The following is a 72,089-nucleotide window of genomic DNA, read 5'->3' as shown; positions in this document are numbered from 1 at the left end:
TACAGTTGTGTTCCTCTTGTTCTTGTCATAAAGCCTTGGCCAATATTCATTCCAACAGGATGGCTCACAAGCTCAGGACTTTGCAGATATAGGAGTTTGGGGAGGGGAGTGAGCAGGTTACCACCCAAGAGTGTGGATTAATTATTTACCAAAAAAGTACAAAGAAGTAAATGAAAGAATTATGGGGCAATCTGGAAGGACTATATAGTCAGAGGACTACAGTGATTTCTGTGCAGATTCCTTGTTTAGCTCTAACCATGTGAATTAGTTCCTGGAAAGGCCAATATGTGTGTATACCTTATTAATTGACATTTCCCTTTAATAAGAAACATAAAGGCCAGGAAAAATTGTCATTATTAGAGAGTGATAGCTTTTCTTTTGTGAAGTCTGCGTGTTTAACGAGGACAGCATCTTTCTTCCTGCAGCATTCCAGAGGTATTTAGAAACTTTATGGGGCTTGAAATGGAGCCACCTCTGGCACGACACCAGGAACACCTCTCCCCATTTGAGGACAGGATGTTCAGAATGCCAACCGAAACCACCCAGAGCACGTAATTACCAGTTGGAATTATCAATTACCAACTGGAATGGGTCCAGCCCCCAGGCTCAGCTCCTGTGACAATCATAAAAAGGCTATTTAAAGACCACACATAGTCTGACACCTTTGCTTTGGCCTCGTCACCATCTGGGACCCTGGAGTGGAGAGCATTTAAGTAGATTAAGTCTCCCTGGATGGCTCTTACTGAGCTTTGACTCATAAAGCCAAGTCAGGCCCATGAACTGCGTCTGATCCTCATGACCGCCTGGTCCGTGAAGCCGTAGTAGCTCTGAAGAGTGGAGACTCTCAAGCCTCCAACGTGATCTCTCCTATCAGCGCCAAGCTGAGGAACCTCAGTGGGGAGCAGTGAGGTGTAAAGAATTCTACTGTAAAAATACACAGAGATGAAGGGATATTGAGGAACAAATGGAGAGAGAGAGAGAGAGGAAGAGAGAGGGGGGAGAAAGAGAGAATGGCAAACAGGACAGATATGGTGCACACCTCTGTCAGTTAATATGTGTTCATGTCCTTCAGCATATAACCAGGAAAGCCTGTGAGCTGAAGGGATACACACGAGCCTATAACGTGTATGGCAATGGCAATGTATGTCTAGTTTTGCATTTGGTTTTTGGTTTGCTCTGCTAGACAGCAGTCCCGAAAAGAGCAAAATAAACATGGTTCTGTCCTCCCAAGTTGAGAGTCAAGGAATGGGCAAAAGAAGGAGCTAGCCAGGGGCACTGTGGGTAATTGAGGTGAAGAGAAGTTAGTGGCAGGTGCGTGAGGCTGTCCCGGTCCATCCGACTGTATCTGAAATTCACAGATATTGGAAAATGACATTGTCACATGCTGAGGGACAGTCTGGACACTCTTACAATTGATAAAGACATAGCCATGAATGGATTCTTCACAATGTATTGACAGTTGATAGATAGAGACCTGAGCAGGACTCCTGCAACTAAGATCTGCCACCATTGTTATTCCCCATCTCCTCTGGTTAAGTGGGCATGGGTTGTGAGAATTTTCCATGCAAAGCACAGGGAAGGGCATGCTGTGGCACATAAGGGGGTCAAGGGTCAGGAGTGTGTTTTGCCATTCTTTTCTTCCTGAAAGTCTTCCCAGTATAAGGTTTCAGCAGACAGTTACCTGTTAGGTTGATGTGGTTCACCCTCATATTGGAAAAGAAGAAAGAAGAAAGAAAAATGGCTATACATAAACCCAGGCACTACACGGAGTGATTGTACATATCGCTACCTGTACCTACAAACCTTCCCAGAAGACACCATGATTTCTAGTGAGGGTTGAGGAAGGTGAGGTTTAGCTTGGATAACCCAAATCCAGTACATTTGCTGGTGCCAACTATCTTTCTCTACACACGGAAGACCTAGCCCTTCCCACCTGGGCTCTTGCCATAATCTCTGAAGCTTGGAGCCCTCGTCCCCTGCTGCTACTCATTCAAGCCACAGAGTCAGAAAATGACATCAGAACTTGTTTCCCTAGCCCTTCCAAGAGTGGCACACGGCTAGAACCACCCTAAATGCACGACAAAGAAATTAGTTTGTTCAAATACCTAGACTCATTCTAGATGCAGGAGAAAGAATTTATTTAGTAACTATTCAGTAAATTGTGCAGTAACTACATGCAGAAGAGAGGAAGCCATTCAAAGAAATAGGAACATTCCAGAAACAGAAGAGACAGCTTGTCTCAGTAAGTAAGGTGGCCCTACAGGCATAGAGAGAAACGTGTTTGACAATGGGAAGCATTCTAGATTTAGAAGTAGGTCCAGAAGGGTCTGGATATAGAAGAAAGATATCCTTCCATTTCATGCCATAGCTATTCAGAGAGCAATTCTCCCAACAGCTTCCAACTCCTCCAGAGACTTCTAGAAGGAGGTTCCTGGAATATAGATGGATGCGAACCCACCCTTTTCAGGAAAGTCTGGGGCTCACCATGAACTTCCCATAGCAATCTCTTACCTTTGCTTGGGATCCCTCTCAATGTTCCGACCTCAGAAATACCTCCTTAAAGTTGATCTCTTTCGCCCCGTTGTTCCCTAGGCCGCTGTTACATCCTTCCCAATAATGAATACAAATAACATTTAAAGTGTCTATATATTTGTTTGTCTGTTATATCATCTGTCTCCTTTAGGGTAACAAGGGGTTGTCTTCATGTTCAGTTACTGATGTGCAGTAAGTTGTCAACAAATACTGGTGGAATCGAAGAATTATGCATAATACTAGCATTTACCACATACCTATCAGGACTTTGCATACATAACATAAGAGTTACTTATAAGCCCCCCTACATGCACACAAGTGCACGAACGTGCACACGTGCATACACACACACGCACACACCCCAGAAACATTCTTTTCTTTTTTTTTCTCTCCTCCTTTCCAACAACTTCCTGAACTTGGCACGCTCAGAATTCGCTCTCCCCATAGGCAGCATCATAAAATCTTTAGACCAGAATATCTCTGCTTGCCTGCTAAGATCATGTTACCCCGAGGCCCCACCCCACTTTCGGGAAGAGCACAATTCCCTAAAAGAATGGCAGGAAGCCCACCACTTGGGTCGGAAGCTGGGGAGAAGGAGGGAGAGGAAAAGGAAGCAGTCCAGTTCCCACACTGAAACGGCGATGCGTGAATCTCCCAGATAGCAACAACATCTGCTTGTCTAATAAAAATCACCAGAGTTTGTCACTCTCGGTCCGTGGCCCCAGCAGGAAGGGTGGATGGGAGCAGTAGGGAGAAGCACACGCTGGCAGTGAAGGAGGGAACAGGCTGCAGGGACAGGGTGGCTCTCCAAGGTAGCTGGGCCTGCCCAGACATGTAGCTTCTACGCCACATTTGGGCACGCACATGTAGCAGCCTCGATGGGATGAGATGGGAAACCTCCATGTCCCGTGGAATCAGAGAGGGTCTCCATGGTCCTGTCTTTGCAAGGTGATTGGATTGCACCTTTATGTTTCAAATGTGGATGTTGCCCCGATTTCAGTCCATGTTGAGATGAACATGTTTGCATAACCCTCCTTGGATGTCTAAAAGATTCAGAATGTCTATAGAAAGTATGGATTTATTCACACACAATGCATAGATAGCGACACATTGCCTGTTCCAATTAAGCTCCCGGGACATCCTGACAACAGCTAATGTTTTTGAAAGCTGTGCTTGATACCATGAGAAGTGACTTACAGAATAGAGTTATTAATAATTCCTGAACGACAATTTAGAGCAACCTTGAGTTACAAGTACGTGTCAAACACTTCGTGAGACAGGCTTACTTCTGAACCATTCTACAATTTTTTAATCTGAAATTCAAATTTATCTTGGCATCTTTTACTTCATCTGGCAATCCCATTTATGCAGATTAGTTTCCTGAGGTTGCTGCAACAACACTCACAGAGTGGCTGAACACAAGCACCTGGAAGGAGCTCATCTTCACAGTTTGGGAGACTGTGTGAAATTCAGCAGGATTTTACCTCTCTGGCTCTGGGCAGAAGCCTTTTTCACCTTTTGCCAGTGTGTGGCTGTTGTCGTCAACACAATTCTCCTTGTGTGACCCTGCTCCAATCTTCTAAAAGAACACTAATCTTTTCGGATGAAGGGTTCAATGCATATCAGTATGACTGCATCTTACCTAACTAAACCAGAAGCAACTTGATGTTCAAACAAAGTCACAGTCTAAGACACCATCTGGCGATTTGGATTTCAACTCGTCTTTCATGCAGTAGAATCCATCTTGGGACACGATAATTCCCCCTTTATTTCAATTGCCACTCACTGGATTTAGGCTGGTCCCGCTTCTTCTGATTCAGGTAACAGCCCATTCTCTGTACAGAGACTCAATTTTGTTCACCTGTCTATGGGTTAATCTCTAGACTCATCTTAAAAGGTGGATTTGGGGGAGGGACTGAGTCGGTGTAGATAAATCACACCGCAGTATATCTTAAAGTGGAGAGTTTGAGAAAGCGGTTCTGCCGGAGGTTGAACCTGGCCATGTTCCAGTTTGGAAAGTCCCCACGCTTTTCTACCTTATAGACCTCCTAGGAGCTAAACTGAGGAGCCTCACTTCAAAGTCACCAGTCCCGAGAAATGATAAGACTCCATAGTCACCATCTGAGGATCCAAAGCTGACCGGAAGAAAAGAGGTTGGAGAAAAGGCCCTGGCGGCTGTGCAAACCTGAGGACCTGCGTTCAGATCCCCAGCACCTACATCAAAGTTTGGTGAACAAGTTCACATATCTGTAAGTCCAGTGACGGGGCAGGTCAGAGGCACAAGGATTCCCAGGGCTCTGCTGGCCAGCTAATCTAACTGAAATAGCAAGTGTCTGGTTTAGTGAGACACCCTGTCCAGAAAAACTAAGGTGGAGAGTCTTAGAATGTCCAGCATCAACCTGTGGCCTCCACACCTGCCTGCAAGGGTGAGGACACCCGCATGCACATGTACACACACACACACACACACACACACACACACACACACACACGCATGCACGCACGCACGCGTGCTGCACACACATGTGCGCACACATACATATTCACACACATATGCATGCACACATGCATGCATGCACCAGGAGAGCCTGCTCTGGTTAAAGGCAATGACATTGTGAGTTAGTTTCAGGACTGAAGTCTTTCTTGTTGGCTTAAATCATGTGGGATTTTCTCAGTAAAGTGTCATCAAAAACTCAACTGAAAACCAGCACTGAGTCACAGTGGGAAAAAAAAAAACATTAAGTTTCTGAGTTATGGGACTGGAATCCCTAGTTTTCTTATGACTTTGAAGTTAATCCTATGATCCCTTTGAGACTCTGGACATAGATAAGATCATGCACCTCCCAATAAATGCATATGTGTGTGTGCATGTAAATGGACATATGTGTGTATACATATATGTGCTGTTTGTTTTTTTTAAAGAGAGGAAGAGAGGGGTCTCCTTACATAGCTCAGACTTGTCTTTACCCTACTATGTAGCTCACACTGTGTTCAGATTTGTGGTGATCTTCATGCCTCAGCCTCCCAAGTGTTGGGATTACAGGCCTATGGCACTGCACCCAGCCACAATTCACATTCTATTGTAGGTGTGTGTCTGGTCATTTTTAGGAGACACTTCACAGTAGCTAGCATCTTGTAGGTCCCTGATCATTGGAGGGCTCATTCATGAGATTGCTTGTATTTTGTGTTCAATAATAAAGTACACTCTTGGGCCTGGACAGATGGCTCAGTGGATAAAAGCCATTACCATTCAAGTGTGAGGATGAGATTTCAGACAACTAGGACCCACAGAAAAGTAACCAAGCAGGTGGCCATCTATAATCCCAGTGCTTGGCAGGGGACTGAGAGAATCTCTGGGGCAAACTTGCTGGCCAGACTGAAGTCAGCAAGAAACTTCCTTAATAAAAATAAAGTGCACTGTATACAGAGATATGCCTGATAACAACCACTGGCCTCTGCATGATACCACACATGTGAAAGGCATGCCCCCCCCACACACACAGAATAGAGGGGAAAAGACAAACTCAATTATTTGTCCTCCTTAACACTAACCTTTGTGTCTCACGTCAGATTCTGCATTGCTTCCTCTATATACAGGACCGATTCCTCACTGAGAAGCCAAAGCCAGAAGCAGGTGGATCAACACCACCACCTTCTGCATCTACTGCAACATTTGTGAGGGAAGTGAATCCTACATAGGTGGGGGGAGCAACGTGGGTGGCCATAGAGCAATGACTCCTCCACCATTAAGCTGGAAGCTAAGAGAGAAGAATACTCAAACCTCTTCCTCCTCCTCAAAACGGAGGAGACTGTTCAACAGCATTATACGTGATCCGCCAAGGGCTTCTAACTTAATACCCCACGTCAAGAATTTTGTTTAATGCTAGACTTGCTTTTCCCTTGGTTTGTTTATAATTGATTCCAAACTGGAGTCACATGCATGCTAATGTATTTTTCAAATACTATACTTGCATATGCAGGTGTCCACATCTATGATTGTTCGTATGCATTATATGTATATAGATGTTAAAATTTGCCCAAGGGCTCACTCAACAGGTCCTCTTGATGCAGGAGCTACTTGATTATGAAGTAGCTGTTTAATTATTATGAATGCAGATTTTTGCCCTTCAAATGAATGGGAAATTATGTCCAAGACAGCACTAAATGGCTATGATATGGCAACTAGTTATATAAGAATCATTGGGGTATGGACCTACAGAAACGCGTTTAGACTTCTCTGTTTTATGTCTTATATCTCCATGTAGACTATGTTTGTACCTGTACATGCTTGTTTATGCGTGTATACATGCATGCATGTTTGGTGCATATATGTACATGCACACCTAAATACATACATGTGAAGATCTGGGTAGTTAGCCCAATGGAGTTATTTCTGTCAGAGTTGGCCCTTTAAGATGCTGACCCTGGTACTCCCACCACTGTGACCTCACAAAGTTGCTGACCCTGCAGAACGCTGCCTGTCTCCCAGGGTTATTGTCTTTACTACACACAGTCCACGGTGCTGCAAAACACACAGTAACACTCAGCCCTGGAAACTGAAGGCATCAGTAGGACCAGAACAACTGTCTTGATGCTTTTTCTCCCTTCCCTCCCCGAGTCTCTCTCTTCTTCTCCTCCCTGTCTCTCTGTGCAAACATACATGTGTGGTTTTATATGTATGTGTGTATCTGCATATGTGGAGGCCAGAGGACAACCTCGGGTGCCATGCCTGAGGTGCCACCCATCATTTTGTTTCTTTGAGACAGGGTCTGTCTGGCCTGGAATTCACCAGGTAGAGTAATCGGTCTTTCCAGGGACCCCAAGCACCTGCCGGTCCCTGCTTTCTCTTACTGGATTACTAGTGCACATTACACCCCTGGCTTTACCTTTTTAAGAACGTGATTTCTGGGGATTGAACACACAATCTTCTGCTTGCTAGGCAATTGCTTTATCAATTGAACTATTAGCTTAACCTTTATTTCAGCCTGTTAACTTCTCTTATACCCTTATCTCTAGGGTAAGCAAAGATTCCTGATCACTCAGGAATAAGGGACTTCCCAAGACTACTAACAGCTTTCAAACCAAGATAGTGCTGGAAAAACAGTAACAAGTTAACCACTCTGTCTGTCCCCCTCCAGTGCGTTCCAGTTCCCAGTCTCAGATTTGTTCAAGTCTCTGTACACATAGAAATAAATGTGTTTATTTCTTTGAGCCAATACAGTACTCAACAAGCTGGGGTCGGTTTAACTCTTCCTGAACTGATTCTGCATTATTGTGCTTGGGCACTTGGACTAATGCCTTCCCAGAAGTTGGCATGGTTAAAATGGGAGGGGACCAACGGGGGAGGTACCTGAGGACCTGCAACAGTGACTCAGAACTGAGTGTAGGGGTTCTGTCACAACAGGCTCACATTTCCCTTGAACACCATGGTGTGTCCCACCCAGGGCTGAGTCAGGCCATCATCAATGAAGGGGCTGCAGGCTGAGGTGTTGTGCTTACCCTGGGGATTTCTAATGGGGCGGGGGGGAGGTGCACTGTGGCTAGGCTGGGGATTAGCATCTAGGAGTTCCTGGCCAGGGCCTGGAAGAAGCTGTAGCTAGACCTGATTCCTGTTGGTCATTCTATAGGGAGCCATCAGCCGAGTCAAAGAATTTGTCCCTGTGCACAGATTTTGGGGTGAACCTCCTTACATGCGTTATTTTCGGACAAGAGGCTCCAAGCAAAAATGGTATTGGGAATCATCTAGGCTTGGCTTCCTGAACCAAACAGTAAAGAAATGGTAGTGTTATGTTTTTCTTTATTATGGCCACCCACTGCACATGAAGTTTTTTTTATATATTTTTGACCAGTTGGAAAGTTCTAGAACAGTATTTTTCAACGTGTGGGTCATGATCATTTGGGGGTTGAACGACCCTCTCACAGGAGTTACCTAGGTCTATCAGAAAACACAGATATTTACATTAAAATTCATAACACATAAAACAGTTTTGAAGTAGATACATGAAAATGAAAATAATTTTATGGTTGGGGGTCATCACCGTATTAAAGGGTCACAATATTAGGAAGGTTGAGAACCACTGTTCTAGAACATGGAGAGCCAGAAGAAAGCCCACAATGACAAATTCTGAATACTTGGCTTTCACCATATCTATCCAAATATTTTTTTTTTTATTTTTTGGACCCAACCACACTAATACACTTAAAAGGTCAAGCCAGCATCCTGGGTGTTGTTTAGAAGGCACAGTGGGAGCCGGGCTGGAAATGATCCAGACACAGTACGAACAGGTCTTCAAAGTACTAATTTTAAGCTAGAGAGATGGCTCAAGGATTAAAAGCACATACTGTTCTTGCAGAGGACCAGAGTTCAGTTTCCATCAACCATGTGGGCAGTTCACAACTACCTGTAACTCAATTCTGGGGGATCTGATGCCCAACCTAGACCATAAGGGCACCTGCACTTATGGGCACACACCTTCTTTCTCACATACACAGAATCCAAAGTACATCTTTAAAACAAAATCTGCATCCCTTGCGTTGGCCTTGGCCGCCTCCCTGACACGGGTTTCCTCACCTCCCTGTTTTCTGAAGTTGTTGGTTTTGTTAGGCATCTGGGCCTCTATCTGTCTGGGAGCATCGTCACACTTTTAGGTGGCTGTGCAAACACTCTGTCACTCAGGTCTTACAATGTCCACCTTCTGGAGGGGCTTGCTAGCGTTCCCTTTGACCCTGACAATTGTCATAGCAATTAGATAAGCCAAAGCCAGCGATCTGCACACACCTCTGCTGGGTTCCCAGCAAGAATGCCAAGTAGTTATCTGAAGATACTTCCTATAAACGATCCAGGATTTTTCCCCAAGATATGGGAATCTGTAAGTCTGGGCTAAGCCAACAGATCTGCATTTTAGTATTTGTCTTTGATGATTCTGAATGTCACACAACTGTGCCTTTTGTCTCTACTTACCTCTACTTCCACCTCTGCAAGGTAAGAACTCTCTGCAACAAGATGGACAGATTTCAGATTTCTACTTAAACACATCTGTTTGGCCAAAGTCCTGGTACACTACAGCTTTCAGGAAATAAGTGATAATGGGATCCCGCTCATCATTTATTTTATAACCATTTGTTAGGCATCCACCACACTGACGAAAACATTCTGGGAGGCAGAAAGGACAAATATCCCTGGCCTATGTGTGGAAGAACAAATACAGAAGGCTGGATTGACTGCAAGTTGCTACGTTCTTCTGATCAGCTGTTGAGACCTACTGTGTGCTAATCATTACCTCAGGGATACTATAAAATATTACCAACTCTGGCTCTCATCATTTTAGCAATGAAGAAAGTGAAGATTGCGCAGGTCGTGTCTGCTTGTGTGCTTCCTAGCAGCCCTCAATTCTTACAGAGCCTGACTTTAAAAGTGGTGTGTGAGCATGAGTGTGTACGCGTGTGTGTGCGCGCGTGCGTGCATGTGTGTGTGTGTGTGTGTGTGTGTGTGTGTGGTGTCATGTTTGGTGTATGGTATGTACATGTTCTTGCGCGACTACGCATTTGTGCATATGTGTATACAGCTATGTAGAGACTAGAGATAGACACCAAGTGTCTTCCCTGCTGTTCTCCATCTTAATGTTGGAGGCAGGGTCTCTCACCACACCTGGAGTGCTTTATGGATTGAGCTAGGGTAGCTGGCCAGCAAGCTCTATGTCTCCCTGATCTGAGAGCTGGGATTGCGGCACGCGCTGCTGTGTCTGGGATTTTTGCATGGGTCCTGGTGGTCAAAGCTTAGATCACCATGCTTAGTCATCAAGCGCTTTACCAACGGACCCATCTCTCCAACCCTGCACTGAGATTCTGATTGCTCCTCCTGACTTTTTCTGCTTTAATACCATATGTCAGGTATACTCCTTCACTTGGTTCAAGTGACTTCCTCAGTCATAGGCCTGAGTAGCTCCAGGGCTCAGAGAAAGCTTTATCCAGAATGGCATGCTCACTTCCAAACCCACAAACCCACAAACCCACCTGTGGAGTGACCTGGGCACTGCGGTTTCATTGAGCAGGTGAGCTGGTACACACTGCTTCCCGGGAGGATGCTTATTTCTGGAATCTGTCCTTAGACTATTTTTTTTTTAAGTAGGAGAGACTGAAATGGCCTTATGTTGCTGCACACATGCATATACAAGATCCAGATTAATATAAACCTTAAAAATGGGGAAGTATCTGATTTGTGCTTTTCCATCAACAAACCTAATAACATGAAGGAAATGATTAACATACAAATAGACAGGCTTCCCATTAAAACAGCAGTAGCAAAGACTTCTGGAAAGATCTCATGCAGAAGTAATTATGACGGGAAATCGGGTCTGATTTAGGCCCATTTGCAGCAAGCTTGGAAAATCAAAATGTAACCACTCATAATCAAGAAGGCAACCTGGTGCTGGGGGGAAGGGCCGGTTAAGTAGTATTTGATACTGCTGTTTTACTTCTGAGGAGTCCGGCTGGCTGAGCAGCAAGTCTTAGCTGGCTGGCCCCGCGCAGAGGTGAGAGCACAAAGCAGGCACTGCTCAGAGACAAATGGAACCACGAGTGAACAGCCAGCGTGAAAATAACCTGGGTTTGGAGTTAGTTTTCTGAACGTTAATAAGGTTTCTAGTTGAGATGCCCTTCAAAACAAGAACTCCTGGGTAATAAACGTGCGCATTGACCATCTGCATCCTCTGAGAGGACAGTGGATTCTGTCACCATGGGTCCTTTGTAATTTTAACAGAGCTGGAATTAGTGTGACTGGAACCAGCTGGGCAGAGAGGCGGCTAGTGAGGAGGTTCGGGGCCTAGCAGAGGTGAGGATGATGATTTCAGTACACTTGGGCTGTGTACTCTGTGAGGAGCGTGGAGGGAAAGACAGCAGACAGAGATGGGCCTGGGTGTCCCTGAGGAGCCTGGGTGGAAACTGGTTCCTCACTGTCAGTGTTGGGGGATGGGGATGCAGCCTAAAGGGACCTTATGTGAGACAGACTCCAGCCTTATGAGTTAATTCAGATGAGAAATGAGTTTGGGGCGAGGCTGGAGAGATGATTCAGTGGTTAAGAGCAATGGTTGTCTGGTTTTCTTCTAGAGGCCGCAGATTCAATTCCCAGGCCCCACATGACAGTTTACAAGTGTCTGTAAACCCAGTTTCAGGGGATCTGACACCCTCAAACCAATAAATCAATGCATACACACACACACACACACACACACACACACACACACACACACACACATATGGGGAGAGAGAGAGAGAGAGAGAGAGAGAGAGAGAGAGAGAGAGAGAGAGAGAGAGAGAGAGAGAGAGAGAGGTTGAGTTTGGGGGCTGGGGAGACAGCTCTACAGTAAAGTACTTGTCACGTAAGCCTTGATCCCTGAGTTAGGATCTCCAGAATCCAGTCAAATGCAAATGTGATAAGTACATTCCTCTTAATCCCAGGGATCCTGTAGGGAGGTTGGAGTCAGAGACTGGAAAATTCCAGAAAGCTCTCCGGCAGTCTGGTATGAACAAGGAGGAGGAAGATGAGAACAAATATGTAACATACACAAGCCATGCACGTGGTTAACACACACACACACACACACACACACACACACACCACAATAACACAGAAGATCTTTTTAAAATATGAAATGAGGTACTGGAGGGAATGACCCATGGTTAAAAGCACACAAGTCTCTTAAAGAGGAGCCAAATTCATTTCCCAGTACCCACGTCTGTAACTCCAATTGAGGAGATCCAATATCCTCTCAAACTCTTCAGGTGCTACACTCATACACACTTACTAACACACACACACACACACACACACACACACACACACATGCCACATACACAACCACAACAAAAAATAATAAAAATAAACCTTAAGAACAAAAGAAATGGATTTGAGGCTCTGAGTTAGATCCCTTGAGGCCTCTCACCCATGCGATCCCTTCCATCATGGCTCTGGAGTTAAGATATCAGAATACAAAGCTTTGCAGTGCAGGGAATTGAACTCAAGGCAGGGTGCAAGGTAACAAGAGCCTTACTCCTGAGCCACACCCCCAGCTCCTCTCTGCTCGGCATTATGTGAGGTGGCTCTAAAAGTTCATTCACTTCTCTGAGAGGAGCAGGCCAAAGTCATGAAGGAAGGGAAATAACGCTTGCCTCATAACGATTGCAGGGGCCTTGAGGGTTTTAAAAGAATCCACTAAGCTAATATGAAAAGATCATTCAGCACCATGGCTGTTGCCCATGAAAGGACTCCAACAACAATTCTCATTGTCTCTGTTGATAATTACCCAAAGTTCCTCAAGCCTGCATTTAGGAGCTCTCGTCATTTCAAGAGACTACCTTCATTGAACTCAATTCTGGAAGAGGATGTGTCGAAACAACTCAATATTCCACAGTTGTGGTCTGAGGACTTCTGGCATCATAATTCGGATGGATGCCTGAAGTGAGGAATGGCAATTCCGAAACCAACCCCAGGTCTGGGGTTTTCATGTAGATGGTTTATCTGGAGCTCAGGGACTCTAGAGTGGGTGGGTCACTGAGTGGGCGATTTGGGGTAGGGGTAGCGTGGGGAAAAATGGAGTCTGCTTTTGCTGTGGTTTGTTTTGAATCAAGCTCTTGCTTTGTACCTAATTGACTTTGAACTTGCTCTATAGCCCAGGCTGGGCTCAAACTTGAAATCCTCTCAGCGTCCTGAGTGCTGAATTCATAGGATGAACCACCAGCCTCAGTAAGGACTCTGCCCAGTTGGATTCTCCTGGTCTGATGGTTCTGGAAACCGTTGTAGAAGGAAGAAACTTGATCTTAGAAATGGAGGGCATGGCTGTTTACTAAGCAACAAGAGCTACTCTTTGAAATTTCCAGTTTCTTATTTTTGCTGAGAAAACATGAATCTATCTTTTCTAGATCACAGGGAGGTTGCGAGGGTGGGGCCATGATAACAAACAGGTTCACTATTACCTAACGTGCACACCGTTTACAGTGACTATCCCTACTTTATTAAACTCACAAACACCAGGATTCTACAGCAAAGTCGGCCTTCCTGCCTATTGGCTGAGATGGGGGCAGGGGTAGGCAAGGGTCTCTTTCGTATCTAGGTCATATCATATGAGAAGTAGTGCACAGCAATGCCTTCTCTCTACAGATCTATGATGCCCCACCCCTGCTCCCATCACATCAGGAAAACCCAAGTCCTCCGTCAAAGCATCATCTTACACATAGCCCTTTAGCCATAGCTGCAACCTTAGTGGTGCCACCTTCCCTTCCCCAGGGAAGGAAACTAACTGGTCGATTGTGCTCTAATTAACCAGGTCACAATTATCCATGCAAAAATCCATAATTATTTTAAAATAAAAACTATGAGGTCATTGCAAAGAGTAGTTCTTAAACAATGGCATTAATAAAAGTGTCCATCTTGGTGCATAAAATATTACTAATTCATGCATCATTAAACTCACACATCTTAAATTACAAACCTGATTAATTTTATTCACTTTTTCTGGGTCATTGTTTTGTTTCTTCTTCATAGCTTAATTCAAAGGATAAAATATTTGGAAAATTATATTGCCCCTGTGTGATCTATGAATGAAGAGCTTCAGTTGGTTAGCTTATATTTCTATTAATAAAAACTAACTGTCTCCTGTCATATTATGTAAAGTAACTGGATGGATTTTTACTGAGTTAGGAGAATAAGTCTAGGATGGCCTGACTTAACATATAGGATGATTTGTACATAGGAACCAGACCTAGGGTGTGGCAAGGGTGTATGTTTCAAGAAATAGTCACATGCTGTCCAGAAGAGCAGAACAAAGGAATAATAAAAGGTATCTGTGGCCAGGAAAGCTAATCCATATTTATCATACACACTGAGCAGAGACAACATGGGGTTTTCAAAGATGAGCACACACACACACACACACACACACACACATCCGAGGGACTAGTTTAGACCTATGCTGTCTGGCTGGAGTTGGTGGGCTCCCATTAGCTCAGGTGAACAGTTTTAGTGGGTGTCCCCATTGTGGTCTTAACGTCTTTGCTTATATTCTCACTCCTCCCACTCTTCAACTGGACTTTGGGAGCTCAGCCCAGTGCTCTGCTGTGGGTCTCTGCCTCTGCTTCCATCAGTTGCTGGATGAAGGTCCTATGGTGGCATTTAAGATATTCATCAATCTGACTAGAGGGCAAGGTTAGTTCAGGCACCCTCTCCTTTATTGCTTAGGGACTTCACTGGAGTCATCCTTGTGGATTCCTGGAATTTTTTCGAGTGCCAGGTTTCTTGCTAGTCCCATAATGGGTTCCTCAATCAAAATATCTCTTTCCTTTTTCTCATCTCTGTCCTTCCTCCATCTCTACTATTCCAATCCCTCAAGTTCCCCTTCCTCTCCCCCTTTTCCTTTCCCTTCCACCCTCCCTACTGCCACCCACCCACATGCTCCCAATTTTGTCAGGTGATCTTATCTATTTCCCCATTCCAGGTGAATCTATGTATGTTTTTCTTAGGGTTTACCTTGTTACTTAGGTTCTCGAGGATCATAAACTAAAGGCTCAATATCCTTTGCTTTACAGATAGTGTCCACTTATGAGTGAATACATACCATGTTCCTCTTTCTGTGTCTGGGTTACTTCACTCAGGGTGTTTTTTTTTTTTCAATTTCTATCCATTTGCATGCAAATTGTCATTTTTTTCCCCTGAATAGTACTTCAATGTGTAAATGTGCCACTTTTTTTAAATCCATTCTTCGGTTGAGGGGCATCTAGGTTGTTTTCAGTTTCTGGCTACTACAAATAATGTTACTATGTGCATGGTTGGACAGATATCCTTGTAGTACGATTGAGCATTTGGGGGATATATGCCCAAGTGTGGTATTGCTGGGTCCTAAGGTAGGTTGATTTCAAATTTTCTGAGAAACTGCCATACTGATTTCCAGAGTGGTTGTACAAGCTTGCATTTCCACTAGCAATGGAGGAGTGTTCCCCTTACTCCACATCCTCTCCAGCATAAGCTATCACTGGTGTTTTTGATCTGAGCCATTCTGACTGGTGTAAGATGGCGTCTCAGAGTCATTTAGATTTGCATTTTCCCTGATGGCTAAGGCTGTTGAAAATTTTCTTACGTGTCTTTTGGTTATTTGAGACTCTGTTGAAAATTCTCTATTTAGTTCTGTACTCCATTTTTAAATTGGATTATTTGAAATCTTTATGTCTAATTTCTTGAGTTCTTTATATATTTTGGAGATCAGTCCTCTGTTTGACCAGTCCCTCTGATTGTGGGTGACAGTTGTATGGCTGGGGCAGACTGCAGGGCCACTGGCAGTAGCACTAGGACTTATCCCTACTGCTTGTACTGGCTTTTAGGGAACCTATTCTCTTGGAATGGATAGCTTGCCCAGCCTAGATATAGTAGGGAGGGCACTGAGCCTTCCCCAAAGCACTGTGTCTTACCCTCTCTGAGGAATGGATGAGGGTAGGGTGGGGGGAAGATAGAGGGAATGGGAGGAAGGGAGGGAAAGAGGACTGGCATTGGTATGGGAAATGAAAAAGGATAGTTTGTTTTCTTTTTTTTAAAAAAAAAAAGAAACATAAAATAAATTAAAAAATAAACAAATATGAGCACACAGCATGGTCCCGGCAGCTGAGTTGAGATCCAGTACGGATTTGAGGTCCAACTGACATTTGCTGGGTCTCTGGTTGGAGAGCTCTATGTGGGGTCTGTGCTTAACAGAGCATCTCGGTTGGGTTTGCCTAAGAGTAGACCTGGAAACAAAGACTTGGGTGGAAACGATTTACTCAGTGATGCTCCGAGTAGATTTATTAGGGAAATGTGTTGGTCTGGTAGGGAGCTATATTATGGTATATCCACGAGTTACATGGGTGGTTGATGTGGGTAACTGGGATTCTGTCTAACTAGGACCCCCATAAGGCTGTGTTGAACACAGAAAACAAAGAAACTAAGGGATATCTCCTACCCAGTAGGAGTGAGAACCTGAGAGCTAGAGATGGCTCAGTGTGGGTTTGATTCCCATCACCCACATTTGTAACCCGAGTCCCAAAATAGTCAACATCCTCTTCTGGGCTCTGAGGACACTGCTCGCACGAGATTCACAGACAGGCATGTAGGCAAAAATACCCATACACCTGAAATAAGGAAAAGTAAGAGAACAAACAATGAGTGTTAAGATCCTGGTACTTGAGATTACAAGAAAAAGTCAGGGGGCAGAGACCTGTGGCAAAGGTAGTTGGCAGGGTGAGGTAGCTCCTTTATGGTAACCGTGACAAAGATGATGGCACTGTAATATGGCAACCATCCTTTTCGTAGTGCCTATCAACTGGCAGTGGCAACAGGAAGTCTATTTTGCATCTCATTTAAGCCACAGGACTACCTATGTCACAGGGAGTTTGATTGGCACAATCTAGAGTAAGAAATGGAGATTCCAAAAGCCTCATTCCAAGTTCATGCAGTCAGATAGGAAAGCCAGACTCTGCCTCTCTAAATAGAACTGTAGAACATCCCTTTCCCACAAAGCTTGTAACAAATACAGGTCTGTCTGATGCAGGAGTTAAAGAGATATAAGAGCTTCCTTTTCATGCTCAAAACATCAAAGTCATGACTTTGTTGGCTTATGCCTGTCTTGACTACTTTCCAAAGCCTGACCCTCCCCTGCCCGTCTCACCTCCTGTGCAAGGTTGTGGATGCTCTCAGCATGGAGTGCACATGTTTGAACCTCCCACATGTGAAGAAAACCTACAGAAACTGACCCTGGGAGTCCAGGGAAGATCAAGGGGTTCCTCGGACAGTCCATCACACATCCGAGGACATCTGATTTGAGTGTCCGCCCTTCACTTTGCACCTACTTCCCTCCCAGGTTTGGAAAATGTGCTGCCCTTAGATCCCCATGCAATCTAGTTGTTTTGTGACCCATACACACACTCACCAAAGCTCGAGAAAATATGGTGGGGGTCTAGTAAAATTTGAACTATGCAGGCATTGGTGGGGTAGAAATTATGAAATAAAACATTTCCTGCCCCAGGAAGCCTCTGTTACTGGAGGTGGGTGCCTGAGAGGAGGAAGACAAGAGAAGACAGTGGCTTGCAATGTTCAGAAACCCACAGACGATTAATCTGAAGCTACTAGAAAATCCAGCTGGTGGAAGTCAAACTTTATGAATGATTTAGCTCTTCATCTTCTATGGTTCCAGACACCAGGATGATAAAGCACCCATCTCAAGCCATAAGAAAACCAGAATTTTGGAGCCTGGAGAGACACCTCTCTGGTTAAAAGTGCTCATTGCTCTTGCAGAGGACCAGAGTTTTGTTCTTGGCACCCACATCAAGGTGTCTTTATAACTGCCTGTTAATCTAACACCAGAGAATCTGACACCCCTCCAGGGTCTTTTACACACACACACACACACACACACACACACAGAGAGAGAGAGGGGGGGGGGGGGGGGGGGAGAGAGGGAGGGGGAGGGAGGGAGATGGGGGAATAAGAAAATAAATCATCAAAAAAGAAAGAAAACTAGAATTTGAAATACTTAAATCTCCTAGCACTTGTTTGCCTAACCCTTGTTATCTGCAACCACTCCCTCCGCAAAAAGAAATCAAGGCTACTTTTCTCCTTCCAAATGGATCAATGTCTGAAATATCGGCTTCTCTTTCGGAAGAACTCACTTCTGAGTGTGTTGGCCCAACTGTGTGAAATTCAAATTAATTTCATCCATGGGGGATTTGTAGGCATGTTGAGGGATTCAAGGACAAAAAGCGGGGTCTTCCAGGGAAGAATGCTAGGTGGTGAGGCTCAGGGGATAATTTGGTGATGGGTGACAGAGATTCCTGTCCCAAGTCCTTCGTTCAAATCTAGAACCTGCTTGGCAGTGACTGAAAATCTTTCCTGTTTGACAGCTTTCTAACAGGTGGCCAGGGAAATCCCATCTTGGTCTCCTATTTCTGTTGCTTCTTCTGGAACAGGGACAAGAGGGACATAGAGGCACAAGTGAAAACACTAGAAATGGTTCACCTCATTCTTCTGCAGCAATTTGTCCTTTAGCAATAATGCTTACTTTTATTTGGTGTATATGTGTAGCGCACATGTGTATGATACATGTGTTTGCAGGAGGGTGGGCTTCCGTGTGCTACCATGCATATGTACCATATGTCTCAAGTATGTGTGTGAGGCTTGCATTCTAGCTGGTTTGAGATGGGCTGTTTTTGTCCATGGTGTGTGCCAGGCTAGCTGACCCCTGACCTTCTGAGTATTCCCCTGTTTCCACCTCCCATCTCCCTGTAGGAACGCTGGGATTTGAGACTCATTTGCTACCACATACAGTTTTATTTGCATCCTGGGGGTTTGAACCCAGGTCTTCACATTCATGTCCTTACTCAATGAGTTATTTCCCCAGTTCAAAGTTAATAATTAATTATAAAATCAGCTTGACAGGTGATGGTACACCAGGAGATCTTAGTGCCTATTTCTTCAGAGATTGAAATCTGATTAAATCCAGGGAATAAACAGAATCTAAAGACATACGAGAGAATAAAGATACCCTGGGTCTTTATGTGGACAATCTGTTTATCACTGAGCTGGAATAGTGGTATGTTTATGTATAAAAGACCAAAAAACATCTTTAAAAGTCAGGAACACCCTGGAAAACATGCCTGTACAGTCCCCAAGTAGAGCAAGCATGGGAAGAATTCGTCAGATTTTCTTCCAAAGGACCCTTAAGAGACTTGCAAGGCAAAGAGCCACAGAGAGCCGGGTTATTGGAAGGCCGGTGGCGCCACGTTAATTTCAGCATGGCCACTCTCAGCTGGAACCCAATCAGCGATCAGGTCTCTGCAGGAGTCCTGCCTTAATGCAAGCCTGGCCCAGATAATGAGGGCTTGATTCTAAGCAGGGGAATTTCCTATGTCAGTGGGCTTAAGCCAAAAACCTTTAAAATTATTTTAATGTCATTTTTATTTTTAATGGGACATGTAAGTACTAGGAAAATTAAAAGCTTTAAAAGGTTTCTAAGGAATATAAATACATATTTATATTCCTTAGAATATAAAGTTATAAATATATATACCTAATAAATATAAAATTATAGATATATTTTTGTCTTTTAGGGAGTGGAAGTTGTAATGCCTTCTAAATATCTAAATATTTCACTCTGATATAAGAAACTTGACCCAGGTTTAGTCTGCTGAGGTAAGTTTCTCATATTTTTTCTTTCTCTAGGAATCATTGTCTAGATGTAGCTCAGCCTGAGTTGTTCCCTGGACTAGGGATGCCCAGTCCTCTGACTTCTCTGAGCCAACACTGTCATCTACAAAGTTCATGCACGACAACTACTGGCTTGGGTTAAAAAGGAAAGGAAGGAAGGAAGGAAGGAAGGAAGGAAGGAAGGAAGGAAGGAAGAGAGAGGGAGGGAGGGTGGGATGGAGGAAGGAGAAGGGAAGGGAAGGGAAGGAAAGGGAAGGGAAGGAAAAGATTGCAAAACAACCTCATGTTGTAAGCAGGTTCCCCATTTTCTAATCAGCCTTCATTAGTTATCCTAGGCCTCTTGCAGCCCACAGAACTGGATGATCCTGCTGGACTGTCAAGCCCAGGAAATACCCCAGCACCCAGGAGGCAGAGATAGGGGATCCTTGGTCAAGCTTGCAGGCTCTATTAGCCAACAGGGGAGAGCTCTGGGCTCAGTCAGAGACTCTGCTCGGATAAATATAAGTGGAGAGCGAGAGCAGTAGAGGAAGACGCTGGACATAAACCTCAGACATACACACAAACAGATATGTAAGTGTACATGCACCTTTACTTAATGTTCCCTCACACACATATGAACACGCCTATGCACATGTACACACATCACACATGCACATGCAGGGACAGATGTGCTAAGTCATGCAAATGTTAGCTATTACATGTGAGATGATGTCTATATAGCATGGTATGCTGGTTCCAACATGTGTCACCGCCACAAAAAAATTGTTTGCAGGGAAGACATCATAAACTATCCTCTAAACCAGACTAACATATGATGGTGTCAACTATGACCATTAGCCTTTTGGTCTCGCTGAGGCTCCATCTCAAGTCCTAGGCAGGACCCAGCACGCAGAGGAAACACCTGGCCAGGGACTGATCTTCCCATCCCAGTGGATAAGTATTCCAGAAAGATTGCGAGAAACCCTGGACCTCTGAAAGCTTCAGCTTGAACAGATGCTTGATCGCATCTAATTGTATTTGGCCAACAGGAAGATCTGATGAAGCCCAGCGTGGTAGTGAGTCAGGTGCGAGGGAATCTTTGATGACCTTTCCTATCACAATCGCATGACTCCCAACCCTCTGTTGTGGAGCGATACCACAGGTGTATTAATGGCTGTAATACTAACAATTAGAGAGACCTACTCATTACAAGAATCTGCTGAGCCCTGCAGGTTCATTACATCATGTTATCTACAGAACCCTTTTCATTGGGAGGCACTTGTCCCCATTTTGCCGATGAGCAGGTAGTAGCTCCATGAAGTAGTCTGAAGCTTTGATCCAACATCTCCAGGGACAGTCTGGGCTTGGAACACTTGTGCTTGCACTCCCATGCACAGTACCAAGCACGCACACCACCATCCCTTTTAGTGCATGTTTCTGCGCTAAAGAACAGAGAAGGGAGGAGGGCAGCAACCCCTCCTTGCCCCTTGGATATCAGCTGTTATCTTCAGACCAATACACGTGCCACTGTCACTCACGAAGGCAAGAATCTGGGTCAGAATTAATTGGAGGACATTTGGTTAAGCCTTGGATCTGAGGGGGTTGGTCAAGTTTGGTAACACCAGTTGATGCCTGGCATGAGATCTCACTGGCTTTATGAAGCTGGCTTTGTGTGTCTTGTTGCCTGGTGCAAGAGAAATAATTAGGTAATATCCTTATGCGGCCATGGTCCTCTGCCTGAAATTGAGGCTGGAGATGGCTTTATTATTGTGACCCCAGTTGTTGTTAGAAGGAACAGAGATCTGTTATTCTAGCAAAAGAATCACAAAGAGCTCTTCATTCATCTATTGCCTGAGAAGCTTTTAAATACTACAGCAAATTAAGTACAGAATTAAAATGGTCTCTGGTCTAGGGAGCTTCTAATCTAGAGGTAAAGACACATCTCTACTAGTAATCACGTCAGTAGATGCGTAATCACAAACTAGGTACAAGTTTTATTCAGCCCCAAGAAAAAGGTATCCATGGGGTATCACAAAGAGGAGTAAGATTTACCAAGAAGTGGCAGACATCTCAACCAGAAGAGCTCCCAGAGAGACTGAACATACGTGCTCTCTATGTGTGCAGCTGCAGAGAGACCGAACATACGTGCTCTGTATGTGTGCATCTGTGCCAGCACATGAGCACGGATGAGCAGCAGGTGTATCTATATATGTGACCATTCATGTATGGAGGGAGAGGCAGGAAGCACCACAGGCTCAGGAAGCAGTATGTTTTTAGACCCTTGGGTGGAAAGAAAGAAGGGCAATGATGAGGTGCCCAATTCCCTGGAGCTCAAACTACACAGATGGTGTTAGCTTAGCAACGTGGAGGCTAGAACCAAACTGGGGTCCTTGGAAGAGCAGCGGTGCTCCTAGCTACCAAGCCAGCTCTCTAGCCCAAGGAAGCAACCTTATGTACAGATAAGTTTTCCTAAGCAGAAAACTGAGAACTCATTGAAAGCTTAGAGAAAGCATCTTTCCCTGATAGGGAAATGAAAGACCTTAGCAGCCCATTGATGTCAAGACTTCCCTTCCATCACACTTTGTGGTTTATGTTTTTGTAGACCTGCTAACCAACACTATAGGGCATAAAAAAGGAATCACGTATATAATGCAAAGAAGTTAAGACAACAGTTGCAATGTGTTACAGAGGACCGCTGATGTGTAAAATATAAGAAGGCACAGAGTTCTGCGATGCCCTATCAATAGGATGTCTTAATTTAATGGCTTGAATTAATTAAAATAAAGTTTAGGCTGCATAGGCACACTAAAGCAGCTGTGAGGAGACACTGCATTTCAACAAGATTGGATACAACTTTATAGAAGGCTATCAAACAAGACCTACATAACCGGAATTCCATTCTGTGTGCTTGGTCAGAAAACCTAAATGTTTAAGAGCGAAACCTCTCTAAGTTATTCTAGAAATTTAGTAAAACTTGAGTCAAAGTATCTAAAGAGGTTGAGTTAGATGTCAACATTTCTTTCTAGATTTTTGTTGGGAAAGTTAAAGTTCTAAAGGATTGTTTTAAACCACATGGAAAGGATTGATGGTTCAACAAACCTCTGAGTCCTTGAAGTGGACTCAAGTGGGTGGGGCATTAACTCAGAATTCTGCCCCTCACGGTATTAAGTAAATGAGTCTGTAGGATCCAAGAGCTTCATCAAAACTGCAAGCTTTCTTCAATTATAAAAGGCAAAACCTGCCCAAGAATAAGCCTGTCAATATCCAACCATGGAGAGGGGAGGGAGGGGTGCAGGAGTCCTTGCCCCCATTCTATGGAACCCGTGGCCCCCAATAGGGCCTGGGAAGTCAGGTGTCACTGCCATCATTTGTACAAACGGTTGTGAGCTCACCAGGATCTGAAGGAGATCTGCAGACCCACCCACAGTCACACAAGTGACCCTGGTTTAACCCACCGGGTTTCAAAACAATGCGGAATCGCATAGATGTGTAGAGGGACTCTTGGCAGGAGAGGGGATGATAGGGGTGTGAGAAAAACAGGTGGGCACCGGGTGAGACAAGAACAATCAGAACGCATTGTATCCATGTCTAGCAATGTCAAAGAATAAATTTAATAAAATTAAATTTCTTATAAAAGGCATAAAAGGCAAAATCCTTGAAACTTTAAAATATAAACTTTTAAACACGGTGCTTATCACAACGCCCTACCAACTTAATGAAATATTGCGTTGTGTGCATGTGTGAGTGTGTGAGTGTGCATGTGAGCGTGTGTGTGTGTGTGAGTGTGTATGTGTGTGTGTTCAAATAAGCATGAACTATTTGGGGATAATATGTGAGCAAGCCAACTGGGAAAGCTGAAAGGGCAAAAGATAAAAATGCATTTAAAGAAGAGAGAAGTAAAACATTTACCAAAACTGTGCCCAGCACTTCCCTGGCTGACTGACCACGCCTCCTCCGCCATACAGCCATCACTAGGGTCTCTTTACACACTCCATCCTATTTCCTTTGTGCTCATCACCTTGTCTTTTCACCTGTAAGCCTGGCTTGTCCATTGGTGCTCAGGGTTGTCTGTAGGTATTTACATCTTAATTAAAGTATAGATTCAATTCCTCATCCCATTAGCTACGTTTCAAGTGCTTAGAAGGCACATAGGACTAGTGACTCTCATATTAAAGAGTACAGGCCCGGGATAGTTCCAGCCTTCCAGAGGCCCTATACACATCATTGCAGAAACCTGTAAGTCTTAACATTATTATAATACAGTCTAGCCTCTACGTTTTCTTCCTTATCTTAAAAATTGCTTTGACAATTTAAATTTTGGAAATTGGAATTTTTTTCCTAAAATGTTTAACAATGAGAAATCAGGGGTAATGTAAATTAAAACAATAATATATTGTTCTACAGAAACTAAAATAAATGCAGTATTATTTTAGGTAAAAAATGGGAATGTTTGAAAAAAAACTACAGAGAGGGCGGGGAGAGAGACAGTCAGAACACACATGTAGGTATAAAGAAATAATATAGAAAGGTCTTCCAAACACATAAAAATTATCCTATTTAGCGTTCATGAACCATAATAATAGCTTGTATTTATTAAGCACTTATTTTTTTTCCAGGCACTGTCTCTGTCAATTAAGTGTCTTACATACGACTATTGCAGCTAAGACTGATTTATTACCATCTTCATTCTTTGACTGAGGTGGAGAAAGTTGAGCAACTTGCCGCAGGTGACCTGGCTGCTTGGTACAGAGCTGAAGCTTAGAGCCAGGCTGTCTGGCTTCCAGTCTGTGCTGGTTGCTACTGTGCTTGCATGGACGCAGGCCAAGTGACATTAGGTGTGTATGGAAATGTTTCAGCGTCAGAGAAAACAGACACGAGATGTAGGGCTTTACATGCTGCTGTGTGAAGGAGGGAGGACAGAGGACCGACAGGAAGGTGGAGGATTCGAAGGAACATACTAATGACATACTGGCACAGTCTGATGAGGCGGGAGAACACATGGATGTTACTTTCTGCATGGGCACAGTAATGAAAATACTTTTAAATAAACAAGATAAAAGGTGTCGGTTTAGAAGATGGGTGTAAAGCTTTCAATGTCTATGTGTGTGCATATGTGTGTATGCACATGCGTGTGTGCCTATGTGTGGAGGTTAAAAGTTGACAATGAATGCCTTCCTTTATCATGTTCCTCTGTGATTTTTGACACATGTTCTCTCACGGAACCTGAAGCTTGCTGATTCAGCCAGTAAGCCCCAGGGACCCATCTCCCTGCCCCTGCTTTTCCAGCGCTGTGATTCCTAGTGCATGCCAAGATGCCTGGCTTTGTCCACACAGGCTGGCTTTCAAGTCAGATCCTCAGGCTTGCATAGCACGTGCTCTATCAATTGAGCCACCTTTCCAGCTCCCAGGACTTGATTTGATCTACAGTGTGCTAATAAGATGATGTGCTTCCCAACCTTGCTTGGCCAACCAAGTTGGGACAGTAGATGAAGAAGATGTAGTTGAATGGGACCCAAACTCAGGTGATAGGAGATGTGCAGAGGCCTGGCTAAAGGGAGGAAGAGCTACGGCTGAAGAGTGGGAATGGTGGATGCTCTCAGAGAAACATCAGAAGCTCTCTGGCACTAAATGAGAGGCTCAGGAAGGTTTCAGTAGGGGATACAATTCTGTGTTCCCATGGCAATCGCCTCACCATTCTCTCTGGGCTCAGGGAAGAAGGAGGCTGGCCTCCAAGGTACTGTGGCACTCGTGGTGCATTGCTCTCCTGAATGCACGTGAGCTTTTGGTTCGTAGAGAAAATATGTCATCTTGGGACCTAGAAGGCATCTACCAAGGAGGTCCTTTCTCATGGGGCTCTACCTGACATCAGGTGGCTGGGGCAACTCAGTTTTTGTGTTTGTATCTCCTTGCTCCAGTGCTAAAGTTGCCTGTGGCCTCCCCACCCCTCTTCCCAGGGAAGGAGGTTGTTGGCTGTCTCCCTGGCGCCTACTCACGTGTGTGGCTCCTTACACAATCACTGTCCTGGAAACCAACATGGGGCGTGTGGCAAGGTGGAGCCCACATGGGCACATCTGAAGCTGTCTAACCGTGTGAATAGCAGACACTTGCCAATCCATCAGGAGTCAAGAGGAGCAGGTTCCGTGGCACAGGCAGGGAAGGCAAACAGGGATGACCAAGAGAGAAAACCACATGTTTGCTCGGCCCGTGATGTCTGTAGCACACAAGTAGCTGAAATTCCTAGGATGCTGGCACCCACAAAAGCATAGGTTAACTCTGGTCCCAGGTCCGGCTCTGTCACCACCCAACAGGGCATGGGAGGAGCTTCCTTCTTCCTAGCTGCAACAAGCATGCACCTGTCCTCAAGCCTATAGCAGGCTGCTGCTAAAGGAACTGTCCATCCTAGCCTCCACAGATGCTGAAAGGCTTCTTGAGAGCCAAAAAGCTGGGAGGGAAATGACTAAGTGTGGAATTCTAGGGTATTCTGCATTTGAATTAAGTCCTGGGAGCCTCCCCGAGGAGTGTGCTTCTCTGGAAGCCCTGAGACTCTGCCTGGATGGAATCTTGGTTTTGCTAAGAGGTGAAGGCATCTGTTATATCCCAGAAGGGCCATCAGCTCCCAAGCACCTCTGCACCCGTGCCAAAAGTTTTTGCCTTGTGCTTTGGAATCTAAGTAAGAAGGAAAGGAGGCTGATGGTAACTCACGCTGTCTCTGGGAGGTGGAGAAAACGGGCCCTGGTCCTGGATGGATTAACTAGGGTGTTTGGGATTAAGTTTCACTCCTCTCCAGGGTGGAAATCCCACCTAGATGTCCTCATGACTGGTCCTTCCTTACTGTATCTTTGAGGACCATATCTAGAATGTCTCCCAGTTGCATAATATTTTTCATACACTCCACGACACTGTGACATCCACAGTAGGATGCTAGACAAACAGACCTGGGGCCTACTCTCCTCTGGAACATGTCTGGTTTGGATTACCTTGGACAAACTTCTCTCCTCTGTCTCTCTGTTTCTCTCTTTCTCCTTTTGCTAGTTTTGGACAGTAGCTTGTGTAATGGTTAAGCACTTTGTCACTGGAAGGAGGTATTTGCCTCTTAGCCCACTAAATAATCTTTTGGTGTCTCATTTTCTCCAACAGTAACATCGGGGATGATATTTGTACCTACCTTACAAGGATGCTCTGGGTCCTCACTGACCTAACATAAAGTCTTCCACTATCAAGGGCTTTGGTCATGGTTGGTATAGCTGGATGATGAGGTGACAGGAACTAGAATCCACATTAGGAGAGTGTTGCAGAGACAAGATGAGATGCTCAGGGCTCAACACCTGGCCTCTAAATGGCAGCTGTTACTGCTGTTGATGGAGGTTAGGGCACACCAGGGCAGGCTGAACACACACCGTTCAGCCTTGGACTCATGGGGTTATGGTGCTAGGCTCTAAGGAGACAGGAATGGAGACAAGAGGGTGGGAAGGGAGTTTGCCAGGTTGGGAGAGAACAGGCAAGGTGGGCAGGGTGCAGACAGAAGCTGCAGACGCCACGCCCCTGGGAGGATGCACTTCTGCTGTGCTCAGGCAGGACCATTCTGCTGATCTACATCTTGCTGCCAAATGCTGCTCTAACCAGAGCGCTTTGATCCCCTGCCAGTCCTTGGGCAATGGAGGCAAGGTGTGCCAATTGCCTGCCCATCCTGACAGTGGTTCCAGCCTAGGGCTAGCAGGGGTTGGCCCAGAGGGCAAGGGCTGGGCTTGGTTGTTTGGGCCTAGGAAGGCAAAAGATGCAGAACACAGGCACCAACGACTAACCTGCTCCAGTGTTTATGTTCAGATCCAAGAATAAAAGAAACAAAATGCCAGGTGTTGGCAATGCTATGCCTGGGCTGGAGCCCTGCAACCATCTAGAGCAGTGGTTCTTGCCCTTCTTAATACTGGGACTCTTTAATGCAGTTCCTCATGTTGTGGTGACCCCCAACCATAAAATTAATTTTCATTGCTACTTCATAACTGTCATTTGATCCACGGGTTGAGAACCACTGAGCTAGGGCACACTCACACTGAAAAGATTAGGAAGCTAAGACTGGGAAGACAACCTGATGCCTCCAGGAGGGAAGGGGGAAGGTGAAAACAAGGGGAAAAGAAGTCAAGAGAAGCATGGAGTCAGGAGAAAGGCTGCAAAAAGAAGGGAGAAGGTGCCTACAGCAAGGACTAGGCACTTGACATTAAACTCGTGGCTTGTTTCCAAGCTGGTGAATCTCCCTTTGATTGGACCCCAGTCCGACCCCAAAAGACAGACTGGGAGTCTCAGTAGCTCCTGCTTCTTCCGGAATTGCTCAGGGTGACAGGTAGAATTGTCTGCATTAAGCCATTCTCCAAAAAATACATTGACTTTCAAAGTTATCTGTGTGGTCTGTAAGATTGCTCAGTGGGTAAAAGAGACCGGCTGTTAAGGCTGATGACCCACACAGTGGAAGAAAAGAACCCACTCCTACTAGTTGTTTTCTGACCTATCCTACACCCCCCACATACACTACACACACACACACACACACACACACACACACATACACACTATACCACACACACCACACACACACACACACCACACACACACACACACCACACACCACACACACACACACACACACACACACACGTTATAAGCTTTCTAAAATAAGTTAATTGGGCTGGTCTTTAGACCCTAGTCCTTCCGTATCTCTCTGCTGGGAGGAAACCATCACTGTACCCTACCCAGGAACACTGGTATCTCCCTGGACAAATACAAGCACACAGAGTGGATGGTGCCAGACACACCCAGTATCTTAGGCCTTTTAGGGACTTCCCTCTGACAAGAGCAGCTGATCTCAGGGAACCATGTCCGGAACCCAGCAAAGAGGATAGACACTGGGTTATCCAATTCTCCTGTCAGCTTCAGAAAGGTTCCAGCAATGAGATTTGTTTTTTTGAGACAGGGTCTTATGCATCCAAGCCTGGCCTCAAACTTGCTATGTAACCAAGCATGACCTTGAAATCTCTGTTTCTTCTGCCTCAACTTCTCTACTAGATTGATAGACACACACCATCATGCTCATGGAATACAAGGGATCTAACCAGGAGTCTTGTGCATATTCCAGGGAAGTACACTACCTACTAAACTACACTCCAGCCTGGGAATATGATTATAATGCTAGCAAGAAAGGGGAGTTGGCGCAAGAGCCAGTATTTATTGAGGCCCAATACAGGCAAGGGTCCAAGTTCAACACACGTTACAGTACTTAACTTTCAACTTTGGATTGGAATTTCAATTTTTTTTATCCCTATCCATGCAGCCTTTCTTTATACAGATATTGAAACTGAGCCTATAGGAAAGCAAAGGCCCAGGAAAGGACACCTGTGGCTTTAGGTGGCAGAGTTGGACTTCACAGCAGCCAGAGCAGAATCCCCTCCTTACAGGATATTTGAATCCTTTCTTAGTTCTCTCAATATTTTTAGCTTCTTCTATATAGACCCTAAGACTGTGCCTGCTACCCGGTTCTGAGTCAGAGTCCCATGGCGACTCTGGAAGAGGGGTAAGTGACATGGCACCTCTACAGCAGGGGTCTGGTGACTGACTGCATCTGGAAAGACAGCCCAGAAGAGTCCTGCCTGAAATTCTCACCCCTGAATCAGGATCCCAACCCTAACACTGCCTGTTAACACTTTGAGCTGGTCACATAGATTATTTGAGCTTCCGTTTCATTTGCTAAATAATTAAGATAATCATGCACACACCACAAGTTGTTAGGATTTAATGAGAGAACACGCGAGAAGAACTATTGGGCTATTATCTACCTCAAAGGAGTATCGGAGAAAAATAAAAGGGACGTACAGGCAAGGAATGTAATAGATGCCTCATAAACAATAATTATTATTATTGTTACTAACATCCTTTGGAACCAGTCGTTCATTTTCCCTAGAGCTGTTCAAAGGTTCTGGGACTGTGGCAGGAGAATTGGATAAATGATGTTTTGATAAACTGGTTTTTCACCTGGGGGATCAAGTTGGCTAAAGCTACCTGGCTGAAAATGACTGAAAATCAATTCATTTTGACAGCTTTAGAAGAAACAAAAATGTGTGTGCTCACTGTTGAGCATGAGGCTCCTCGTGGCTGTCACAGAGAGACACAGAAAGTGTCTACCAGAAAGGCAAGGTAGCTCATGCTTGTGAACTTTGCACCCAGGAGGCTGAAGCAAGAGGATCATAAGTGTGAGTCTTGACTTGGCTTATGTGCTGAAGCCTTGTTTCAAAAGACCAAAATCAGAAAGGACAAAAGTTCTTGCTGAGGATTTTTGTGAGTTTGTTATTTGCTACACACCCAGGGACAGCTGGTCAACCATCACAACTGATAAGATTGGCTCTTCTCTCTACTTCATTGCCTTTCTCCACCAGAATCTCCTTGGGTAATCTAAATGCACATGCAAGAACCTGAATGCCAACATCCCAGATTGTTTCTCTACCTCCTAAGTGGGATCTTGGGGCCCTAACTTAGACTGCATAGCACAAGTAGTGAATACTGACAAAGGCAGAGCTGGCTGGAGTCAAGAGCTGTGACCAATGAAGACTGATAAGACACTTATTGGAATGAGGAAGATGACTAAATTCTGAAAAAAAGCCTGCCACATAGCCATGGGAACTGGAGTTCAGATCCCCAGAAACCTATATGAAAGCTGGGCATGCATGGCAGCCATCATATAATCCCAGGCCTGGAATGTGGAGACAGGGCTCTCTCCAGAGCAAGCCGACAAGCAACTCTAGTCGTACTGATGAGCTCTGATTTTTTTTACTGAGAGACTCTGCCTCAAAGAATAAGGTGAAAGAGAGGTGGAGGATGAGTTACAGCATAAATCTTGTCCTCCACGTGCATGTAAATACAAGTGCATTTGCCTACACTACGCATGTGTGCAAAAATATGCTGGTACATGCCACACATGAAAAATGAGAAAGAAGAAAGAGTATACCTGTCCCTTGCTGCAACAACAGGTGACTCTAGTCGCATTGCTGCCCAGCATCCTCCCCACCACACTGCTATTTCTGGATTTTCAAATGATTACATCCAAGTGCTCCCTAGCATGCATTTGTTCATCTTCCAAAATGGTGCATCACCTTGTGTAGGCCATGTCATCTGAGATTCCTCCTGGAACCCCAGGAGACACCCAGGATCTTTTCAGGCCTCAGTTTCCAAGTTTGCCAACTGAGTTAGTCCCGCCTCCCTTTAGTGTTGCTGTAAGAACTAGATAGTTATGAAGAAAGCAGAAAGGCTCTGCAAGCTGGGCCTGCTCTCAAATAGGAGTCTTTCAGTACTGACCATGTTCTAACAGACTCTGTGTGTCCTCCCTGTGGGAGCAGAGATGCTCCTGGTTGACCTCATTCTCATGGTCAAGTTTCCATGGGTTCTTATCTTCTCCCACTGTCATTAGACAGAGGTGGGATTTGAACTGCTGATTCAGAGACTGTCTGAGTTTTGGTCTAAGTAACCCAGTATCTAAACCATGGAATTTGGCTGCTTAGAGGTCCTCACTTGGGATGTAACTGAAATAAGCCAAGAGCGACTGTTGTAAGAAAGCCGCTTGTTCGTTTCCTGGCCACACAGACACCCGAAATAATTCTCAGAAACTGTATTAATTAAATCACAGCTTGGCCCATTAGCTCTAGCTTCTTATTGGCTAACTCTCACATCTTAATTTAACCCATTTCTATTAATCTGTGAATCGCCACGAGGCTGTGGCTTATCCAGTAAGGTTCCAGCATCTGTCTTGGGTGGGGCTAGATGGTTTCTCCTGGCTCTGTCTTCTTTCTCCCAGCATTCAGTTTAGTTTTCTCTGCCTAGCTCTGTTCTACCCTATCAGGCCAAGCCAGTTTCTTTATTAACCAATGGCATTCACAGCATACAGAGGGGAATCCCTCATCAAGAGACCATTCATCCTGAACATGTAAATACATCTGTGCTGCTTCCCTGCATACTGCTGTGTGCATTTGCCCTCATAAGAAGCATCTCATATCAGTAAGTGGGCCTGAAGACAGACACACCTAGTTCAAGGGCTTTTATTTTGTTTGGTTTGGTTTGGTTGGGTAGGTTCTTTAGGTTTTAACTTGTTTTATCCTCTGTCTCTCTTCTTCATACATCATGACAGTGTTCCTTAGTTAGTGTGACACATGAGCCATCTGCTCAACTTGGACTGCTTTGCAGGATACAAGTCTGTTTTTGAAAGTGTGGTCCATATGGATTCCTATACAGTACTAGACCTATATTTAAGGTTGGTCATTCTGGCATTCTGATGTGTTCCTGTGTGTGTGTGTGCGTGTGTGTGCATGTGCACACATGTACCTGTGGAGGCCAGAGGTCAACCGCCAGCATCTTCCTCAGTCAGCTACCACCTTGTTTTGTGAGTCTCACTGGCTAGGAGATCATGGGTTAGGCTATGTTGGGTGGCTAGTGAACCCCACTGATCTGCCTGTCTCAGACTCTGCAGCCCTGGCACAATAAGCATGATCATGATCCACAGCACCTTTTTATAAATGTGGTTTCTAGGGATCAAAAGTGTCCCCAACCCAAGCCAGAGCCTCTAAGCGCTCCCTATGAGCTTGAGGAACATCAATTTATCCAGTTTGATCTTCATAAAAAGGGTGGATTTATTTATTATGACATTCACTGTAACTCTATCTCCAGCCTAGAGAAAGACGGTTCATGAGACAACCCAGGGCAGGCTACTTCACAGTAGTCTGACTGCTGGCTATTGACAGTATTGATAATAGCTTCTCTGTAGAGAAAAATGGACAATGTGTTAAGCATTGTGCTAATATCTGACTTGATCCACAGTATCTCCTCCCAGGGTTAGATGCTATAATTATCCCATTTTATAAAGAAGGAAATGAGACTGGAAGGATTAAGTAGCTGCTCTGAGCTGAGAGCTCCTAGGCATCGGGATTCAAATTCTGGCTTTCACCGGGTCTGCTGATTACCCTACAGTGCCTATGAGTGGCACACTGATGGCGTCATCTCACAGTGGAGGGCATGAGCTCTGAGATCCCTGGGATGTGAGGGACTGAGTGGAAGGGAGCTGGTTCTGCGCTGCTTCCTCGGGGATGTGCTGGAAGCACCTGCGCCCCAGCGCTCAGTAGCTCATAAAGGCTGCGAGTGACGTTGTGTAAGATTCGAACATTAATTACATTGCTCACCTGTCACAATATTTGCCTCCACGAAGTACCTTTTCATCTCAGATCTCCAAAGCAGGTGTAAAAGCTGTAATTTATTGTAATGACTGTTATGTTTTTAATAATTACCCGCTATGAAGTCTGTTTGACAGAGGCGATACTCGGGTTTTTCTCTGAGCATGATTAACTGAAGTGTGGGGTTCTGAGATACAAAGTAACTGAGGTTCGTCTGCCTTCAAAGCCCTGTGGATGCAAATGTCACATGGTTGTTGTGATTATTTGGGTATGAAATGCCCCCCCTCAGGCTCAGTTTCACATTTCTTTTCCCCCAAATACTGGCACAGTTTGGGGAGGCTACGGGATCTATAAGAGGGAGCACCTAACAGACTGAGGCATTCAGCTGGGGGCGGGGCTTTGCAGCTCCTACTCAGCCCCTAGATCCCACCTCCCTCTCTACTTCCTAGTCTCTGTGATTTGGGGAGCATCTGCCATAGGCTCTCAGTACCATGGACTCCTCCAGGAAGGACTGTAATTCTTCAGAAACCGTGATCAAAAATTAACCCTTCCTTCCCAATGTCTGTCGCGTGTGCTAGCTACAGAAATGCTGCCGTCATTCCATAGGATCAGAACAAAATAAACACATAAAAGCAGGGCACAGCGAGTAGCCCTGCTGTCTGCCAACAGAAGGATGAAGATATGGAGGAGAACTCTACCTGTAGGGAGTATGTATGAGCTGCTGACAGACACACGTGCTCACGAGGAGGAACTTGGGAATACTAGGAAAAATTGAGTGTCCTTGACTAACCTAAAATACAAGCCGATTTTAACAAAGCTGAAACCCTGGCCACACACACACACACACACACACATACACACACACACACAGTGCATAGTTGAGGGAAACCAAATGGGAAGGTTTAAAGGAAAACTGAGGATGCTCAGCATAGTCTTCTGCTACCTGCAGAGAGAACAAGAGCCTGGATAGGAAGATACCTAAAAACAGGTTCAGCGTCCTTAAGCTGAGGCACCGTCCTACGGATATTTGTGTTCTTTTAAATACTTCCACGTAATCATATGGATCGTTTTGTTTGCTTCCTAATACACATTTGAAGAGAGAAGCCACTAGCACATTCAGCATGGAGGCAAACTGTTGTGTTTGGTGTTTTATGATGATGGATCAAGTCAAATAAAAATAGATCAAATAGATAAAATAAAAAACAGTATATATAGTATATATAATATGTATACGTATTGTATTATATATTGTGTATTTGGAGAGATATAAAGTATTATATCAAAGTCCAGATGGATTGTCCTCCAATTTAAATATATATACATATATGTATGTATATGTGCATGTGTATACATATATTTGTGTGTATGTGTATATATATATATATATATATATATATATATATATATATATATATATATATTAGGAGGAGTACTGAGGTGAGAGAGCAAGCTCAGAAAGAAGCAATGAGTTTTGGGGAGGGGCTAAACTCAAAGAAGGGAAGCTGTGAGAACAGATCAGGGGTCTTGGTTTTTGTTCTCTTCTCTCCATAGAACACTGCCCATGCTCAGCATCTCTTCTGACTCTGCTTACCCCTCTAGGATGTTTTCAAGGCCCATGGACAGGGAAGGAAACATTATCCCAGGGTCTCCAGGATAAAACACTCTTTGTCTGTCAGACTGGCAAATGCTCACACACGCTGGAGGAGAAACATGATTCTGACTCAAAAACCTTCTGGTCTCAGCTCTGAAGTGTGGCCTGCTAGGGAAACCCAGACCACTGTATGATAGGGAAATCTCTGTATAAAATTGTAGGCAATGGAACTGTTGAGCTGTCAATTGCCATGTTTAACACAGGTCATGGTGACCAATACTAGTCCCGGGATCTAAGCTTGCTTGCTTCTGCTGATAAACTCTTGTGTCTAGTTGTGTCTAGTTGTGTCTAGTTGTGTCTAGTTGTATTGCTGTGCATTTCATGCAAGCCACGTCTTGCACATCTTGTTGGGAAATATCTTCTTAATTATGGAAGTCAGAATCTGGATGAGATAGAAGAAATCCCATCTCCCCTTCCCAAACATTAGGACTGCACACACATTTGAAAATTAATTAAAAATATATAAACAGTGAGGTCTTAGGAGCTCAATCAGTAAATAATTAAATATCTAGAACCCAAGTTTTTAAAAACTGCCAATTAGTACATGTGTATAAACCTAGAATTTGGGAGGCAGAGATAGGCAGATCCCCGAGTCTCGCTGGCCAGCCAGGCCTAACATGCTTAGCCAGCTCTAAGGCAGTGAGAGACTCTTGTCTCAAAGAAACAAAAGAAAGCATTAAACAGATGCATGCAGCTTAGTGGTAGAATGCTTGCCCAGCATGTGTGAGGCTCTGGTTCAATCCCCAGTACAGAGAGAGAGAGAGAGAGAGAGAGAGAGAGAGAGAGAGATAGAGAGAGAGAGAGATAGAGAGAGAGAGAACAGCCAGGGTTGTCTATTCATTCTACATAAGTATATATGTACTTAAATACACACACACACACACACACACACACACACACACACATCACAGAGAGAGAGGGGAGGGGTGGGGGAAAGAGTGAGAGGGAGGGAGAGAGAAAAAAGAAAGAAGGAAGAAATGAAAGATAAAAGGAGGAAAGGGAGAGGAAGGAAGGAAAGAAGGAAGAAAAGAAAAAAGGAAGGAAGGAAGGACAGGAAAGAGGAAGGAAGGGTTTTCTGCATGTCACAAAGATATCTGCTGAAGAACTAGCATTTGACTTGTAAGATTAACATTATTTTGAATCTTTTCTTAACCTAGAAATGAGTGAAGAACAGTTTAATACTGAAGAACAATGCAGGGCTTTCTTGTGGTAATACAAGAGTGGCCATCTGCATAGAGGGGCTTCTAACAGGGCCCCAGACGTAGTTTTAAGCCATATCTTGAGGTCAATTGCATCATCTACTTACAGTGGAGATTGGAGACTCCAGGGAGCTGAACAACTCAACAGAGAACACTCAGTAGTTAGAAAGTGGCTTGCAGGGACTTCAGCTGCCTGCAAACCTGAAGATTGAAAGCATTTGGTGAAGGTTCAGAGATATTCTTTCCCAAGACTTAGTATTCAGGAGAATGTGCCAGTCAAGCTAAGACTAAAGCAGTTCGGGGAAAGACTTCGGGATATTCAATCCCCTTGCCTACTCAGGACTTGAGACGGCTGTGGATGGAGCCCACCTTTTCTCCTGCTCTGGGAGGAGACACGACATCCAGGATTCAGGTCTAGCTGTCCTCCCTCTCATAAACCCTCTGCTACACCTTCTGCAGTATTGTTCGGAACAGCCAGAGAGCCAGGGAACCCTGTTCTCCTTTAGTCTCTCACTCTCTGCTCCATGGATATATCATGGAGCAATTGCCAAGGGAAGTGGGATACAGACTGAGGTTGATGTTGGGAGTGAAAGGGGGGGGGGGACTATGTCCAGTGCCTATGAAGAAGCAACCCTGAAAGTGCTGGGACACAGCTCCAGTTAGCACCACAGCTTTCGTGTCCATAGGGAGTAGACATGGGGTCCGTGAAGGGTTAAGCATGTATCTTCTCTTGCTGGCGTGTCTCCCACGCTAAGCGAAGACTGTTTCATTGCGTATGGATACGAAAGACAAACTGTGCAGACTGAAAACATCTGTACCCCGAGTGAATGGGCCACATGGCCACAGTGCCAAGCTGAGGCTTAGCTCCATGTGTGCCCTTTTGTTTGACTTGGGAAGAGCAGCACAAACAAATACAGTAGGTTTTGCTTAAACAAAGGATGCTGATCAATAGAGGTTTGTATAGCTTACGACCTTCAACCATAAACAGAAATTTGAGGTAAAAATCCACAAATCCCAGATCAATTACCAGATTATTTACCCTTTTGCACTGCTAATGTCCCGATGTGCCTTGCATACTAAATAGCCATGGAGGAAGAGGATTTATGTCAAAGGGGGAAGGAGGCTGTGTGGATTTATTAGTTGTGGCAATCAAAGCGTGTGCCATACTTTTCTATATAAACATGACCGTGGTGGTTGTGTAAATCAGCTAAGACAAATTTTAAATTCCAGAACTTTTCAGTTGATGTTACCAGTAGCTTTAAGAACCCAATTTTATTTTCTTTAAGAAGCTTTAGCCATCTGCACAAAACTCTTTTTGCATTGTGGTTTGCTGTCAATGAAAGAACATGTTTTGTGGGGCTCTTATAAGGGGTACTGGGAGACAGACCCTCCAGCCCTGCCTATGGTCCTTGCTAGCTGTGAGTGCTTGGAAAAAAAAAAAACAAACCAAAAAAAAAAAACAAAACAAAAACAAAAACCAACCCTGCCCTCAGTGTCTCTAGATTCTTCTTGCTGTTCGAACATAAAGGGCTTACTTTGAAAGTGTGACCCTCTGTAAAATCATTTGTAACATTTAGCCTCTTACATTCAAAAAAAAAAAATTCCCTCCTGAAGTTGCAAGAAACACGCAATAATGTGTAATTTCTAAATACACAGCTTAGGGGGCTGGAGAGATGGCTCGGTGATTATGAGTACTTACTATTCTCCCAGAGGACCCATGTTCGATTCCCAGTACCCACATGGTGGTTCAAAACCCTCTGCAACTCTAGGGCCAGGGAATCTGATGTCCTCTTTGAGCCAACACTGGCACCAAGAATACATGTAGTGCATAGAAATATATGCAGACAAAATATCCATGTGCATGAAATAAATAAATGCATAGCTCATGACTGGCATAAAGGAAGCAGTCCTTGACAGGCATCAGCTACTACTATTCTGTGTGTCTAGTCCTTTATGTTCTTAATTTCAACATTTCCAGGATAGCTTGGAATGAACCCAGTGGGTCAAAGGACATTCTGTGAACCAAGGGACTGAGGAGTCTTAGGGGGAGGATTGTACCAGTCAACCAGAAAGAGAAAGATATATTTTCCCAAGTGAGCTAGTCTTTAGCTCAAGGAAAGCCGGTGGGAATCTAAAGACCACCTCATGTTTCCTCCAGACTTACCGCAGAAGTCCTCAGCCTTGAATTTTTGTTTTTCAGAATACTTATGCTTCCTGCAAGAGCATGACCTGTTTGCTCCACCCTTCACAGATCTCAGTGGGACACTGGTTTCAGCAAACGCCATTCCCACCCCATCTTGAACTTGAAGACATGAACTCATGTTCATCCTGTCCACCTCTCGTCTCCAGCCTTCAGTCTTGTAAATGGTCGAAGCCCCCATCTTTTGGAGAAATGGGTTTTGTGAACTTCCTGGGCTCACCTTTGCCATCTTGCTATTGCCTCTCGAATCAATCATAATGAACACCCTGAGACTTCTCCCATTTTGCTCCTTGCTCTTGCTCCCACCCTTAGTCATGGGGATGAAAGAAAAAGGGATCTGTTCCCAGCAGTGTTGAGAGCTTGACACATACAGACTCATAAAGTCCCTAGCAACACCACTTATCCACATTTTACAAACAGAGACACGGGGGCAAGACGATGACTCACGTACTGCTAAGTGGCAGATGAGGCTCTGAGCAAGGCTGCCTGACCTGTCATGATTGGGTCAAATGGTCTCAAAAATCAACAGCTCTAGCTTCTCCGAGGAGGTTTATAAATGTCAGGGTCCAGAGCCAAGCAGTGGTGGTGCACGCCTCTAATCCCAGCACCCAGGAGGGAGGCAGAGGCAAGTGGATCTCTGTGAGCTCATGGCCAGCCAGCTCTATAGAGAGAACTGAAGGACAGCAAGGGCTACTACACAGAGAAACACTGTCTTGAAAAACCAAGTCCAATCAAAACAAAACAGAAAGTCAGGGATCCTGATCCACAATGTCTAGTTGTCTAGCTATGGGATGGGACTTGAGAAAGTCTTCCAAAAGGATGGCTGTTGAATATGGAATGTAGTTCACAGGCTCCTGTGCTTGAGCGCTTGGTCCCCAGCTGTGGTGTGTTATGGGAGGCTGCAGCACTTTTGAGGTGGGACCTGGATGGTGGAAGTAGGTGGCTAGAAGGTAGGCCTTAAGGATCATAGCTCAGCCCCACTTCCACACCATGTTTCCTGGTCAGTACCAAGTTAGCAAGCAACTGCCTCCAGCTCACACCACTACAGGCTACCAAGGTACATCAGCTACCATGACTTCCCCAACGAGATGGATGGTGTGCCTGAACCCTGAGACAACAGACACCTCTTTTATTTTGTTTCAAGTTGGTTCTGTCTGATTATTAACACAGTGGTGTTGATGTTGAAGCTGTTGTTAGGGAAGTCCTTGTGAGAAGCACTAAGGCTTCATTTAATGGGAGACAAGCTAAGGGGTGCGTGTGTATGTGTGTGTGAATCTGCGTGTGTGTGTGTGTGTGTGTGTGTGTGTGAGAATCTGTGTGTGTAGCTAAAAGTAATTTTCTCATTAACAAAGTCTTGGAATAGGGAATGGATGGAAGCTATAGGATGTAGAAATTTTTCCCAAATTAGTCAAGGAGCCCAATTACAACAGAAGTTAGCTGTTCCTTTAAAAGAAATGCAGTTTCTTGTGTCTTAATTATTCCACATATTATAAAATGTGGAAAGTTATGGGGGGAGAGGATTAGAGACTCGCATTCCTCAGTAATGAACTGCATAAGTAGGAAAAGCCAAAATTAGAGAATTTTTTTCCAAACATCTACTCAATAAATATCCTGTCTCCAAAGTATCACAGATTCCAAATTAGCAGTGTGTGGGTTCATGAAATCCATTCATTTCTTCACTCATGTGTCGAACAGACATCCACCGAAGCTTCTGCTCTGTGCCAGGCATCTGCAGGCTGCCTGGCTAGGGAGGGAGATGGGGAGTAGTAGGCTTCTATGGAATGTTGATTTAAGGGAAATGAGATAGATGGACCAAACTCAAGGAGCTTGTGGGGCAGTGGGAAGTAGGGTCATGGAGCAGATATGTATGCCTGTGTAAATGGGTGGAAGGCTGGGCCAAGGGTTCCAGACAAAGAGAATGTCATGTACTGGTAGTTCTTTTCACAAGGAAAATGAAAAGGACCACTCATACATTCCAACCCTGTCCCTTGCTCTGCTTTTGGACCTGACCTATAGAAAAGGTATAGAGCTTATTACATAGTTCAGTCCATGAAGTGTTTGCCATGTAAAAAAATGAGGGCCAGACTCCAGTCTGCATATCTCATCACAGCTGTGAACAGTTGTGACCTCAATGTGGAGGACGCAAGAATAAGTAGCACCTTAAGATTCACAGAAAGCCACCTTAGCCTAATAGAGACCTGAATCTTAGCAAGAGACCTTGTCTCAAAAGGAAGAAGCAAGGGGAGAGAGGGGGGGACAGCACTTCTGAGAAACAATTCTTGAGGCTGTCCTCTGGCTTCTACATACATGTACATACAAGTATGCATGTATTCCCCACTCGTATAGAAGAATTGAAAAAAATAAATGGAAATAAAGAAAGAAGGAGGCTAACGAAGGAAGCTAACAAAGGAAGGAAGGAAGGAAGGAAGGAAGGAAGGGAGGGAGGGAGGGAGGGAGGGAGGGAGGGAGGGAGGGAGGGAGGGAAGAAGGAAGGAAGGAAAGATGGAAGGAAGGAAGGAAGGAAGGAAGGAAGGAAGGAAGGAAGGAAAGAAGGAAGGAAGGGAAAAAAAGGGCGGGTGCAGTGGCTAAGGATGGGGTCTCTGGTGCCACAGGCCATCCTTCATTATCCTGCTTCTGACTTGGCCACATCAGTCTGCATGCATTTAGAATTAAATAGTGAAAATACACCTACTTAAGCAATGGGAAATTCATGATTTTGCCTGACATAGGCATGGATAAGGAAGACAGACTCCAGGGTCAATTGTGTGTTTCACAAAATCAGTGAAGTTACACACTTGTTCCATGTTTCTGTTCTTTTGACAGTTATGGTATGAATTAATCTTAAAATGTAAGAATGGGGACCACCAGTTGTCACCCCCTGTTGTCAGCTAGTCCTTCCCTTCCATCTTTATGACGCTCCAAGTCAGGTGATCTGGCCCTGGACCAGTTAGTTACAAATGAAGGGAAATGCTATGCTCCATCCCCCACCCCACCCCCGTCTCTCTCTGATGTTGTTTATGTGAGCATGAACACACGTGTGTAGGTTCATGTGTGGGCCATAGGACAACTTTGGGCTTTTCTCCTCAGGTGACATCTGCTTTTCTCTTGAGACAGAGTTTATCACTGTCCTGGAGCTCTGCAACTGAGACCAGGCTAGTTGGCCTGCTAGCAAGCCCCATGGATCTTCCTGGATCTCTCCAGCACTAGGGCTCTGGGATTACAAGTGTGTGCTGCTAAGCCTGACTTTTTTACATTGGTTTGAGGCTAGCCCTCAGCACCACATGTCCTAGTACTGACAAAATAGGACATTACCAATTCAGCTATCTCCCCAGGCCTCTGACTGTCTTAAGCAGATAAGACCAACCCCTGGGGTTGGGGATGGCATGGAGACAATACAGCATGCTCATTAGCAACCTGATCGGGGGATTCAGGTCACATTGGTGTCCTTTGGGATTTCTCTGGTCCTCAGTTTCCTTAGCTATAGAATAGAGGTAATAGTATGCCCATCCCTTGGGGTTGTTATAAGGATTAAATGAACTAATTAATACTGTGCTATATCCTAAGCAAAAGTGTTGATTCTTCCATATAGCTGTGTATCAAAAGGTCAGGGACTGTTAGAAAAGACAAAGGGGTCACATGGCAGACAGGCGAAGAGTAACGTCTTTTTCACTATCTCTCAGCCCTGTTGTCTCCATCTCAACATTCTGAGTCAAAACAACCTGGTCGGGTGGGTAAGTTTGTAAAACCACCTTGTCTCTGAGATAGCTCTTGGTATTTGTAGCACCACCTGGAAATTGTAGCTCTGGGCCTTGGGCTTAGTAATACCACCTCTCACCCAAGCCCCACCTAAAGCCCATCATTAAATTTCTTCTGAACTCAGGTGGAGATATCAGTTCCAGGAGACACTACCTCATAGCAGGAGGGCTTGTACCCACTGGTCCTCCTGTCTCCCAAGGTGTACCACCATGGAAAAGCAACCCTCGGCAGACTGGTTTGATTCCAGAATCAATGAGAAGGCAGACTGAGCTAATCACATATTACCATGCCAAGCACTGAGGATAGGAACCCCTTTGCTCTGGAACTGAAGAGGTACAAGTGAGGTTAACCTGGAGTTAAAAAACAAGCTGCAATCAATGTAAAACCAAAGTGACAGGAGCGGCTCAGAGGAGACCCCAGTGTGGCTGTTTCTAGATGCTCACTTCAATTTCTTGTCTGGGCCAACCCTAAGGCCAGGATGGCTGTATACTGCCCATCCCAATAGATAGGAGATGATTTCCTCAATACCTTTAGGAGTCAGGAAATTTTTCATTACTGTGACAAAACATCAGAGATTATCAATTTAAAAAGAAGAAAGCTTTATTTATTTATTTTTTTGGTTTTTTCGGGACAGGGTGTCCCTGTAGTTTCTAGAGCCTGTCCTAGAACTAGCTCTTGTAGACCAGACTGGCCTCGAACTCAGAGATCCGCCTGCCTCTGCCTCCCGAGTGCTGGGATTAAAGGCGTGCGCCACCACCGCCCAGCAAGAAAGCTTTATTTTAACTTACAGTTTGAGACTCCATCCAAGGCTCTTGAGTTTTATTGCTTGGGAGGTCTGTGGCAGCAGGGTACATCAAAGCAATATATTGTGAAAAAGGAGGACCTTTGGGTGGTCAGGAAGCAAAGAGAGAGTGGGAGAGGAGAAAGGGAGGATTCAACTATTGCCTTTAGAAGCACACCTTCAATGGCATGACTTCCGTCCATCCACTGGGCCTCACTAAAGTCTCCTGCCTCTTTTATCGTTCCATTGGATGGAGATGAAACCCCTTAACACAGACAATTCAGACTACAATTTCACGTTGTTAGTATACACAAAGTGTGCCTGGGCATCTGAACTTTTCTAATAGGATACTATTTATCATCTACTGGAAAGTACAGAAAATGTAGCCCCTGCTGCTCTGATCTCCCCACATCACTGCCCTCACCACTCCACTTCCCTCCCCTCCCCTGGGAGCTTCTTCATTGCTATAGATAACATCAACAAGTTGTATCTCTCAGACCCAGTGATTTGAGACCTCGGCGACACTAAGGACCCTCAGGACTTGGCGTAGACAGGGCGGTGCAAGTTCTATACCCTGAATACACTACCAGTTGAGAGTCAGAGAAGTTCATTGCTGGACTCTTTAGCTGTCCTGATACTCTCAAAAGGTTGGAATTAATTATCAAGATGTCTGAACTATGCAGCCACGCAGACTCCATTTCTTATTTGGCAAGACTTGGGGGTTCATTCTCAAGTCACCTGGGTACCTATTCAAGTGAGACTTGGGTAGTCAACAGCTCCTGACCAGTTTCCAGCTAGATGAACACAGGGATGGAGGGAGAGTCCACACATAGACATTTGTAGAGGAATTTAAGTTTGCTAATCTTGTCCTTCCTAAGTGGAGTCTTTCTTTGTCTCTGGGTTGCTAGCAATTTATTTTAGTTGTGTTTTATCAAATCATGCGCAGGGCAGGGCATTCTTGTGGAGTCTGAGGACCAATAATTAACCCTACGATTTGGTTGAGAACCCAGAGAGGCTCTGCCTTGACACCTCTGGATTCCAGGTCTGTTGTTGGATTACAAGGATGGGGACAGATTGGGCCTGCAGCAGAAACGACAACATGAAGTCTTGTTTAAAGGCTTTTGACTCCAGAACAACATGAACTAGCTACTTCATTCCATAATAAAGCCACCCATATTAATATAACAAGCAGCTTGCTGGGTTTCTCTTTTGTTTTCCTTCAAGCCAGCAAGTGAAAATATTCAACGCCAAGACGATGCCCAGATTAAGGTTATCTCTCTGCTTGCTCGCTTTCTCCATGGCTGTGCGTGCCCTCGGAAACACTATCGTCCACCCCTGGGTAATCAGAGCCTTCGTCATTTTGGAAATAGCTTTGTAGCAGACATCCAAGATTGTTTGAGTTTCAATTTTATATTTAAAAGCAATTTGTGGTCTTAATAATATACTAGGCAGTGTCATCTTCGCATGTATGAGCAAATCCTTCTAGAGTTCACTACATGCTACAGAATGTCACAGGCTCTTCATCAGGCACTGTAAATATGTCCTCAAGAGGATATATGCAGTATCAACGCACTGAGATGCCGAGTCACTTGTCCGGGGTCACACAGCTAGCAATAGCCAGCAGAGCTTAAATTCCCTCACGTACACGTGAGCTGTTTTGTCTTCATATTCTGTCCTGCGCCTTCCCACAGCCTCCAAAATGGGGCAATCTCGGGCTGTGTCGACCCAATAAGCTTCCAACTGCATGAGGAGAATGCATTTGCCCCAAGACCAAAGGATTATAGGGAAGCTAAAGTTAGACACAGTTTTACTTTGGACTCTGTTCAGATTAAATTGATTGGGTTATGAAAATGGTAAACAGATGAGGTTTGAAACTGGGTCCCCTGCTTCCCAAGTGACAGTTTCAAGTTGGGTCCATGCAGAGAAGAGCTGCTTTGAGGCTGTCCGGTTCAAGGCACCCTGGCCAGAGCAATTTGCTGGAAATTTGGGGGCAATTTTAAAACCACAAGGACGCCCCTTCAATTCCACTAAATCTTTGGCCATGCCTGATTTGGTCATGGCTGTGAAGAGTCAGCCTTTGCGAATTAGCCACAGCCAACCCACATCAGCATTTGATTGGGTGTTTCAAGCATCCCATTTGGTTTTGAAATTAGTTGGAGAGGATGCTATTTAAGGGGCAAGTGGGAAAAAAAATACATAGTCTGCCTTGTGCTTATGGAAAACAAATTGCTGGGTTCTGATTAACTGCACGTGATGCTGAGCTATCTCTCTGCAAATGACCTCCGTTTGCAGCCTGATTTTGATTTTCAGGCTGTGGGATTAAATTCCACCTCATTTGGTTTTATGATCCTGCCGCCGTTCGTCCATTCATTCACGAAACATTTAGGGAGCACTAAGGATATCCACCCAGTGCTAGGTGTCTGTGTGGCCGGAGAAGAGAATGGCCCACAATGGATAAACCCGTGGTGGTCTCTGACCCTGTGCCATTCAAGGTTTTGGTCTGGAGTCCTAATGCAAACATATACTGGTGATGTAGCGTGCCTTAGCTTCTTTTTCTCTGGCTGGGATAAAATACCCTGACCAAAGCAGCTTGAAGTTTACTCTCTTTCACAGTTCAGAGGTACTGCCCATTGTGGGGGGATGCCAAGCCTGCAGGAGCCTGAAGCCACTCGCCCTGTCAAATCCACAGTTAGAAGGCAGAGGACAAGGTATGCAAACCACTGCTCAGCTTCCTCTCTCCATTCAGCTCAGGACCCCAGCCCAGGGAATCGTCCCACACAGGCTTCCCATATCAGTCAAAAATCAACACAAGCGTGTTCAGAGGCCTGACTCCCAGGTGATCCTAGATTCCCTCAAACCGACAGCACTAATATCAACACATGAGAAACCCTAGGCTCATCCCCAGCGGAGTCTAGACCCACACATTTCCTAATTTGTTTCTTGGGTCATAACACCTATTGGTTTATCCTCTCTGTGAGTCAGTAATGGAGCCATTTTGATCACTTACCTACAACCAGAGCTGAAATAACCAGTCAGATGTCAATCAAGCCAACTTCAGGAGGATGCAAGAACCCAGGAGCAGGTACTTCCTCGTTACTCTCAAATCAGGAAAAATTCCAATAAGCAAGCACCAGAAAGCATCTTCCCAACACTCATGACTTCATCCAGAAAGATCGCCTCTCCCTCTGCCCCAGGCTTCCCAAACACTCTGGTGCCCACAGCTGAAATACTTTATGGCAACATCTCGGACAGGCATTAGCTTCTGGGAAGCAGTTAAGCGACCTTGCCTAGGCCCCCAGCCAATTAATGGTCCACAGCAGCCTCTGAAACAGAGCTTCACATTCTAAACTCTACATCCTTTCCAGGTTATGGTGTTGTACCGATTACTTATTGAACACCATCGGGTTCACTGTATGTCAAGATCTCAGTACTCGCTGGGTCGTTTGGGTCACCTGGCTAGTTACAGAGTGTCTGTAGATGAGTGGCCTTTCAATACACAAGAAGAAAAATGCCGTGATATAATAATATTCACAATGGACCCAGTTAAGACACAGAACCTCCCAGGGGCAGCTCTATCCAACTCCAGAGTTTGCTCCTTTTGGCTTTTCAGGCTGCACAACCTTGAGACTAACTTCCAGTCTTTATCCCCACATGACTCTGGAATCATCTTCAACTTGGCTATTTTTTTCCTCTTTCTTGAGGCAGAGTCACATGTAGTCAAAGCTAGCCTCCAACCTGCACTGTAGTTAAGGATGACCTTGAACTCGTTATCCTCCTCCATCTAGCTCCTGAGTGCCCTGTTTATAAGTGTACACCGCCATGCTTGCTTTTACAAGCTGCTGAGATGGAACCAGGACTCCCCTACATGCCAGGCAAGCGCTCTATCAACCAAGACACATCCCCAGCCTCTGGGATGGTTCTTTGAAGAAAATAAATAAACAAATAAACAATTTAAAAAGTAAACTTTTTTACTCTTACTTCCACTTGGACTTAAACGGGGAAACTCAACTCAGCTGTTTGAAAGTCAAAGTGGCCTTTGTGTTGGGAAATTAAGTTTTTATAACACCCGGGGGTAGTTATTACTCATGGGATCCTTTTAGGAATTTAAATGCGATCAATTAATTGATGGTAAAAATTATATTATGTAAATGCAAATTCAGAATTGAGCTTGGTACTCACAACCACCTGGGAAAAAAAAAGAATTAAAAAGGCCAGGTTAGGCCTGAGGAAATTGGAGGCTTTAGCCTCTGCTATTAAAAAAAATAACAATAATGCAAGAAAAGTGAGTTTGCAGCAAACTGAGTAATGAGGCCAGATCTTTCTTCTTCCTTTTTTTTTTTTTTTGATAATATTATCAATATCTATCATCACCGTCTCACTGCACCGCGGAGACAGCGCCAATGGAGAGGGCCCCCAGGCAGCTTTTGTGGAGCCCTTCTTGTTCCAAGTCTCCTTTCACAATTTCTTATCAGGTTTATAAAGCTCATAAACACTGGAACCCCGAACAGCTTAGGAAGAAGGAAAAACAACTGGGGGCAGGGGAGGGTCAGCGGCGGGAGGGTAGTGGCACGGAATTGAAGGGGGCAACACAAAGGAATCTGGAGCCACTGATTTTCCAACTGATGCGGCCACTAATACATTATAAGATTTGAAAATATGAACGCGCGCACGCGCACACACACACACACACACACACACACACACACACACACACACGCGCGCGCGCGCACACACACAAACCCTCTAGTATCTGCCCTTGCTTTCCCTCCATTGTTCTTTTAATACAAAGACGAGCCCTTCAACGTGGCTTGTTTTCAGTCAAGTGTCCCCAATGGCAGCAAACCTCTTTGCTGGACTTATTTAAAGTCCTTGTCCTTGCTGTCAGGTTCAGCTTTATTGTACCTCCGTGGAAATTTCTGGGATGTTTATAAGCCATTTTCCTCACTGTTCCTGTTCTTTGTTGTTTTATTTTTAGTGTTTTTAAAGTTTCGATAATTTCATACTTCTGTACTGTAATCCACCTAGTCACCTCCTGTTGTTCTCTCTCTCTCCCTCCATCCCCTTGCCTCCATTCCTTTCTTTCTCTCTCCCATCTCATTACTACTCCTGTGGATCTACTTTCTTATAGTTAGCCATCCCCACTTTGATATTTCCTTGTGATGCTGGCCCTGCTCTGTCTCATTTTGTTGATAGACCTGGATAAGGTAGGAGAGTGCTGAGCATCTGTGTTTATGTTGACATAAATTCCACGAGAATTATTCTCACCAGGAAATTCATCAGATAATTCTACCCCTAAGACATTCTTAAGATATCTGAAGCTTTTTTGTACCTCCAAACTCTCAATGTCAAAAGTTGAAGAACTTTCTCCAAGACTCTTTTAAAAATCTCACATCTTTGAGTCCTTAAGGGTATGCAGAATGACATACCCTAGTTCTGTATAACAAACACATGGTCTCTTTAATGCCCTCACAGGCTCCTAATCATCCTCAGAGAAGCGGTTTTATAGCCTATGTAACGCAGGATATGAATATACTACCAGGTACAGGCTGTGATTCTGGTTCGGCGATGTAACTTCTTGGTACTTCAGCTTGCCCATCTGTACGCTGGGAATGCTACCAATATTTAGGCCTTGAATTATTAGAAACATAGCTTCACTGAATGCATGGAATAATGGCTCCATAAAAAAGAATATAGGAAGTTTACACAAACAAATGCACACACAAACACTCTCAGATACACATACAAACATATATACCCGTAAGTGTATAAGCCATATGTACAGAGAATTCACTTCAGGAATCGGTCAGGTGAGCAAAAGACTTGTCAGGTGCCATTTAATTTCTGGAGTCCTTATAAAGAGGAAATAATACAGCAGAAAGGGGTTTGGGAGATGACTCAGCTCTTAAAACACGTGCTGTACAAACTCAAAGACAGGAGTTCAGATTCCCCAGAACCCACATAAATGTCAGGCAGCCACAGTAGCCTGTCTGTAATTGCAGCCTTGGAAGGTGGAGACAGGGATCTCTCTGGAGCAAGCTTCTAGTGGGACTAGCATATCAGCAAGGTTTGGGGTTGATTGTGAAACCCTACCAAAAAGAATGAGGTAGAAAAGCCATCAGGGAAGATACCCAACTTCTGCCTTGGGCCCACATACTCAAGCCCACTCACATGTGACTTCCCACACGAATAAACGAGAAAAGAGGAAGAGAGAAAAAAAGAAAGAAGAAAGAAAAGAAAGAAAGGAAGAAAAGGAAAGGAAGGAAGGAAAGGAGAGAAAGAAAGAGAGGAAACCGAGGGTTGTGGGGTAGTAGTGATGGGAGGAGTGGTGAAGGTGATGTAGGAGGAAGGGAGGAGACAGGCAAAAAGAAATGGAAGAAAGAAAGACACCAGAAGACAAGAAAGACATACAGCCCAAGACCAAGCCCGCACAAAACCTAAGCCCCCCCTCCGAACGACCATAAAAAGAAAGAAAGAAAAATCAAAAGAAAGAAAGAAAGAAAGAAAGAAAGAAAGAAAGAAGAGAGAAAGAATACAAAATGAAGGAAATGACATCACAGTGGACAAAGGCACCCATTTGAGTCAGACCCCTGGGTCAAAACCAAAAAGATCTCCAGAAAAATCCAGGGTTGAAAACATGAGGATCCCCTCCTTGCTTCGACTATCAGACAAAGAAAACAATCACCCCCCCCCCCCACTTCATCCAGCGTAAATATTCCGTTTACAAATGGCTGCTGCTGGGAGTCATGTGCTGTGGAAGCTTCGTGTTTATTTAAGAACTCGCTCTGAGGGTCTGCCTTCCAGACGTGTGGTTCACCACAATAGACAGCTGTTGATATTCGAAGCCCACGAGCATTCTAATATGTTTTAAAGTTGCAACACTTTTCAAACCAGATGTTCTGCATAAATTGTACACAAGGGGAGCAAACGAGAAAATGGGAGAAAGAAAGGGGGAAGGAGAGAAGACAGGCGAATCTGTCACTTAACATAACCCTGGAGTTCTTCAAGCTCAGAAAATGCAAGACAAATTGAAGTGAGTTCTACCAGAGCTTGTTCAGGATTTTCTTCTTCTACAGTAAAGGTGAAAAGGAAATCCTTTTAAAAGAAAGGGGAGGGGAGCTCCATTACAAGCATGATCTAGGAAGTTCAGCCAGCCAGGGTCCACAGCAGAGGCAGCTGTGGCTCTGAGGTTCTTGGTCCTGGCTGTTCTAAAACACACAGGTATGAAGGGATGGTGTGACTTCACAGCCCTTTTAAGGCACTCTATGGGTTATACCATCCTTTAGGTTGTAAGCCTAGTCCTTAGTGGTTCAGCTGTCTCTCCACCCCACGGGAGTAAAGGCTCCCATGTCCCTTCTAAGTATTCCTTTTTGAGGGGAGGGGGCCTGTGTGGTGTCATAGGCAAATGTCTATATACTGTGGTCACATGACTCAGAATGACTGCTTGGTGTTGACTATCTGTGTTCGAATCCAGCACCTTTCTCAAGTGCTAGTATGTACCTTGGGTGAGTTTCTGCCTATATTTAAACCCCAAATCCATCAGCCAGTGTGCACCATAGGGAAGGGAATTATTATTTAGAATCAGATCCCAAATCCATCACCCAATGTGAATGATGGATGAGTTACCATGACTTAGCAGACACTATGGGTGAGTTTTTTACATGGATTTAAGCCTTCACTTCACCCATTAGTGAGCACCATGGATAAACTACTTGATTAAGGTTTCCATGACCCCTGTAAACTCATACAGAGTAGCACTATTACAAAGTGTGGCTTTGTTGGAGTAGGTAGGGCCTTGTTGGAGGAAGTGCATCACTATGGGACAGGCTTTGAGTTCCTTTTGCTAAAGCTTTGCTAAGTGTCACAGTCCTTCCTGTTGTCTTCTGGTCAATATGTACCCAGCATCACATCAGCCTGTATGCTGTCATTCCCCCTGCCATGCTTCCCAGCATGATGGTAATGGATTGAATCTCCGAACTGTAAGCCAGCCACCTCAATTAAATGTTTTCCTTATAAGAACTGCTGTGGTCATAGTGTCTCTTCATAGCAATAGAAACACTAAGACAGCCCCCCCTTTTAAAATTGGGACCTCAGAAATGTCTAGCTAATAAAGGGAGCTAAAGCATCTACCAATGTGCTTGAGGCACAACAGTCCATCACTTTTAGCTGCTTTCTATTTCAGATGTTTCTCTCTCCTACCCCTTTGCAAACTCCTTACGAATAAGTTGCTTTGAAAGAAGTCTTGGCTATGCTGCCTTCTCCCCTGTGATAATTGGATAATTTGGGGTTTCCTAGAGTCAGTCCTGGAAATCACTAGTCCACGCAATTGGAAATGACTGGTTTGGAGAGACATAGAACAGAGGCGTGCTCGAAGGCAATGGCGGCAAAGTCGGGCAGACCTGGGCCTACGCCCAGGCTCCGCACCTCGCCAGCTGTGTGGCCTCTTCACTGACCCTTACGCCTTCAGGCATAAACTTCCTCTGTACCAACTCTTCTTGGGGGAGCATGCAATTCAACGGAACCAAGCTGCGTGTCAAACACAATAAGAACCTCATTAATGTGATTCTATTTCTTCCATTTTCTTTATCTAAAGACCTCTCTGCTACTTCCCAGCACTGATCAAAGCTAGAGGAGCCCTTACCTAGATGCTTCCTCTACTAAAAATCCCATGAACTAATTCCTTGGTGCCATTAAGAGACACAGTGAAAAGTAAGAGTGATCAAGTCAAAACACCCAAGTCAGATCTTCAGTTATACCCCACAAAGCTCCCGCTTACCTCTTAAGTGCTGTTCCCTTCATTGCATCTCATCCAGCCCCCGACACAGCCCCACTGGAAACCAGCTACCTCCAGCTCCTTATCATTCGCTCCCGGCTCTTCATGCCATATTTTGGCCCTATGCCTTCTTCACTATCCGATACACATGATCTGTTTCAGATTGTACACTATTTCTTTGAGCTCTGCTAATACCCAATAGGTACACACACCATCCCAGCCCAGAGTTCCTTGTTGTATCTTTCTCTATTTGCCCTACTTATTTGAAGGAAGGGGTGGTGTCCCAATCACCACATTACCTCAGGATTACAAAGCTGTCCTGGAGAATGGAATGAATATTCAGTGCATGAAGGAATGCATTGATAGAATAAGGAAGAATGGATAGGTGGAAGGATAGATAAGTGGGTGGATGGATAGATGGATGGATGGATGGGCAAATGGATATACAACTGGATAGGTGGATGAGTGTCTGGTAGGTGGATGAATAGATGGATAGGTAGACTGACTGGACATGTGGGTTGGATAAAAAGCAGATGAGGAGATACGTGGATAGAAGTCACCCTGGTGACTGGGTGGCTAGATCAAAAGATGGGATAGATGGGTATACTGATGGATGGTGGAGGAAGAGGTAGGTGGGTGGATAAAGGGGTGCATGTGTGGGGTAGATGGGAAGGCTGGATGATGGGGGAATGAGTGAATGGTTTAATAGATGGGTAGATGTGTGGATGAATGGCCAGGGCCTGGAAAAGTATGTCACTAAACACAGATATATTAGCTCTGAGGTCTGTCACTTACATGTAGTCCACAGAACAAGAAAGATAATGAGTTAATCAAGAGGTCAGACATTTTCTTGTTAGTCACTGGACCTTATCTTCAGCAAGTTCTCTTCCCTTCAGCATTGCTCACTTCTCCAGTCTCGCTCCTCACACCAGCTAACTTTCCCTTCGAGCTTCAGACCCCCTAGCCCTGTCTCTGCAATCCACCCCCCACCCCCGCCGCCTACCAAGTTCTCAACAACCATTCTTTCTCTCAATTACACACTCTGTTCCCATCTCCCCAGGCCTGGCTCCTACTCCTCCCATTGGGTTGGGCTTCCCTCTGGCTCCTCGAACTCCCCTCCTTGACTCCAAGCCTGTGAAGTGGATCGGGCTGCTCTGTTATTTGTGCCTAAAGCCTTCTCATGTTCAGCACGGTACTTATCGAAAGTCTAATTATGTAGGAATTGGTGTGATTAGTGCTCTCATGTCTGCCTCTCCAACCACAGTCTACACTGGAGAGATTCGGTTGGTAGTCTTGCCTGCCGTTACAGCCAGGCATCACCAGGACCTTGCCTAGAGTGTGTATTTAAGAAATAATGCTTGCTATTGAAATGAATGTGCTGGGGCTAAGATTCATGAATCCTATAATATTGTTCAGAAAAACTCAGGGTTGGTGTTCAGTTAGTATACATTAGTATCAGTTGCTAATAGCAACACCAGTCGTTTATACCATGAGGAAGTCTAGCCAGTCACATCTGAGAGTTCACATTAAGGTTTTTAACTGGGTCTGCTGTAGAGCCTTACTGCACTCCCCCCCCCCACCAAAAAAATGCAGGAAAATTCCACTCTCCTGGAGTCTGCCAAGGTTTTGGCAAACCCACAAGCACTTTGCCCACAATCCCTGGCAGTGCGTGAGCCTGTGTTTTCCATCTGTGCCTTCCCTGGATGCTGTCCCTGACACAAGTATCTTTCACAGCTGCATGCTACACACAGAGAATATTCTGGGTTACTTGAAGTCATTGGTGAATCATACTTGTGGAATGAGTGGGTCACCAAAGACATACGTGGACCAGAACGACATGCATAAAAGTTTCCCTTCTTTGAGGAAAAAGAAATGTCTGAGAGAGAGAAATAGACTCAGGGGTCCACAAGGCAGATGTGTGTCAGACAGGGCCATCATTAGAGTGTTAGGCAGAGAATGAAAGGGGTGGGCAGCTCTCTATTTCTAAAGTGAGAGTGTGCAACCCTATCCCTAACTTGACTCCCTGCCCCCATCACAATGAGGCAGCAGGCACTGTGCATGATGGGCCAGGCATAGGGCTGAATGCTGGCCAGGCATTCTCTATACACTGTTTATTCAAATCCTCAGGACCACCCAGCAAAGGCCCATACTGTTCTTTTTCCCCCTTGCGTAGAATCAAACAGAACCTTCTACTTTTAATAAATAAGAAGTTGTTGGAGTATGTTGGCTCAGGCTTGCAATTCCAGCATTTGGAAAGATGGTGGATTTAAGACCAAACCAGGCTATAAAGATGAAGAGACAGAGATTTGGGTTTAGGGCAGGGTTAGAAGGAAATAGGAAAAAGGAACTAAGAAAAGAAGGAAGAAGAGGGGAGAAGGAGAAAAGGATGGGAAGAGGGAAGAAGGAAGGAGGAGAAGAAGGGAAGCATGATGGAATTAAAAGTCTTGTCAAAGGTTCTACAGGTAGCAAGTCTCAGGAGTGTTAGCATTAATTTCTACCCAGTACCAAATCAGTTGAACTTTCTTGTGTCTGCTCTTTCTTGCCTTGAGAAATTCCAAGAGCTTTTACATTTCAAAGGAAAGGAAAAGCTCTCTGAGAACTCAGCAAACTCAATTATGATCAAACCAAGACCTTGCCTGGTAAATGCATACATCTGACTGGAGTAGACCGTGTGTATATATTTCTGAAAAGGTGGGTCATGGGGTGTCTGTTACAACTACAGACTAGGCCTCTTGACAGCACAGAGGCTCTGATCCATTCTGATAAGCACCCTAGCTTGATAAGAAATGTCTGTTGGAAGGATTGCTGGGAGGGGTCACCAGCCGGATTCCAGGCAGCAGGCCATACAGCGGCTTCCTCGAGGAGTCCACAATCACCTACTACCCTTCCACTGATACTGCAACTGCCCAAGACAGTGACACCAGCTCCTCAGCAAGACACTTCAGGTCATGCATGGTGCTATGTCACTTCCATGCTCGGCAGCCTCTAGTACCTTCCTCCTATCCTCCCTTAAGTCACGCAAACCAGCCACAATTTAGATGCATGGATTAGTTGACTAATAGCTAACTCAAGAGGTTCACGCATACTACTCCTGTTCCTAAACAAAATCAACATTGCCTTAGTTCATTGGAGGAGCAATCACCATCTATCGTATGTGTTTTTCTAGGCCCCACATTGGCATCTCCACCTCCTAGGAACAATCTGCAGACTTCTTAGAAATCCTCTTCTATGTATCCTCATTCCTCTCAACATGTGATTCCACACCACTTACCATTATTATTTGTTAACATATTATCAACTAATAACAATGACTTCACCATTATTAATTGTAAGTGCAAGACTACTTTATCCGTCTCCCTATTTTTTTCTGCACATACACAGCATAAGTTCTATCATGTCAGAGACAATACTTGTATTTCACTGTCTTAGCGCAATATTTATTGTGTATACATGGCTGCGGTAAGGACACAGAATGCCCAGCCTGAAAGTGTGCAGTGGAATTAACGGTTTCAATGGAGATAAGCCAAAAGAAAGACTTCAGGGCTGGACTTGAAGCATAGCCTTGTGTTCTGCAGATAGCTGTATCCAATAAGCAATCTAAACACCCTGATGTAGAAACCCAGTGATTGATAGCTAACAGGCCCTCTTAGCTAAGCCAGTTATAAGGAAGGGATAGCTGCAGCAACTCCGTGTAGCTAGCACAAGACACCTCTGACCAGCACAGACATTTCTGTGTGTTTCATTCTTCATCTGAACCAATATAACTTTGTCACGAGTGGAAAGAGAGTCATTGCATATGTGTAAACACACACACACACACACACACACACACACACACACACTAGGACCAGGAGCATGGCTCATCACAAGAAGATGAACTGAAGTTCCAATCCCCAGAAGCCATGTAAATGCCCTGTGAGTCTCAAAGGCAGAGACGGGTTCCCTAGGTAAGCTGGCTAGAGAGACTATCCACATCTTCTAGCTCTGGGGTTGAATGAGAGACTCTAGAGCAAAAGAATACTCTGGAAGAGTGACTGAGAAAGATTCTCAACATCAGCTTCAGGCCTCCACATGCATACACATCCACAAACATATGTGCATACACAAATGCATGTGTCTCACACACATACACATGAAGATGAGAAAAAAAATACATATGAAATAGTCAGCATGCTCCTGCCTGGCTTTTCCAGTGAAGAGACACTGTCCAGTAGAGTTTCCAGACTCTTGCATGATAGAAAGTATCTGTCTTCTGCATTTCTAGTTCAGTGATCCTGTGGCTGACTGCAAGTTTCAGGTGTCCGTTTTCTTTCCCTTGGGGTGTGTTCCACATTGCCACGGACTTCCAGCACTGAATTCCCACTGACATGATTTCTGGAACCAGTCAGATACCGGTTTTTCTCTTCACAGATAAACACAACTGACCTGTCAAGAGATTCACACTTTTCCTGACAACCGGAGAACCATGCAGCTGTTCATCTGATTATCAAATAACTTCTATCAGATTTTCCTGGAAGTCAGAGCTTTAACTCTACCCCTTTATTTGCATGGTTCAACCCTTGTTTTAGATCTAACTCCTGCCTTGCATGCATCTCTTTTGCTTTATCCCTAATGCCTTCTTAGCACTTTAAGACTGCCAATGGTCCTATTACTTTAATTTAGGAAAACAGTCTTCAAGCATATCCTAGGCATAATTTTATAGTTGATATGTGTCTTTTCTTCTGATGTTTTGACTTTGTTTTGTGGCTTCCAATTTACTCAAAAGAATTTGTAATTCTTGTGTTTAACTGAACAATTTTAAGCACCTGTCTCAAATACAACAGCATACCTTAATTATCCTTATTTGCCCTCCATTGTCCCAAAGCCTACTCAAAGGTATTGATTTCTTGGGCTGGAGAAATGGCTCAGCCTTTAAAAGCACACACTGTTCTTCCAGAGGACCTGAGTTTCATCCATAGGCTTCTTTCTCCATAGAGTTTGTTCTTTGGTTCATTTCTTGAGAAGAGAGTTGGTTGAGTATAGCGCTCAATGCCTGTCTGCTCTATGCACTACCATACAGTTCCCGAGCTTCGGGCAAGGGGCTGGAGGTTGAAACATACAGAGACAGACAGACAGAGAGACAGAGACACAGACCACTAGTCACTGATGAAAAGCCCTTTATTCAGTAGCACCATGGAGGGTTATATACCCAACAGTCAAGTGGGCCAACAGGTGAAAACCTTATCCTCTGATCCTCAATTCCAAGGCAACACGTGCTCGTGAAGCAGAGCTGGTAAACAACTTTGACACAGCTTTCAGTAACTCAAATCAGAAGGAAAGTAAAGATCTTTAGCAGAGAAGAGCAGCTGGATGCCAGGACTCCAAAAGGTCCCAAGAGTTGAGCATGTGCCAGCATTCCCAACAGAACATTCTCATTGACTTATGGCCACATAAGAACATTCTAGAATGGGAGACAATGGTCCTAACTTAGTATCCAGGCAAGAGAGAATGTGTTAGATTGAGGAAGAAGTTGTATTCTCAATGCCAGAGTCAAGCTTGTTGCTATGAAACATCCCACAGGAATAACCAGAACTAGTAGTGTTGTTGACATCACCAGGGAGTGGCTGGAAACAGATTCTCAAGCCTCCTCAGACCCACTGCAAACACATCTACATTTTAACCAGATCACTAGGTAATTGCTGTACACTTTAAAGTTCTGAAATCTTGTCCTAGGAGAGCACCCTTGCAAAGCTGTTTACAGCCTTAGAGAACATTTACTCCCATCCGGATGTCTCAAATGCTGGGTTTTATTTATCTTCCATGATGGATGTCTTAGGAAGGCAGCTTTCGACTTGAGAGAGAATGCCCAGGACTCTATTTGAAGCTCCCGAGTTTGCTGATATTTTTCAAAGCGCAAATCCTTGTCAGCTGAGATCTACTGCCTATTTGAAGAGGAGAATGGCCGCCTGAGTGAACATACTGATCAATAATTCAAATTAAGAAATCCCATTTTTAACACTCAGGCCATACCAAAATGATGGCAGAGCCCAGGTTGTGATTATTACAAACTTCAACTATTAGACCTTCCGCTCTGACTCTTGTAGCCAGGACAAGAGAAAGATGAGAAATGCGCACTGGCTCTCTTAAGATGCCTTGCCGCCTAGAGACATGACCAATGGTTTATATTATCTCTGCAGGAATCGCTCATTGTGGGCCGTAGCTGTTTTGAAAGAGTACACACTGGGATATGTTATAATGAAGATGGAGATACCAGGTTGAGAGCAGAATAGGAACCTCACAAGCACAACAAATTGTTTCCCGAAGACCCAGATACATCTAGCATCCTAAATGTGATTTTGAGGCACTTCACTCTCTTGGGCTGTGATTTGTTTTCCGAAAGGAGAGTTCAAGAAAACGCGGTCTTCCAGGGCACCAGGAGAAATGGGAGTTACATGGAAGGAAGTGTATCCTCATACCACACGGCAGAAATAAACGAGCGCTTGACTGGGTGCATCTCAATTCCAGGATGTCTTTATATCTGTAATGAATGACCAGCTGCTACCCAAAGATGTTCTTACCGGAAGCTAAAGGATGCCTTCAGAGGCACTCACCAATTTTTTTCTGTATCGGGCCTGTGTGACAAAGCCAAAATATTTTGCAAATAAAACAACCTCCAGGCATAAATCTGTGGTTTGCTATTTGCAGTACAAAATCTAAAAGTCAGGTTCTACAGACTTTTGTGCGTTCTTCAACCAGAAATGGGGAAATCTTCCCAAAACATCTTGAAGGTGGTTGCTTCACCATTTCAATCCAATTTTTTCTTTCTCAATTTATACCCATTGAGGAACTCAATATTGAATCCTAATCCACCCCCTTTGTTGTCTCACTTTCAAAAATGAGAGCATTCAAGGTTCAAGACGTTGAATCCTTTTGGTGGACTTGGGGACTGATGGAGATAATATGTTACTTTATAGTTTCAGAGAAGATGGATCACTCTCCCCAGATCACTTGTCTTCCCTCTGAAAGTCAGAACTGAAACTCAGGAACTTTGACTAGAGATTCAGTATTCTTAGCTACCACTTTCTAAAATCTATGTCTCGGATAGTGTAGTCATGTTGAGCAATAGACACTGTCGTAAGATTTATCCCAGATAAGATGGGATAGATGCAAAGGGCTGAATGGACAAAACTCTTGCCTTGTAAGCCCAGCAATCTGAATTTCATCCTCAGAATCCATATAAAATTTCCAGGTGTGAGGCATTTGCTTGTAATCTGAGAACTAGGCAAGCAGAGACAGGAGAATCCCTGGTTCTCATTGATAGCCCGTCTAACTTAATATATGAGCTCCATGCCAATAAGAGACCCTGTCTCAAAAGAAGTGTATGGCGTTCCTGAGGATGATACCCAAGGTTGACCTCTGGCTTTGACATGCAAACACATGCATATGCACATACACAAGCATGCACAAACACGGGCACCGATGGAGTACATGTACGGTAAGGAAGTGTAGAAAAACACTTGTTGGAGGAGAATGTCCAGGATGCCCTTAGGTCCTTCATGGAGGCATTATTCTGGCCCTGCAGGGAGATCAGGCAGTACTGGGTGGAAAGCGCCATCATCAGCACCCTGCCGTGGCAGTAGGGAGATCCTGTACATATGCTAGCCATGTGTCTGCTGTACATCGTAAAGGAATGCTTTCATCCACACTAACACAAGACACAATTCCACAGCTTCAAGCACATGAACATCTAATGTCCTCTTGTGCTAGTCTAATTTGGTCATTTTTATAGTGATGACACTCTCTCCTCCAGTCCCAAGGAACAGTTTGCAATGTCTGGGCATTGTTTGGTTTGTCATAGCTGTGAGACATTATATATACAATTGTTGCTAACTGCTACTGGCTCCTGGTGGGTCAAAGACAGGGGCACCGTTAAACATGCCGCCAAAAAGAACAGAGCTTTCCACAATGAAGAGACAGCTGGCCCCAGATGTTATCATGCCAAGGTTGAAACTCCTGAGTCAAGGAGCCAGTGGTTTTTTTTTTTCCAGACCCATGTTCCTGCATTTCTCTTGACTTTTGCCTCATGGCCTCAAACAGGCTGCTGAATCTCATCTCGTTCAATACAAGGAGATGATCTTTGGAATTAAAGACACTGCCTCATCTTAACCTCTGCTGCTCTTTAAAAGAAATGGCTTCCCACAGTCTCTTGCAGTTGCCCCCTCTATGAAACTAACATAAATAGTGGCTGTTATCCAGGTTCTAGGCCTGACAGTGTTTTCCATAAGACTGCTCACACCCCAAACTGGTGGTCACAGACTGCCCCAGACAGACTCAGGATTTGTAACCAAGAGCTAAGAGCATCACCAGCCCACTGTTAGTGCGTACCCACTTGTTACTGGTGAGATCCTGGGCACTGGCAGCACTGACAGTGTAATCTAGGGCACTGTTCCCCAATAAGTAACATCACAGTAAAAATCAGAGAGAGGAGAGTTATGCAGTATAGCCACAGTAGGAAAAGGGACAACAGGGTGCAGGGACATCACCTCCCAAGCCCATCTTCAGTGTCCTTAGATGAGTTATATAAATAGAAGGAATGCTAAGCTGTCCTGGTTGAGGTGTGGTTAAGGCTTCAGTCTCTTCTCCCTGGTGGTTATCAAGGTATGGCAGCTGTGTGAAATCTTGCTCCATGAGACAAGTTCTTCCTCTGTTACCAAGTTCTCAGCACAAGAGTCCTGCTGAAATTCCCATTCTTCTAGGTCCATTGGTTCAAAAATATCATAGCTAAAGGCAAGGGCTGGGGCACAATTGTCTCTTCAGTATATCTCCACTCCTGCCAGGGTGGCGAGCCCAAGGCCAATGTTAAACTGACGCTCCTCAGGGAGGCAGTTCTTCCGATCAGACCTGCCGCATCCAGCAAAGTGCAGACCCCTTTAATGGTGCTAAACCAAGAAGCCTCCTCTGCCTGCCAGCACCTCCATGTAAAGGCCGAGCCTAGCTCCCCAAAGCAAATGTTTTAAAGCCTCTCTTCCCATTGATAAATCGTCTGGGCAGAGACAGATTGAATTATTTATCTGGATTCTGAAAATCAGTGCGGGCTGGTCTCAGTGCGGCTGGGGTCCAATTCTAGAAGACGTATTTGTCGGGAGATAAATAACGATATTCCTTCCAGCCTCCTTTTATGGCTCTTTGATTCATTCATTCAACAAATACATAATGGATTCTGCTTAGAAGGACTAGACTTAAAGCACAGTCAATCTTCTAGAATAGAAGCATTTTGAGGGTAGAAAGCATGTCTCCCTAGGTCACGATGGTTTCCCCAGAGAAGGTTTTCTTCTTCAATATTGTATTAAGGGAAAAAAAAAAAGGAGTGGAGGGACTACTACTGAATGAAAAGCAAAGACTTCCCCACCATTGCTGCTGGACACATCAATACGGCCTTGGAGAGGTTACTATTTAACTGGGGTATTTTCTTAGTGGCTAGGCAAGAAATGTTAAAGAGTGTTTATGGGGTTGAGTTTAGGACAGTCCCCGTCACTTTACAAGCTCGATTTATCACGGCCACTGGTATCTTGAGTGGAAGAGATCTTACTGCTGAGCTAAAAGCCTTAATGAACGGGCACTTCACAACTGCAGGAAATTAAGCGATGTCATTTCAGCGAACTCCGCCCCATTCATGGAGTTAACGCCGGGGGTTCTCTGGACAGGCTGTTCTAGGCTTGGTGAGCCTTTCGAACCACATAGCGAGGCAACGAAAATAGCCCTGATAATTTCTCTAATTGGCCCCACATTGGCTCCAGCTTCCCCACAAGACATCTCAAAAGTTGTCTATCTTTTGTTCCTGATCTCACACCCAAGCCAGCCTCACCAGAGGCTTCTCTGCAAATAGGATTCTGAGATTCTGCTGCTTCTTCAAGAGGCGATTTGGAATATTTTCAGAGTGCTTTCTAGGTGGGAGGCCAGGAGGGAGGGGGGTGAGAGAGAGGGAGGAATGGTAGGGAGGGAAGGAGGGAGAGAGGGAGGGAGGGAGGGAGGGAGGGGAAGAGAGAGAGAGAGAGAGAGAGAGAGAGAGAGAGAGAGAGAGAGAGAGAGAGAGAGAGAGGGAGGGAGAGAGAGAGAGGGAGAGAGAGGGAGAGGGAGAGAGAGAGTTTCTTTATTTTTCTTTATTGAGCTAAGGCTACACAGCTTCCTCTCATCAGTTGAGAAAGTGGGAAATGTCTTGATCAAGACATTGCAACTTCAAGATCTCATCTTTACCATCTAAGCTTTTGACCTTTTAGTCCAAAAGAGTGAGTTAAAGGTTTGGGACCCTCACTTCAACTCTACCTTGTATGATTTTTACTTCAGATGAAGGTACTGACAAGACATAAAGTCGTCGTCTGAATAGCACAGCTTTTATCCTTACCACCCGTCCATCTGCCATGAAGAAGCATGCTTGAAAAAGTTTGACCTGTCACTTTAACCCAGGGCCTCCTTGTTTGTCACCATATAACGAACAGTGAAGAACGGAATGAATGAATGAATGAATGAAGAATGATATGGCTCCAGATCTAAAGTCATTGGAGCTACATGACTTGAGTTTGGATCTCCATGTTCTGTTTCTGTGGGTGTTTAAAATGCTTCCTCTGTCACAGAAGAGTCCCTCCTCTGAACCTTTTCTCCCCTTGGCTTCATAAGTTGGCAAGATCAAATCATACAATAAACCAAGAATGATTAACTCTCTACAGAATAAGCATTTTAATATTTTCTAAGCTACAAGCTTGAGCAATGATTTACTCCAGAATTTATCAGGCTGAGCTTTTTGTAGTTGAATAAAACATTGGTTATGTTTATGCCAACAATGGGTTTCTACTGGGAAAAGAAAGCTATGGAATCTGGTTTGGAGATGAGCTCTTCCAAGGGTGGTTTGGACAGAAGGTGGAGGTAATGCACACATCAATGCCATTTGGAGGACTGAGTCCTTCTCTTACTAAAACCCTTGATGTCTCTCAGCTGCTCCAAACAGTGGTTCTTTCTGCAAGGGCTCGTGTGTGTTTGTGTGTGCGTGTGTGTGTGTGTGTGTGTGTGTGTGTGTGTGTTGGCAGTGTTTCTTCCAGATGTGTCTTCTAATTTTTCCACACTATCATATCATTCTGCCTTGCTTAAGTTTCTCTCAGAAGCTCAGAAGAGGTGTGGTACACTTCCATGTCGTCCAGTGACGGCACGAATGGCTTGCCATGAGACCTTCCTGGCCTTCTTTCAGGAGAGCAGGAACAGATGAAGGATTTGGGCTGCAGAGGTTAAGGCAAAGAAGCAGAAGGTGGAAAGAACCCCGTTTACATAAGGGCTTCAAGTAAGACTTCCAATCTTTGACCTCGGTGGGACTTCTGTCTTTTGCATTCCTTTCGTGGCCATTGCCCTAGATGGAGAGAGGAATTGTGTGTGTGTGTGTGTGTGTGTGTGTGTGTGTGTGTGTGTGTGTGTATGCTTGTGCACACGTAGAAGACAAGGAAGAACCTCAAGTACTGTTCACCTTTCTTCCTGAGACAGGTTCTCATTAGTCTCTGGACTCAGCAGTTAAGTTTGGCTGACTGCTCAGCAAGTGCCAGGGATTCACCTGCCTGGGCCTCCACAGCACTGGGGTTACAAAGGTTCAATCAAGCTCAGCTTTGCCATGATGCTGGTGTTAGAACTCAGTTTCCCATGCAGCAAACACCTTTGGCCCTGTCTCCTCAGCCCTGATGAATGGTTTTGAATCCAGGGCAGCACTCAGATTTCACCAGAAGGTTTGCATCTCCCTGTGATGAAAGGCACATGCATTCCTTAAGTGTGCTTCTTCTGTCTGTGGTCGGAGATGGGAAGAGATTTCTTCTATTAGAGTGAAAACATGGAAGCATAGCAAAGGAAGAGGAAATAATGATCTTGGTCCATAGGCAGAGTTAGGTCCAAACATGCTGTCTTCATTGCTGTGCCGCATAATCCTAAGCCTAACCCTTTATGACAACCTAGCTCTTTTCAGATGTGGTTTAATTCACCAACACAGGACACTGCAGACCCACTGCAAAACACATGACCCATTGCAAAGTGGTCAGAGGCATCTGTCTGTTTCTGTGAGAACTGATCCAAACCATGCCCACATGAGAATACCTGCCTTGTGTTGAGCCTATGCTGTGAATAACACCATTCTGAGAACATTCACTTTTTCTAGAAACCCTAGAGCAATTGAAAGTCAACCAGTTTTACAGATGGGCCGAAATCTCATTCTAAACACTGGTTTCTCAGATTCAGAACACCAGTGTTTAAGGCTGGTGAATTCTTTGAGCTATACTGTTCACTGGAGGATATACAGAAGAGTTTGGGGTGAATCAAAGGCCCATATCTCATTCAGATGAGCTGTTGGTTTTAATTTTTATTTTAATTTTGAATAAAACTGACATCTTGTTGAAGCAACCAAGTGGTTTAAAAACTCATTAACTAAACAATACTTTTCTCTTTTAATAGAGTATTGAGTTTGAATTCTGTTGAAGTCATAGCATTGTATACAGAAGCTTTTGTTAAAACATTTGGGGCACTTTTTTCTTTGATAGAGTATTGAGTTCAAATTCTGTTGAAATATTCAGCAATTGCCATTGCACTTGATTAAAAACTGTAAAAAGGTTATTTTTCAAATTTAAGGCCAAATTTTTGCTTACTATAAGACTCCATATTGAGATGTAAATATTTAAAGATGGGGCTGGGGAAATGGCCCAGTTAGTAAAGTGTTTGTCACACTTGAAGACCTGAGTTCAAATCCCAAATATGTTCAAATCCATGCCAAAATCTAGGCATAGCAGTGTCTGTAATACCAATTCTAGGGTGCAAGAGGATCCCTAGATCTCTGTGGCCAGCCATCTTAGACAAAGTAATGAACTTTGGCTATAGTAAGAGACCCTACCTCAAAGTGGAGAGTATTTGAAGAAGACATGTATCTTATAACAATTTCCTCAATAGTGAAATATTCCATCCTGCCAAGAAACTCCTGAAGTAGGAACACAAACAACTCAATACAGCTCCAGGAAGTCCCTAAAACTGACCAGGTTTGTTAGGCTCCTCCTTCCAAGAGTTCACAAGCCAAGCTGCTGAGAGTCACTCTCAAACAAGCCAATGTGTTCAGAAGACTCTCAAACAAGCCAACCAGGGCAGGCCTAATAGAGGTGTAGACCAGAGTCATTTGGAAGGAACACTCTCTAACCCACAGACTTTGCAGTCTGTTCCATGTTACTTGCTTTTATGGGACGTCTTCCATGCTGGAGTGGGCTTTGATGATGCTGTTGTCTGTGAGTCATTGGTTCACCGAGTTGGACCTTAGTGGCATCTATACTTTGGTCTGTTCTGGACACTCTGTCTGGGGTGAGTAGGCATGAGCTGCATGCTGCATCTCACCAGGAAAATTCTTTTCCCACAGCACATCTGACACAGACCTCTGACCTCTACAAAAACATGGGTAAGAACACATGCACACAGCCACATGGACACACACACACACACACACCCAACATACACACCAATAAATACAGAAAATCTCAAAAGCTGGAATAATCTTTTCCATCAAAATCCAAGAAATCACCCAGTCTGATTCTGCTGGGATAATTTTAATAATATATCTTCTAAAGTTCCAAGCATGAATTATTTGCAACAAGAGTTTGATGGTAATAGCATGCATCATGCATTAGTGCTCAACACTGAATAATGCAGGGCTTGTGTAGTGTGGGTCGATAGCATCTGGATTTCTCCAAATCATTTTTTCCTTTGCTTTTTTACCAAGCAGTAGGTCCTTCTGTGAGCCAGGTCTCAGGGTTCCACTGAGACGGTAAGCCCCTCTGTTACCTTGTGATTAAAAGGTACAGCAATGGCTCTTCATCCCAGGATGATGGCTCTGTGTCCATGATACCTCCTAGAGCTCCAGACAGCAGTTCTTAATTAATTGATGAAGTTGGCTTTCCCAGCACATTGGTAAAACATAGGCTCTAAAGACTGCTTGGGCAGGAAACAACAAAGTGGAAAGGAAGCCATTGGGTAATGCAGTTTCTGCCCAAACAGAAGCAAATCAGATGGGGTAGGAAGGCTAGAGAGTTTCTTGTGAGTCACTTCTATTACCCCACATTCCCCAATTATCAGACCCATCCTGCCCCTGGTCTTTCCCATCCTTTCTCCCACCCCTGAGCACCAACCTTGTGCCCTTACTCTCCAGCTACATGAATAAGCATCTCTATCAGATCATTTCTGGGCCTTCCAAACACGACATATCCAGAGTCTACCCAAATGCCTGATACATAGTGAGCCTTTAGAAAAGATTTGTGAATGACACGAGTGTGTGTATTTGTTGTCAAATGGAGGCACTGCAGTGACAATATGTATGCCCCACTTCTGCGTGTCAGTTTCCAGAAAAAAAGAACATGATTGGATTGGCTCAATTAGGCACTGTTGTCTTCACCTTCACTGGTTAGAACTCCTTCTGAGGAGATCCACAAGCCACTGGGGCGCCTTCAACGTGGTTTCCTTTGAACTAGAAACCCAGCCATCATTTCATTAGCCGAGTGACACATAGCATCAGACATGAACCTCTGTGCAAGCACTAACCTTGGGCAATACTCCTTGAGCCTAGTGGGCATCCAGGTGCCTTCCGTTCACCAGTGGACATGCACACATAATCTCCCTTGTGCGGAGTACTGGTGCTAAGTGCTGATACCAAAGGCCAGTATGATGACTGGAAAATGTCCCGTAGGCAAGAGCAAAACTTCACCAGGGACTGTGAGAAGAGTTTTGGGAATGATAGATACACCCGCAGTTTTGATAACCGTCTATGCTTCTTAGGTAAGGATAAGTATAAAAACTTATGATGATAGTATTGACTGTATCCTTTTCAAAGGAGATGTTTTAATATTTTAGATTTACCCTTTAAATTACTTTTTATGAGCCTGGAGAGATGTTTAGGCAGTTTGAATGCTTCCCCTGTTCTTACAGAAAACTGAATTTAGTTCTCAGCACTCATGTTAGTTAGGCAGCTCACAACCACCTATAACTCCAGTTCCAGGCACACACACACACACACACAGACACACACACACACACACACACAGAGAGAGAGAGAGAGAGAGAGAGAGAGAGAGAGAGAGAGAGAGAGAGAGAGACAGAGAGAGACAGAGAGAGACAGAGACAGAGACAGACAGAGAGAGAGAGAGAGAGAGAGAGAGGAGAGAGAGAGAGAGAGAGAATTAAATTTTTAAATGATTTACATTTTTAGGTTAGCATACAAAGTAATGGATCCCATTATGGCATCTTCATACATATGTTTTACTATACTCTGTTCTCAGTAATTCCTGCCTTCCCTGTACCCTCTGCTCTCTGTAGGTTGGGTACTTTTCAAATCATGCAGTTGATTGCATGTTAATCATATCTCCATAAAGCTGCTGAAAATAAAGCATAAAAATAGGCCCTCCAAAATGGCGAGGCCATTGCATTCAAGGCTTGGGCATTGATCAGAATTACAGCTAGGACTGATATGTTTGTACTTTTTCCATTCCTCTATATTGCTAAGGATGTGGGATAAGAGAAAAACTTATTCTGAAACCATTATGGGAAAGGGAGGACAAAAATCAAACAGATGATCTTCAGAAACAATATGATATTTCCCCTGTGTGACTCAAAAGTCAATGGGTTACAGCACCAAGGGATAAGGAAGAAATGGCATCCTAGGAAAACACCTGGAAGACATAGTGGGTCTTGAGTTGACAACAGGATCAGCAATGCATACTGATTGGAAAAAAAAAAAGAACGATTGTAGGATGAATTATCTGGTAACAGAAAGGAGGTTACTTTGCAATCCTGCAATCCTGAGCAGATTTCAAATCTCTAGATTTAGTATTAAACTTATGTCTTTGTTCATGCATTACTGGGACTGGGTAGGACTTGCAAAGGAGGAAGCCCAAGGTGGTAAAGACTTTAGCTAATGTCACCTGGGTAGAGAAAGTCCTGACTTTTAATTCCTGAGAAATGCCATAGTCTCTGTGCATCTCATACATCTTCTCACTTTCCAAGACGTGATAGGATTGCACTTTTTAGCCAATGGGACCATAGGCTTGTGCTTCTTCAGCCAATGGGAGATGAATGGGAAAGCATGTTTCCTGAGTGGACACATTGGTGAGTTACATTTGTGCCACTGTGACTAAAAAGGTTTGCTTTAGTTCACAGTTTGAGGAAACTTGGTGACTTGTTAGATTGGCCCCATGATCTTGAGAGAACATCATGCTATCAGGAACTGGTGACAGAAGGAGTTCTTAACCCATGGTGGGCAGAAAGCAGAGAGGTGGGGGGCAGGGAGGTACTGCTGGTAAGACTACCCCAAAGATCCACTCTAAGTGACTTACTTATTAGCCAAGCTCGTCTCCTACATCAGAGAGTTTCTAGAATAGCTCCCTCAAATTCCATCATCTGGGCATAAAACTTTCAGAACACAAGTCTTTGGGGGACACGTTCTATGCGAATCATCTAGTCATAGCAAAGCACAGATAAATACTGAGTGTCCATCAGCTAGGTGACCCCGTGAAGATGAGAAAAGCCAGCACTTCCTTTGTCCCAGGCTACAGGGAAGTGGAGCTTGACCCCAGAAGAACTCCCCAGTCCTTTGAAGGTCCTGAGATTTAGTCCTTTTCTGTTACTGCAGCAGAATAAGCCTCATCCTGGGAGATTCAGAAAGTGATTGACCTCTCCACACAGCCACCAAGGAAATCCCTTGAATTAAGCCTTCCATACAGCTATATGATTGTGAGATAAATTCTAATGCGGTCAATTAGAACAGACTAAAAAATAGGAATCAGGTATTTATTCAATGTGGCCACATTGGGAAGAGGGACAGAGATCCATTGACGCCATCTTCCCTGTCCTGGGAGATCAAAGTTTAAATAGATAGCCAGGGGTATGAACATCTATACAGTTCCAGTCGAGGCGTGGTCTTGGCAACAACTGAGCCATCATTATCTGAGCTTCAGTATCATCCTGTAAGGTGGTCCGACAAGTTATTAGAACCGTGTGAAATCTCTTTCTGGAGACAAGTCCCCCCTCAGGCTAGTGTCAGACTTTAGTATTTTCCTTCTGCCATCAGGAGATTCCTGACAGTGGGGGAAGACATCCGGGTTTCCTAGGTCAATTGTTTCAACAGTCTAATATATTGAGGGACACAAGTATTTCTTCAGAATGTATTCATTTTTTTTGGCCAGGTTGGTTCTAAAATGATGCAATTTGCAGAAAAATGGATGCAACTGAGGGCTGTCTAGTAAGTGAAAGAGGCTGGAGTTTTGATGTACTTCAGCCACTGTGAATTCTGGAAAACACAGCCTGGGAAGTGCTTGTCTCCCCATATCGCTCTGTGTTGCAGCTGATTAACTACTTCTCTAAGATGTGCTGGTAAGAATGCAAGACCTCAGACCTTAAGGGCTTGTTAGTTCCCCTCCAAACAGATGCCCTGGGAGATGATAGTGATGCCCTGCCTGGACTATGCCTCTTAGGTTGTAGATACACCCAGAGGGCATCTCATCAATGAAAGCTGTTGAGCTGTACAGCATTCTCAGAGTGAGGGAAAGACAGCTTCTCAGCAGCCTAGGTAACTGGTAAATTAAATCAATGATGATATCCCATCTGCCCTACGCAAGTGCAAAAGGACTGAGCTGGGTCCTCAAATATTAATTGCAGGAAATGCTTTGCCCACACTGGGCAGCAACGCGCAGCTGTGGGTCAGTCTTTCTTCTCTAAGATCTCCCACCAACCAAGGACATTTCCATCTTCCTGTGATTTCCCTGGTACCCCCACACAGCCCAGGCCGGGTTACTAAACGCGAATGTTTCCTCGTGACTAGCGATTCTTTCTGCATCTTAGAGCCTGCTTTCCTTTGGAGGAATGCTAAGATCCACGTTCCCCCAGTCTAAAGCTCCCCGCCACATAAATCATAGAGCAAGGGGATTTTTATGCAAAATCAAGCACTTTCCATGCTTCCCCTTTGCGATGATTACATGATTTTCCCCTGAATCCGAGCACTGTGTGTTTCATAAATAGATCTCTCTCTCTGCAAGCAGACCTTGGAAATGGATTATCTGTTTGGTTTGCATTTTGTCTCCCAGCCTCACAGCTTCCAGAAACCATTTCTCAGAGATGCGTGCTGCAAGCATGAGGAATTAGAAAGACGAAAGGCTGCCTGCCCAGTGCATGGAGACTCGCCTATCCTGAGTGGCATGTTTCTTATTGGAACTTGAATGGAGGGACTAAAGACGTCTTAGGAAGAACTGGCTTTTCACCTTAAGGGACTGATTTTCAAATGGCCATCAGGAAGAAAAAGAGGCATGGAAAGAAACAAAAGCAATGTGTTTCTTCATTATTTTTTCAATACTATTCTTTAATCCGTGGATGGTTCGAACAGTTATACAATGTATGGTGATCACCTCCATTAACCACTACCTCCCTCTAACGGCCCTGGTCACCTCTCTCCCACCTTCACGTCCTCAGCACTAATTGGACTCAGGAGTTCCGTAACAATAGTAAAGAGTGCGTGTTTTTAAATGTTCGCGTTCACAGCATGTCTAAGCAGATGTTTAGTTTCAATAATCTTGTGTTACTTCTGAGAACCATATGGAGAAAGTCAATATTTAAGAGATCATTCCATTCCCTGCAGAAAACATCCTCACACTGCGAAGATGGGTTCACTCACATTGTGGGGTGCATTTCATACGGTCAGTGGGAAAAATCAGAATGATTGATTTAGGAAGCACATATGTTGAGCTTAAGAGATGTTTCCTCTTACAAGTACTAAGATCTGAGTTAGTGCCTCAGAACCCATGTAATCTCAGTGCTGGGGTGTCAGAGAGAGGCAAACGCCCAAGGTTCACTCCCTAGCCTGCCTCACCTACTTACCTTGCTGAATTCCAGGTTGGTGAGATTGTCTGTCTGAAAATAAGCCAAGAAGCACCGTCCCCAAGGAATGGTGCTCTAGGTAGGATCCACCACACACACATGTTCACATACACATGCAAGCAAGAGAGAGAGAATACTTTGAAGACTAAGTGTTTGCCTCATGTCACAGAATCTGTGCCGTTCCGAATGCCGCGCTGCATAGAGTGGAGAATTGAGTCCACCAGCTCCATCTCTACACATCCACCAGTTATGCGAGAGCCGGGGCTCTATGCCCAACTTGTCTGAGAATATTTGTAGAGCAAAAGAGCCCCACTAGAGCAACTTGGACAGCAGAGAAGGCCTGACATAGCACAAACCGGAGACAGCATTACCCTACCCAAGTGTGAGTAGTAGGGAGAGGGTTGAAACAATACTTTGTGCCTTATCTAAATCTAAATTTAACTGCATTGTTGAGGGTCATCAAGTACATGGTAGGTAACCCACCACTCTACAGTGTGTGAAGATTTCATGTGGGTTTAGACATGACTCTTTTGGGTGGACCCTCTGACTGTTGGACATGCATCGTCCGTCTGGTGATTTTGGGGCCACAGGTGCTCTGATGTCAGCCTTCCTGAATTTGGATCTCACTTCTGTGTGTTACCTGTAAAATGGTTCTGCAGAAAAGGATCTTTTTAGACTTCCATCTACTCATCCTCACGTGAAGAATGATTGATTATCGAGCATGGGCAGCTCCTGGCTGTAGGAGGAAGCCGGGCAACCAATTAAAACCAGCTGTGGCTGTGCACTTGGAACCCTAGGGGATGATTAATAAGAGCATGCGCGTTGGTAACTTCCCCTTAAGCCAATGAAGAGGCTGCCATAGAGCCTGATGATACCATGACATCAGATGGCCTGAGCCAATGAAGGAAAGACATCACAGTGCTCCAGATGACACTGCCCCTTGTGTTCTGGGACAGGGTATAATGGTCTACCTAAATGAGTCAGCTTTGCCACTTGCCTGACTCCCTGAGTCTGTGACGTTGACTCAGTGACATCTTATCCCCACCCCTAGGGTGGAGCAGCAGAAGGCAAGCGGCACCTGGCCTTACAAAGTAAGGGACATGACACTCACTATCAACATCACTTGCTAAGGCAAGTATTTCAACTGGAGTCCACACTGGCCTTAATTTGAAAGTCCACACACATTTGAAAGCACAGCCTAGACCCTGAAATGAAAGTGTTCATCACCAAAACTTGTTCCTTCATGTTCAGGCACACCCATTTCTTGGCTGACAAGGACTCAAAAAGCCTCAGTTTTCACATTAATGAAATGTGAACTATGGGCCAGTGACGGAATGAGAGTAACAAACTAACTACACTCATGTAAATGATGAGTCCAAACCTAGCCCCTGATTGTAGCATGGTTCACATGGCTTAGTCTGGCTGTGAACTTGCATCCAAGTCCTGGTAGCTTCAGAAGCCTCTGAGACTGTGGGGAGGTGTTTCGGGACTAGGGGACTTCGGCTAACTGTACTCAGTATGCATTTCTTTCAATGGCGTTAACTCTGTTGCCTGCTACCTCAATACTTATTACCGATTTCCCCCTTTCTTGCAGTACTGGAAACTCATAGCTCTTGATATTAGACGATAGCAAACTTTGACCAGAGGATTTATGCCCATCTCCCTCTGATTCTCAAATACAAGCTTTAGGAGTAGCAAAGCCAATGTCCTTCTTAACCTCCAGTATATAGAACATGAGCAGTATTTACGCAGGGAGAATCAATGACTGGGTGATTAGTGAATGAATGAATGAATGAATGAATGAGAAAACAAGGATTTAACTTATTTTTTCTAGGCAGCATTTCTATGCTGCTTGAACACAGTGCAGAGCTCAGGATCTGTCTCACAGTGGATTTTTAACAAAGATTTGT

This window comes from Arvicola amphibius, chromosome 15 (genome assembly GCF_903992535.2).
Source record: "Arvicola amphibius chromosome 15, mArvAmp1.2, whole genome shotgun sequence".
NCBI lineage: Eukaryota > Metazoa > Chordata > Mammalia > Rodentia > Cricetidae > Arvicola > Arvicola amphibius.
The sequence above is the reverse complement of the archived record's forward strand: the minus strand, read 5'-3'. Positions refer to the sequence as shown.